General features: G+C 36.2%; 3 protein-coding genes across 3 annotated transcripts; all 3 read left to right on the forward strand.

Annotated features, from left to right (window-relative positions):
- The first annotated feature begins 13,945 nt into the window (after positions 1-13,945).
- Positions 13,946-19,080, forward strand: LOC121317457 (cysteine-rich venom protein). The gene is made up of 9 exons (XM_041253410.1): positions 13,946-14,017; positions 14,360-14,441; positions 15,499-15,502; positions 15,812-15,912; positions 16,297-16,387; positions 17,788-17,930; positions 18,153-18,247; positions 18,494-18,582; positions 18,848-19,080. Exons 2-9 carry the CDS (start codon positions 14,373-14,375, stop codon positions 18,973-18,975), a joined length of 720 nt encoding a protein of 239 aa, XP_041109344.1. The 5' UTR covers positions 13,946-14,017; positions 14,360-14,372; the 3' UTR covers positions 18,976-19,080.
- A 10,501-nt stretch (positions 19,081-29,581) lies between these two features.
- On the forward strand, positions 29,582-51,018 carry LOC121317458 (macoilin-1-like). Its single transcript, XM_041253411.1, has 11 exons — positions 29,582-29,821; positions 35,612-35,753; positions 36,900-37,026; positions 37,317-37,440; positions 40,569-40,738; positions 45,715-46,171; positions 46,608-46,766; positions 47,255-47,434; positions 47,973-48,093; positions 49,941-50,115; positions 50,314-51,018. Exons 1-11 carry the CDS (start codon positions 29,745-29,747, stop codon positions 50,502-50,504), a joined length of 1,923 nt encoding a protein of 640 aa, XP_041109345.1. The 5' UTR covers positions 29,582-29,744; the 3' UTR covers positions 50,505-51,018.
- A 4,033-nt stretch (positions 51,019-55,051) lies between these two features.
- LOC121317727 (procathepsin L-like) lies at positions 55,052-58,430 on the forward strand. Its single transcript, XM_041253873.1, has 7 exons — positions 55,052-55,174; positions 55,449-55,571; positions 56,094-56,252; positions 56,408-56,632; positions 56,881-57,043; positions 57,126-57,231; positions 58,331-58,430. Exons 1-7 carry the CDS (start codon positions 55,052-55,054, stop codon positions 58,428-58,430), a joined length of 999 nt encoding a protein of 332 aa, XP_041109807.1.
- The last annotated feature ends 13,659 nt before the right edge of the window (positions 58,431-72,089 follow it).

Here is a 72,089-nt window from a genome sequence, read left to right on the forward strand (position 1 = left end):
TAAAGTAACATCAGGGAGTTAATGGCTTAAGATTTCCATAAAATCTGTTACCTACTTCGGTAAATTAACTAATTTATTGTTTATTTTTCTTAAATTCCAGTCTTTTTTTATTACTCGATTAATCTGTCTAAACTTCACTGCATCCTTTCTTGCGTTATTATTATTATTATTATTATTATTATTATTATTATTATTATTATTATTATTATTATTATTATTATTATTAATCGGTGCACTAACTGATCGACCCGGAAGGGAAACGGTGTGGCAGCCGCGGATTGGAGAAGCAGCTGCAATCGATTACCAAGGGGTCATGTAAGACGGTAAAAGAAGCAGACAAAGCAACATAATCTGTTCCTTCGTTTTGGTTAAGAACAACCCGGAAGGACCTGTGTTTGTGAAATTGTATCATGAGTGCAATAAAAGTGATTTACATGATTTCAGATTAAATACACCTCTCTGTAAGGTCCCACAGATGGGTAGTGCATTCAAAGCAAAGATACTGCCATGAAGACCAAGGAGTTTTCAAAACAACTCTGGGATAAACGTGGAAAGGCACAGATCAAAGGAGGGTACAAAAAGATTTCAAAGGCATTGCACATCCCTTGGAGGACAGTCAAGTTGATCATTAATCCTCTGCAGTCCATTTGTTCAGCGCTTGTCAGGCGCGTCAGGTCTAATTTATTTTCACACGCACTGTTTATTTTACACAACCTGTTTAAATTTTTTTTTTTTTCAGAGTAAAACAGGTTTAAAATGCATTGAATCGCAAAAGGACACTCAGTACTTTATCTACAGCAAAGCCCCACCCCTTGTTCACTGTATTTTTCACATACCTCTTTATAGACGTACATACTGATAAATCTTCTCCTGATCACTCATTTTATGACCAAACTCCTCAATAATGTGATCCAAGTAATTTTTTTTATTACTATAACAGCTCCAAAATGTCCGTGATATTCTTTGAGTGCTGGATGCAGAAGCAGCTACCTCCTTTGTTATGTCCGTGTTACCTCTGTAGTGGATGGGAGAAACTGTTCACGTGTGAACAATAGCTGACGTACTCCACAAATCTGTCCTGTATGGAAGAGTGGCAAGCATGAAGCCATTTCTGATAAAAGCTCATGTAAAAGCCCTCTTGGAATTTACAAAAAGGCATGTGGGAGACTCTGAAAAGATGTGGCAAAATATTCTGTGGTCCGATGAAACAAAAATTGAACTATTTGGCCTAAATGCAAAGCGTTATGTCTGGCGCAAACCAAACACAGCACATCACCCAGGTAACACCATCCCTACTGTGAAGCATGGTGGTGGCAGCATTATGCTATTGGGATGCTTTTCATCGACAGGGACTGGGAATCTTGTCAGGGTAGAGGGCAAAATGGATGGAGCTAAATACAGGCAAATCCTTGAGGAAAACCTGCTTCAGACTGCAAAAGACCTAAGACTGGGACGTAGATTCACCTTTCAGCAGGACAATGACCCTAAGCACACAGCCAAAGTGACACTGTAGTGACTTAAAAACAAGAAAGCGAATGTCCTAGAGTGGCCCAGTCAAAGCCTGGACTTGAATCCGATTGAGAATTTGTGGCAAGACTTGAAGATTGCTGTCCACCAACAATCCCCGATCCAACTTGACAGAGTTTGAACAATTTTGCCAAGGGGCAAATAATGCACAATTGAGATATACAAACCTGGTAGAGATTTACCCCAAAAGACTCACAGCTGTAATTGCTACAAAGGTGGTTCTACCAAGTATTGATTCAGGTGGGTGAATACTTATCTAACCAAGACATTTCAGGTTTTTTTTTTATTTTTCATTAACTGTTGTTGCACAATAAAAATGATCTTGCTTCTTCAAAGTGTTGAGTAGGTTGTGTAAATCAAAGGGAGAAAAAAATCACATTTAAATGCATCAAGATTTCAGGTTTCAACGTCCAAGGGTGATGAATACTTACTATAGGCACTGTATATACACATACACACATACGCACCCACCACCCACACACACACACACACACACACACATACCACCCACCCACACACACACGCACGCACGCACGCACGCACGCACGCACGCACAGTTGTAATCAAAAGTTTACTTACTCCAATGGAAATTTATAATTTCTAGAATTTCTAGCAAAATTTTGCTTTGTGGAGGAGGAAAAAAAGTAAGAAGAAATAGATTAGACTACAATTATTTATTTCAGAATTTTATTTTTTGCAAAACTCAAAAATGCTAATTTTTTAATAAATCTAGTTTTTTTAATTTATTTATTTATTTTTTTTTAAGAAAATGAGAAAAACAATTCTAATAGCAATAGGGTCCCTCTTCTTTTGAACTAGAAATTGCGTAAGGTGCCTAACCCACTGAATGTGTGATAGCTGGAAATCCTGAATCCAACCAAACACTTTCTAGCATCTATTCAAGAATGCCCTGGTTATTAGATTGTAGCTTGGCCCTGGGGTATCATTGGGTATCATAAAGAAGTGAAAATATTGAGAAAGAATTTCAGAATTCTTAAAAATGTTAGAGTATTGGTTACCAAAGATACTTTTGTTCAACATAAACTACTGACAACATTCTCCTATAAAAAAAAAGAATGTCTATAATAATAATTCAAACAAATAATATTTATAAACTGGAATTTTTTGCAACAGCGTCACAACACATCTTCAAATAGGCAAGGAAAGCTGGTTCAGGCAGTATTGCTAAATTCAAGTTGGAAGGAAAACGGTAAAAGAAAACAAAAAAAACAGAGGGACAGATGACACAGTTAGTTTGTAGCTAGAGCAAGTACAGTTTTTTGACCATATATACCATACAGATAAGCTTTAAAATCATATATAGAGTAAGAAATACAGACAAACATAAGAACTATTTAACTATTTAAATTAAAAAAAAAAAAACATTTTGAATTTACTGACTTTTCTTAATAAAAATTAATGCATGCTGGGAGATTACTAGACATCCTCTGCGTTTGATCAACTCTGAGGACACCTGGTTTTTAGTCACATGCGAATAATGCTGCCTTACAGCTCTCTTAATAACTCACTGCTTTTAGATGTATGATTACTTAGAATGACATATATTTGTTGGGATGAGTAGATATTTCAAACATACCTTCAAACAATAGTAAGACAATTGTATCTGCTAATTCATCAGAGCATGCTGTTATTAATTGCAAGCTTGAATGCTTCACATATCACTCATTAACACATTACTATGATGTAATGACATCGTTTGTTGTGCAAGGTCATATTAAATTTTGTTTAGGGCTTTTGTGTTGATTATTATTTGGAAAGCCCTCACTTGTTTGACTGTTGGGAGGTGAAACTGCACAAGAGAAAAACAAAATACAAGTATTGTCGATAACCCGCAATTAAACAAACTGTCAGATTGTTTTTTATTTTACTTAAATATCAATACTAAAGAAGAAGAGGGCTACACAATAATAAAATAACACAACACAGATCCACTAAACAAATTAAGACCTGAATACTATTCTAAAAGGAAAGGATTATACCTGTTACTAGTTTAATTTCTGTTAATGACTGTCATTGTCTTCATTGACACGGAGCAGCAGAGTTAAAGTGCCTCTTGTTTTGGCAAGGCTACCTAGGCCAATCTTACATATACATTTCTTTTTCCACATATATTATAGAATCATATCTGTTTGGAAAAAAAACAGCTAAAGCTGGGAGTAATGATGTTTTATATGATTAATAATGAACCTTTTAGGCAATATACAGTTTTTCACCATAATTGATCATTTTTATACAGCACAGACAAATGTCTCTTCAAAAAATAGATAATAGTTTGGAGCAATGCTAATTATTTATATGCATTAAGTATTACAATGACATTACAAAGTTGTCACCAGTGTGTCATTAAAGGTGTCCTTCCTGTAAGAAGAACATTTTTCAAAGGCAATTTCATTGCTTTATATGTGTGCACACGTGTATCTTAAAATAACAAATGTTTTGGGCCATTGCGTTTTTACATACCTGCCCTCGCCCACACCTGTAAATTACTTCACTATGACTGGCCTTTTATGTAAAGAACGCCTTGTGTTACTATTTATAGTATAATGTGTCAACATTTAGGCTACCTGGGTTCAGGGACGGCTCCAGAATAATTCCTGGGGGTGCTTAGCCTCTGAGGAGTGGAGCCAAGGAGAACATTTTGGGGTTAATAAGCTCTGACAACCCAGAGCAGCCTCATTTTTAGCAGCTGTTATCTCTGAAGTCATTATCATGACTGAGCAATAATATAAATACATCCATTGCTGTATGTAGCTGATCCATTGTGCTGTATTATTATGAGTGTTTTATATAAGAAATAACTTTAACAAAAACATGTTAAGTTATGCCACACAAGGTACAAACAAGAAATAAAAAGATAGCACTTGATTTACAAGTAAATGCATTATATGACCTTATTAAACAAAAATTAAATTAACAAAACACATTTGTTGTGTTTAAAATTATGTGTTGGGAGTTTTAAAAAAATAATAATAATAATAATCTCCCTGATGCCTGATTTTAAAAGTGTTGAGCGATAACGCTTAATTTAAAAACAAATAAATAAATAAATAAATAATTGGGTGTAAGCTCTGTAGAACAATAAAGCATACTCATAAGCTTTGGGTGAAACTGTCATACATCGCATCCATTCTTATACTCAGTTTTCAGAACATTTCTGCAGTAAATGTCCACTAATACTGCCAAAAACTTAAAGTAGAATTTCAGTATTTCAGCACTAAGGAATTACACTACCCTAGGATAATTAAATAAACAGTATCCACACTGGAAAAAAAATTAAACAGCCATAGATATACACATAGTATATGAGATCAGTTTACTCTTAGCTATTTATCTAGACCTGTATACAGGTCTGCAGTGTTGAAATAGTTAAAACATGAAATAGCTTTAAATGATTTGCCTACATCGTTAAACATCTACTGTATCTACCAGTAAAATGGATTATGGTTATGAATCTGATTAGCTACTTATTTAAACATATATATATATATATATATATATATATATATATATATATATATATATATATATATATATATATATATATATATAAGGGGGGGGGGGGGGCAGCAGAGCATATTTTTATTATTGGACACAGGTGTGTAAAATGCATTGCCTCAAAACAGTCTTTATTTTTTATGTGATATAGGTACGCACACTATATAAAATGTGAAATTACCTTGGGGTAATACTTTCTTCAGGGTGTTTGCTGTGCTGTTTTACCTGTCCCTTGGCTCCCCTGTTCTTTTTTTCTAGGGGGGTGTAAGATATAGCTGGATATATTATTTGACATCCCCTGTCTTTCAAGGGTTAACATTAAATGTTAAAGTAATTCAACTTATTTTGTATTTGGTGGTTTTAGGGTTAATTTGTTGTATCAGTGCAATTGCTTTTTGGAGGAACCCAACTACTTCTACTTTGGCATCAAATTGCTATAATACCTTGTGTACCCTAGCTTGCTAATTTGACAAACAAAAAATTGGAAACCAATATTAACTACTGTATGCTAACTGGGTTGGGGGAATGTGCTGTTCCAACTGAATCATTGTTGGGGTTCCACAACTGGTTACATTTGAGAGAAACTACATAACATCTCATAATATCTCTTACCTAGCATGGTAGAGGTAAAATGTTAAAGCAATACGACTGTCTGTTAGCAATCTCATTATGAACCCACAAACATTACCCTTTACATTGCACAGCATGCTACTTCATATAATGGTTCATAACTCCTACAAATTAATATGAGTAACTCAGAAATAATTGAGATATAGCTGCATTTACTACTTAGCATCAGGACTTTCATGGGATGCAAAATCATTCAGGTTTGGCGAGTTTGTATGTAGGTTATAAACCATTCTATTTTGCAAGCTAGGGTACACAAAGTACACTAAGAACTAGTCATTTGATACAAAAATAGAAGTAGTTGCGGTTTCCCAAAAAATAATTACATTGACACAACAAATTAACCCTAAAATCGCCAAAAATGCAAAATAAGTTGAATTACTTTCTCATGTAATGTTAACCCTTTAATATCTGGCATCCCCTCAGAAAAAAAGAATGAGGAAGCCTGAAAAGGGAAGAGCACAGGCTCCAGTGCTACCAAATACAAGCTAAGTTGAATTATTCTGCCGATTTTACCATTTCCACCTAAAATGAAACCCCTTTTGAAAATCGGGCTCTATATGTCCAATAGAGTATTATAATTAGGGCTTCTGTTTTGGGGGTTTTATTAATTGTATTTTTCAGTGCTTATTTTTAGCTATTTTCGAGTTTTATGTAAAGCGTTTTTTTCGGGGCTTTCGTTTTTGATATACTGTATGACATTCGGTTACTTTCCAAAATGCTTGAGCATTTTTTAATGTCAAAGTATGTATAGTAGTAACTCGCCAGTACTTTCACGCTGAAGTTGTACCTTCTTTCCTTTGCTGTCTTCCACAATGAAATCCCTGTGGTCACGGGGACATTCTTCTGGGGTTTTTGTGTGTTGGCATTTTTTTTTTACATTTCGCCACAACTGTGTTTTAAATCCTCATGTATTTTAACAGTAATACAGTTATAAATCCCGCTAACAAGCCTCCATTCCTGATTGTAATCTCATTTTAAATCTGGCAAGCGGGGTCTCCAACCGAAATGTAGGAATGTGATGTCACTCAGTAGCTGGGGTGGGTTTAAAGTATTCAGAACGAATCAATGATAGATACAAGTCAGCAAGACGGGATAATGCCCAGCAGCACTAGGAAATGTATTTATTATTATTTTTGTAGTAGGATTTACTTGTTAATGGGAAAATGGTTAAGTGGTTAAATCAGCGTGAACTGATTAACCATTTCCGGTGTTTATTGGCTATCCACAGATTATTTTTTATTTTTTTTTGTATTGGGGTGTTTTATCGGGTTTTATCGGTTAAAACCGAAAATCAGAAGCCCTAATTATAATACACATTCCACATATTTATTTAAGTTTTGTATCCATGCTGGAAAATTAACAACATGTGTCTGATTAAGGAAAAAAGTTTTTTTTTAGAATAGCTTAACAACAGCTTTGTGTCCCATTTATTTACATTAAGTCCAACACAAATGTGTAGAAATAAAGATGTGGGGAAAATTATACGTCTTTAATGTGAAACGTCAATGGAGGATCATTCTAGAAGTAGATCTTTACAATGACATCCCTTACTGACCATCCGGTAAGTCGATCCTTTTGTGGTACTGCTAAAGGTGCATCATCGTGTCCCGCCTTGAGCTCGAACAGGTCATCGTGAAAATCCTCTCCTTAAATTGTGGGTACATTGCGATTGACAGCGATATTTACTGCGAAACAATGCAAACTATAATTATATTGCATGCTTGTAGCTGTTCCATAATCAAAAAAGAGTTCAAAACAATCCAGATAAAAGTAATCTCGATCACAAAATATAGCATTACAAAATCCAGATAATTTGTATCCAGATTACAAGTTTTTAAAAACCGACCCAGGGCATTACATTGTAGCTTGGCCCTGGGGTATTGTTGGGTATTACACTAAAAAGAACAAGCAATGGAGTGGGATCAATGGTAGTCTGTAAAATCTGGGACAAGGAATCATTAGAAGTTCAACATGGAGTCAACCTAACACAGGACTAGTGTATATGAATGAGAGAGCCAGGGGCCTGTTTACATCTGTAATTTATTGTATTGATAAAGAAGGTATTGAGAGGGAATTTCACATTACCAATTACTGATCACCAATGGTACTTTTGTTCAACACTTAAACTAATGACAATATTCTCTTATAAAAAATAAATAAATAAATAAAAAAAGATGTCTCTAGTAATAATTCAAACAAATAATATTTATAAACTGGAATTTGTTGTAACAACGTCGCAAAAAAGGCATGGAAAGCCACATGTCTATTTTCTTTCACTGTACAAGTAGGATTTATTCAAATTGATTTTGTCTTTTACACCATGTAATTTTTGTTATTAGATTTTGTAGTTGATCTTCCTTTATTATCACAAAATAAAGCCACTGAGTCCAAATTATTCCATTTGCTTGTTCTTAACACTGAAGGATTCAATCTGCATGTTCCTAACACTGATGTGCTTGTTCTTGGGGCTGGACTCATTTTTTGCCCAAACAAATGTTATAATGACATTTTATACTGTTTATCCTTTACAAATTCAAAACACACTATTACTGTACAAAAACAAAACAAAACAACAAAAAAAAAAAAAAAAAACACACCCAGGTATATTACTATTGCCACATAATAACTGATCAAACAAAGCACAGATTTATTTGGGTGTTGCTCTTCATCCCTCCCTTCAATAATTACAAATTAACAGTGAGCTGGGAGAGGTGGACTGAAGTAATGCAACATATAATACTTTAATGACTAGCTTGTCTTTGTGCAATACATGTGGGCTACATTACCGGCTGTGGTAGAATTAATTTTTGTACAAAACTGAAGTAAGTACAACCAGCATTAAATCATAAGCCAATAATAAATATCTGATCAGAGGAATCTGGATAAACAAGTTTACCTATGAAATGAACCACAATACACATATTCAACAGATTATGGTATCTTTTTTTCTTTATTTGTTAGTTTGTTCATGTTTTGCTTTTTCACTTGCATTAAAATAATAATGTATAGAAGTAAAAACAAACAGTTTCATAGACCCCGATTACCAATGATCTTGGACTGCCTTACCTAATGTAACATTGGATAGACCAGGATTAGTGCAAGTCAGTGTCTGTTAAACCAACCATAAATTGTATAAGCTGTCAGTAATAATATAGAAGTGCATCTGTGTTTGTGTGTGTGCGTGTGTGTGTGTGTGTGTGTGTGTGTAGATTTACCACCTCAGCAGTCAGTGTGTAAAATAACTAAGGAGATGGTAGTTATAATGCTACAGAATTTCAGGTGAATTCGGAAATAAAGTAACATCAGGGAGTTAATGGCTTAAGATTTCCATAAAATCTGTTACCTACTTCGGTAAATTAACTAATTTATTGTTTATTTTTCTTAAATTCCAGTCTTTTTTTATTACTCGATTAATCTGTCTAAACTTCACTGCATCCTTTCTTGCGTTATTATTATTATTATTATTATTATTATTATTATTATTATTATTATATTATTATTATTATTATTATTATTATTATTAATCGGTGCACTAACTGATCGACCCGGAAACGGTGTGGCAGCCGTGGATTGGAGAAGCAGCTGCAATCGATTACCAAGGGGTCATGTAAGACGGTAAAAGAAGCAGACGAAGCAACGTAATCTGTTCCTTCGTTTTGGTTAAAAACAACCCGGAAGGACCTGTGTTTGTGAAATTGTATCATGAGTGCAATAAAAGTGATTTACATGATTTCAGATTAAATACACCTCTCTGTAAGGTCCCACAGATGGGTAGTGCATTTAAAGCAAAGATACTGCCATGAAGACCAAGGAGTTTTCAAAACAACTCTGGGATAAACGTGGAAAGGCACAGATCAAAGGAGGGTACAAAAAGATTTCAAAGGCATTGCACATCCCTTGGAGGACAGTCAAGTTGATCATTAATCCTCTGCAGTCCATTTGTTCAGCGCTTGTCATGCGCGTCAGGTCTAATTTATTTTCACACGCACTGTTTATTTTACACAACCTGTTTAAATTTTTTTTTTCAGAGTAAAACAGGTTTAAAATGCATTGAATCGCAAAAGGACACTCAGTACTTTATCTACAGCAAAGCCCCACCCCTTGTTCACTGTATTTTTCACATACCTCTTTATAGACGTACATACTGATAAATCTTCTCCTGATCACTCATTTTATGACCAAACTCCTCAATAATGTGATCCAAGTAATTTTTTTATTACTATAACAGCTCCAAAATGTCCGTGATATTCTTTGAGTGCTGGATGCAGAAGCAGCTACCTCCTTTGTTATGTCCGTGTTACCTCTGTAGTGGATGGGAGAAACTGTTCATGTGTGAACAACAGCTGACGTACTCCACAAATCTGTCCTGTATGGAAGAGTGGCAAGCATGAAGCCATTTCTGATAAAAGTCCATGTAAAAGCCCTCTTGGAATTTACAAAAAGGCATGTGGGAGACTCTGAAAAGATGTGGCAAAAGATTTGTGGTCCCTAAATTGAACTATAAATGCAAAGCATTATGTCTGGCGCAAACCAAACACAGCACATCACCCAGGTAACACCATCCCTACTGTGAAGCATGGTGGTGGCAGCATTATGCTATTGGGATGCTTTTCATCGACAGGGACTGGGAATCTTGTCAGGGTAGAGGGCAAAATGGATGGAGCTAAATACAGGCAAATCCTTGAGGAAAACCTGCTTCAGACTGCAAAAGACCTAAGACTGGGACGTAGATTCACCTTTCAGCAGGACAATGACCCTAAGCACACAGCCAAAGTGACACTGTAGTGACTTAAAAACAAGAAAGCGAATGTCCTAGAGTGGCCCAGTCAAAGCCTGGACTTGAATCCGATTGAGAATTTGTGGCAAGACTTGAAGATTGCTGTCCACCAACGATCCCTGATCCAACTTGACAGAGTTTGAACAATTTTGCCAAGGGGCGAATAATGCACAATTGAGATATACAAACCTGGTAGAGATTTACCCCAAAAGACTCACAGCTGTAATTGCTGCAAAGGTGGTTCTACCAAGTATTGATTCAGGTGGGTGAATACTTATCTAACCAAGACATTTCAGGTTTTTTTTTTATTTTTCATTAACTGTTGTTGCACAATAAAAATGATCTTGCTTCTTCAAAGTGTTGAGTAGGTTGTGTAAATCAAAGGGGGAAAAAAATCACATTTAAATGCATCAAGATTTCAGGTTTCAACGTCCAAGGGTGATGAATACTTACTATAGGCACTGTATATACACATACACACATACGCACCCACCCACACACACACGCACGCACGCACGCACGCACGCACGCACAGTTGTAATCAAAAGTTTACTTACTCCAATGGAAATTTATAATTTCTAGAATTTCTAGCAAAATTTTGCTTTATGGAGGAGGAAAAAAAGTAAGAAGAAATAGATTAGACTACAATTATTTATTTCAGAATTGTATTTTTGCAAAACTCAAAAATGCTAATTTTTTAATAAATCTAGTTTTTTTTTTATTTATTTATTTTTTTTTAAAGAAAATGAGAAAAACAATTCTCATAGCAATAGGGTCCCTCTTCTTTTGAACTAGAAATTGCGTAAGGTGCCTAACCCACTGAATGTGTGATAGCTGGAAATCCTGAATCCAACCAAACACTTTCTAGCATCTATTCAAGAATGCCCTGGTTATTAGATTGTAGCTTGGCCCTGGGGTATCATTGGGTTTCATAAAGAAGTGAAAATATTGAGAAAGAATTTCAGAGTTCTTAAAAATGTTAGAGTATTGGTTACCAAAGATACTTTTGTTCAACATAAACTACTGACAACATTCTCCTATAAAAAAAAAGAATGTCTATAATAATAATTTAAACAAATAATATTTATAAACTGGAATTTTTTGCAACAGCGTCACAACACATCTTCAAATAGGCAAGGAAAGCCACATGTCTATTTTCTTTCACCGTACAAGTAGGATTTATTCAAATTGATTTTACTTTACACCATGCAATTTTTGTTGTTATATTTTGTAGTTGATCTTCCTTTATTATCTTAAAATAAAGCCATTGAGTCCAAATTATTCAATTTGCTTGTTCTTAACACTGAATGATTCGATCTGCATGTTCCTAACATTGATGTGCTCGTTCTTTGAGCTGGACTCACTTTTTTCCAAAACAAAGGTTGTTAATGACATTTGACACTGTTTGTCCTGTATAACTTTCATCATAAATTCAAAACAAACTATTACTGTACAAAAACAAAACAAAACAAAACAAAAAACACACCCAGGTATATTACTATTGCCACATAATAATGAAACCAAAAAAGCATTGATTTATTTTGGGTGTTACTCTTCATCCCTCCTTCAACAATTGCAAATTAACAGTGAGTTGGGAGAGGTGGAAGTAATGCAACATATATTACTTTAATGACTAGTTTGTCTTTGTGTAATACATGTGAGCTACGTTGTAGACTGTGGTAGAATCTGTTTTTGTACAAAACTAAAGGAAGTACAACCAGGTAAACATTTAATATGTTGGAAATACATTATTATTCTCTGTTTTGAGGGGTGTTTCATTACTGGATGTATTTGAAGGTTTTACTATTTTCAATATAAAAAATATGCATTTGGAGGCAGTGTAATGTCATTACAATCTGCTTAAATCATTGTTTAAATACACAACCATCATTACCACAGCTGTTGCCATTACTGTAACTTTAATGTGTTTACTGTGACAGTGACAGTTACTACAATAATATATATATAAAATATATTATATATATATCTATATATGATCATATATCTATATATATATATATATATATATTATATATATGCACTAGTATTAGCAGGAGTGACTCCTCACTGTTCAAATTATGGTCCAGACTCCCCCAATGTTTTAAAAATGTAAATTATGGCATTCCGTTATTCAGTGCCAATATAGTTTATGATAAAAAAATAAATTTTTTATTTAAAAATTGTTTATTTCAAATCTTAGATTTAATTGTATTGGTCAACATAACCAGATATTAATTCTGACTGATATTTGAGATATATATATATATATATATATATATATATATATATATATATATATATATATATATATATATATATAATAAAATCTTTATTTTTATATAGCGCCTTTCATAGCAGACCACCATCATAAAGCACTTTACAAGATACGAGACTAGGGTGTGTGAACAATGCATCAGTTGCAGAGTCACTTACAACAACGTTGGTATATTGCTGCTAACGTTCCCTAATACTGTTAAACCCTGTATGTATCAACAATCTGGCTTTTGTTGCAGAACCCTTGCTGGGAAGAGCTGTTTCCAACCATCTACCTCTCTTAATGAGAAGTGCAATTGCTGCTATATGTTGGTCTAATACTCCGTGTCTTTAAATATACTGTGGCTATTGGCTGGCTTTATTTAATTTCTCCTCCTTTTGTTTTTAGTAAAACTTTAATGCATTTTATTGTATAGTTATTTAAACTGATTTATGCAAATCCTAGATCATTGTAATAAAGCTTTGTGAACTTTTATTCTGTCTGTCATTCTGTTGTCATTCCTGGTCACTTCGCCTCTATTCCAAACCGTTTAATTTAGTTTAGTAGTGTCCCCCTCCCCCCAGTGGCACTGTTGGGACACCTGTTGGGTGTCACTGGTTGGCTACTAAAAAAAAATATAACAATGTTTTGTTATTATTCTGCATTGTACAGTAATTTAGCTGTTTTACGAAAAGATATGTGTTATCAAAAATATTTAGTTGTTTATGATGCTTGGATCTCAATGTACACCCAGTAAGCGCCAGCCCATTTCGACTTGTTAAAGTTAAGCAAAGAAAATTACCTGTTTATACTTGATCTTCATAGCCACTACATGGTTTTGACTGAATTTGGAAATGGGTGGGACTTACACTAAAAAGCATTATCCACACCAATAAAAGTTTATGTTTTAACAAATAAAACTTTATTAATTTATTTATTTATTTGTATTGAATGAATTGTTTAGTAATGTTTGCCAGATCACACTGACCATATCATAGGAAGAAAGTTGCCAACCCGATGTTACTCCCAATTGCACCTTTTTTACCCTTGTGCACATACAGTTTGTAACCTCAGAAGATGATTTAGACCACAGATTATTTTCAAAATGACAAAATATATCCAGCACTCCCCTTTCACTGAAATTTGCATTAGTGGGAAGGATGAAAAAGAGCAACACCCACAGAAATCATTAACTCTCATTGTATTTTGATCATATATAGAAAAAATATACCCAATGGGAGCCTCAGGAAAATACTATATATACTGACTTCAGGTGTAGCTTTTTCATTAGAACAACTTCTAAACCAGTTAAGGTAAGTTTATGGCATTGTAAATCTTCTTCTTATTTAAATGATATACCATAATATGCCACCTTTTGGAAATAATTGACAGTCCAACATAGTTGGTTCAGTACAGTAAGAAGATGAAAAAGACAACATTTTCACATAATAGAAACTCATCTGGCAATACAATTAACTTTACACAACAATTTTGGTAGTTTGTTTTTTTAAAACATTGTTATCTGACAAGTAATTCTGATATCAAAATTCATATGAATATTGTTATTTGATTAACTGTTCCAAGTCATCTAAACAAAACTAATATTATAATTCATGTTTCAAAAACCTGACCTTAGATACAATGTACCTTTTTAGTGCCTTTGCGAAGATGTCTGTACTCACCTTGGCTGTGTGTTTAACTGCACTGCTTCAGAACTCTGTTTCTCAGGCTGCTCTGGTAAGTACAACTGTGCTCTTTCTAATTTGCCAAATCAAGGTAAAATCAACCATATTATTACGTGCATTTCTGTTTGCAATCTGTTTTAGTAATTGTTACTTATAATGGACTACAACACGTACTCCTTCAACTGCTACCAATATTAATGGAATGTGATTTATTTTTAAATGTAAAACATCGTGTTTTAAATTCCATTTTTCATTAAGAACAAAAAAAGTTTGGGAACATGAAAAGGCTATTCGGCCCATCAAGTCTCATCCTTTGATAGCACACCATTCTCCCCTACTGGGGCGATTTAATTCAAAAGCATGTTTTTTTTTTTTTTTTTTTTAAATATCCCCAGTGTTTTGGATCATATTACAGCATCTGGTTTGCTCTTCCATGCATTTATAACTCTCTGTGTAGAAACATGTTTCCTGCCTTCCTTTCTAAACTTACTTTTACTCAGCTTACATGTATGGTCTCTTCTACTCTACATTAAATCTGAAACAGTGTCTTTGGTTAACTTTAACTATACCATTTATGATTTTATAGACTTCAAGTCTCCTCTTCCCCTTCTTTTTTACAGCTGAACAGATTTATTTAACCTTTCCTCATACAGTAGCGCATATCATGAAGTCCTAGAATCAGTCCAGTGGCCCTTCTCTGTACCTATAATGATGTATTTTATGTAGTGAGGCGACCAAAACTGCACACAGTATTCCAGGTGCGGTCTAACTAGGGCACTGTATAATATTAGTATAACCTCTCTAGACTTGTGTTCCACCCTTTCTGAAATATAGGTTAACATTCTCTTTGCCTTGTTAATTTCCTCAACACATTGGTGAGATACTTTTAATGATAACTCCACTATCACTCCAATGTCCTTTTCAAAGTCCTCATTCCCTATTTCCTTCATTTTCTACTTATAACCTGTTTATAGTCTAAGTTTTTAGTTTTACAATTGTGTACTTCTTGTTTCTTTAAAAAAAAAAGTGTATTGTTAAATGCAGTAACTGCACACAGTATTCACTAACAGTATTTTCCTTCTTGTTTTCTTCCCAATTTGGTATCACAGTCGGGTGAGTTCTACTCTACTCTTTATAATGTTGTTTTAACCAAGAGAAACCAAATGCAATGACATCGTGCAGCTTAGCAAACAATAACCAGAAAGGAGCTCAGGAGAAACCCATAAAGTTTAAAAAATGCATTCTACGATCTTTATGTCAATAAAACAGATAATTTGGTCTGGTGGTTCTTGTTTTAGAGTGGCTAAATTCTAAATTAAGAGAAGGTTAATAGAAGTGCCAGATAGGGAATCGTGTGTGTGTGTGTGTACATACATATGTATATATTGCTAACTGGAAAAATCTCTGCAAATATATCAATAGATATATTGACTAACAACCCCAAGGTTCAGCAAAGCATTGTTGACAAACACAATGCCTTGAGGAGAGCTGTGACCCCATCTGCCAGCAACATGTTAAAGATGGTAAATTTCATATTCTTACTACTTTTCATGATTATATATATATATATATATATATATATATATATATATATATATATATATATATATATATATAATACTCTACATTAAATCTGAAACAGTGTCTTTGGTTAACTTTAACTATACCATTTATGATTTTATAGACTTCAAGTCTCCTCTTCCCCTTCTTTTTTACAGCTGAACAGATTTATTTAACCTTTCCTCATACAGTAGCGCATATCATGAAGTCCTAGAATCAGTCCAGTGGCCCTTCTCTGGTACCTATAATGATGTATTAGAGATGCTTATAACATTGTATATAAACGCACATAATTTTTATTTCCTTAACTAATACATGTCCTTTTATTTTATTTTTGTAACTCAAAGGCATGGAGTGGAGAAGCAGCTGCTAATGCTAACACATGGGCCAATACTTGCTCTATGAATCACAGCCCTTCTGACAAGAGAAATATCAATGGTAAGTGGTTTTTCAAGGAAATATTTTATTATACACAAAAAATTGCACCAAAAATATTGGCTGTAAGTGAGAAGATGTAGTGGAGATGTTATATGCTATACAATACAGTGTTTCAAAAATAATATGACTACTACTATTCATTCATAAAAAGTCAGACATTTGGACATCTGTAGTTCTTCGGTAGATTAACAAGCCATCGTAATTATATATTTATATATATATATATAATATATATATATATATATATATATATATATTATATATATATATATATATATATATATATAATTTCCCGGCAGTGTATGCTAATGTTATAAAAAAAAACGCTAATTAGAACTCTGCGATTATCATTTGAGTTAAAAATGTAACCAACAATCAACGTATAAAGCAACCATGTTAATGACGTTGGTAGCAATAAATGCAAAAAACATCAAAAAGTTTTTAATACTAATTTATTACTGATATTATTATATTATTATTATTATTATTATTATTATCATCATCATCCTCATCATCCAAAAAACAACCCAACATAAAAACCCTGTTTTCCTATTTGATCCTATTTGTTGGTACCTCTTTATAATTATATGTGTTTTTACAATCCAGCATTTGCTCTTAAATTGTTTGAACCAACTACTAAATCACAATAGAGTCAGTTTATTACTCACCTTGCTGCTTTTAACATTATTAGTTTCATTTACAGTTTCCTTTACTTAGGCACTTCACATAAGGACTAGTAAGTTTACATCAGGACTAGCAAGTTTCAAAAGGTAATAGTTCATTGGACTAGTGCGACAATTTAGTTAGTTTCTATCACGCTACAGGTCTGCAGTCGGTAGCTATACACTTTGCAACAGCACTGGTTATAGTATGGTACTCAGCTTTATTCATGGGCTTGCAGCGATCCTGCATTTCTAAAGGAGTAGTCTGTCAAAACTGACAGGTTTCATTCATTGTATTGTTGTTGTCTGCAACAGAAGAACTACTAGAAAGTGTATTTTACGAAGTGAAAGCATATTTAGCACACAGGTGGTAGTGGTGATACTGGAACTCACTTTGACAGTCGATTCAAGTATCCCTCTTTCCTTCCAATGAACAGCCAAAGAGTTTTAAAAACAAAACAAAAAAAAAAAACTTCCCATTCACTAGTCCTTGAGTGCTTTGCTACATAATGCAGTTCCATGACTAATTTTATATTCAAACGATGACAACCTGTTATGACTTCGTATAAATGGGTGCCACAGGAAATTAATTACAGTATGCTAAGAGGGATAAGACAGAGGAGTGCAATAAAATTTATGTTAAAAAAAATAAAATCTCCAAAAAAATGTGCACATTAACCGCTGAAGTTAATTGCGATTAATTGCCAGCCCTAATTTATATATTTTTAAACTTCACAGGTAGCAGGTGTGGTGAGAATCTTTACATGTCCTCCGTTGCTAATTCCTGGGATACGGCAGTCCAAGCCTGGTATGATGAAGTCAAAGATTTTAAGTATGGAGTTGGATCAACGAATGGTGCTGTTGTTGGGCATTACACCCAGGTAAAACTACTAACTATAGCCTTACTAGTTTAGGTTAGAATCTATCTTATTTTGCAGCCATTATTTATCTCCAATGTCACATCAAATTTCTCAAAGACAAATCTATAATAATAATAAGCACCATCCCTAACGACATGGATAGTCACAAATCCATTTTAGTCAAAGACGTGTGTTTTTGTGTTTTTAAAATCCCGCTGTGAATGATTTTCTATTCCCTTTTAGGTTGTGTGGTACAGGTCTAACAAAGTTGGCTGTGCAGTTGCTCGTTGCCCTGGTTCTAAATATGAATACTTTTATGTATGCCAGTACTGCCCTCCGTAAGTTATGTTTTTTTTTTTTTTTTATAATATAAATTATATATATATATATGATTTAATCTGAGCAAAATTCTAAGCATTCTAAAAGCTTATTTAGCTAAACCAAACAATACACATTTTTGGGATATAACCAGTACTTATTTTGCACTGTTAGAAAATGTAGATATCTATAAGAAACAATTTTTTTACAAATCTAGGAGTTCAATCAAGCACATACTGATCTGTTTTGTATCATACACTGTACAGAGGAAACAACCAGGATTCATTAACCACACCCTACAAAACTGGTCCATCATGTGGTAGCTGCCCAAATGCTTGTGATAACAAGCTCTGCAGTAAGTATGGAAACTATTAAGTTATGGTATTAAAAACTAAATTATTATTTATCTTACCATTTTTTATCGGTTACAACAACTAAAAGATCATTGTAGACGCTAATGTATGAACTATGTTCCAGAACATGTCCTTCAATTAGGCAGATAATACTCTTAAGACTGTTTCCAATGAAAATACCCGTTTCAGCATATATGCATATACATATGTGTTGCTGACTATACTAAATAATACAAGTACATAACTATTTTCCCTCTTTCTTAAAAGCAAACCCATGTCCCTACTCAGACATGTATTCCAACTGTCCGGCTCTGAAAGTGAGTTTTGGATGTGGCAACCCGTCTGTTTCGGCTTGGTGTCCTGCTTCATGCAAGTGTACAAATGAAATCAAATGAACAGCTCCCAGGAACTTTACTGGCATGTAACATCAATACAATTCATTGATTATACTGTACTTTTAACCTAATCTATCTAAACACTAATATGTCATATGTATATATATATATATATATATATATATATATATATATATATATATATATATATATATATATATATAATATACACACTGTGTAAGTGTACATTTAAATTTAAAATCGTGCAACATAAAAAACAGTATCAAGTTCAAGTCTTATTTTTTGTCTACTCTTCCTTTACTGGCTTTAAGATGTAAATGTGTTACAAGCTCCAAATACATCACCAGGACAAATGAATAAAATATGGAATGTGCGATGGCTTCTTAATAAACAAATACACCATTTCAGAGTTTGTAATAGGTTGCTTACACATTACGACGCATCATCCAGTTACTGTGCTTTATATATGAGTTCAACTTCTTATTTCATATAGAATAAATCCAGGCATATAGACTTTTCAAACTTCAGAAACAACAAGTTTCATTTACTTACATCCATGGCAATCAACTGGGTGGATAATCCCTCCATTGTTGTACAGCAATATGTTCAACAACAATAACGCCATACAGCATTATACGAACAGTCTTCTGTTTAACTACGATTTATATCTTCTTAAAGTCTTATGCAGTTACAACTCTCCTATTTCTTATGTTTGTCTGTATTTCTTACTTTATATATGATTTGAAAGGATATATGTACGGTATATATGGTCGAAAAACTTTACTTGCTCTAGCTGCAAACTAACTGCGTCATCTGCCCCTATGTTTTCTTTCCAACTCGAATTTAACAATACTGCCTGAACCACTATTGTTAAATACCAGAATGTCATCTACAAAAAAAAAAAAAAAAAAAAAAAAAAAAAAAAAAAAAAAAAACATTCTGTAGGCATTACTAAAAGAACTGTGGAGGATGAGCCTCTGTATAGGCGACTCTTTCTTTCTGCCCCTCGAAATATCGTTCCATTTTTTGTTAATCTCCACCGTTCTTTTAATAATGCCCACACACTAAGAGGTACAGGCTCTCGTTAGAACCTTGCTTTGCCACTGTGGGAGACCTTTTTAGGTGCTTTTAAGAATCTTTTTTAAATTGATTCTATATTCTTTATTTGCAGACTTTTTTGTTTTGTCAGGTAAGCTAAGAAACATATATTGAAAATTGGAGTTTGCAAAACAATACGGTAGCGGTATTATAAACCGCAATTTACAAACTGACTTTTTGATCAGAAGGGTTAAAAATGAGCTCTTAGTAAAATGTTATTAAATGTTTCTTTGTCTTTGAAAATTATGTCTCCCACATCACCTTGCCTTGTATACTGCCTGCTTTCTGCCTGCGGCAAATTAATGCCTGCTTTTCAGAGTTCTTAAAATACTAAAGCAAATACCAAGCCCGCAATTACCGGCCGCTTTAATAAATTAGACGGAATATGTAATAGTCCTCCTTGGCAAAATCCCCTCCCAATGATAGCAGTTTCGTTCAGAAATGCCACCGAATTACATATGCATATACATAATTACATACGCATCAAGGGCTAAAGCGCACAGAGACATTGCCCCCACAAATCACGTATTACTTAAGTGTTTAAGGCATTGCGTGTGTTTTATAAAATCCCATTCGAGAAATCAGAACCCCCAGCGTCCGTTTTACAGTCCTAAAACATAGGCAGTCCTTTTAAAATCTGTGCCTCTGTCTCTCTCCCTATGTTGTGTGCCGATCGCCCCTGTTTCTAAATGTTTTTATTCTGTTTTATTGGTATTTGGCAGGGTGAACAGTGAAATGAGAGACAATCACTTCTGGTGGTGAGCAGTGGTCACCTTCTGGATACATGGTAAGTGCATGGCGTTGGTGTGTTTGAGCCCTTCTGATGCTGGATCACCCAGTCATACAGATTATTCTCTAGGGCTCAGTGCACACATGGGCCACTTGGATTTTTTTCAGTCCAATCAGTGGTTTGTGTTCTGTAATTTTCACAAATGAGATTCAAGCTTTTTCTTTGTTACAGTGTAACCATTTTGCTCATGTGGTGATAAAGAGTCACATATTTTGAATGCTGCACCATCTGAATGTGCTGGAAGATGTTTTGCTGGTGTTTCCTCAATGATATCACATGCAGCCTGCACACAAAGCTCAAATCTCCATATCCATGTTTTCAAATCTTGCAAACTACTACTACAAAAATGGCGTAGGTAATTGAAGTTGACAGCTAATTGCATTGGGATAGGCCCTCTCCCATCTGCTGTTCTCTGTGCTTATTGTACTCTCACTGCCCTGTTGCAGTGGCATTATCAAAGTTTTTTTTTTTTGTTTTTTTTTTGACACCACACTTTCCCAGCCACACTAGTATATGGACCCACCTGTAGCAGAAGACACTGAAATATAGATCCCACTACTACCACCACTTTGTAGGATTTTTTCAGAGACTTTGCATGGGTTTAAACAATGGAGACCGTTCCAGATATCGTCTTGAACAAGGTGACTTTAATCAGGGTCCAACAATATTCAACATATTAGCTCACTGACTGTGCGGTCGTCGCACAAACATGAGCACAGACAACAAACCACTCTCTTTCTTACCGAGGGCAGAACTGTGTTACTACTACAACATTTCCTTCAGGAAACACTATCTCACAAACTCTTGTATTGATTCCAATTCAATAAAGTTCCTGCTAGTCTATATATATATAGAGAGAGAGTAAAGAACACATAGCAACATTATTGGTTTACTTTCAAACATTATACTTATTTTCAGTTGTTTTCAACACTTATTTTCAGTTGTTTTCAACATTATTAAATATTTAAAAACTACTTTATCTTCTATCCCTTGCTTAAACATTTAAATATAACCTATAAAAGTTAAACAACTAACATTAATTCATTCACATAAACTCACCTCATTGACTTCACAATAGGGAACTAGAGCAAAACATGTATTAAGATACTGACTATAGTAATAGACAGCTAATTAAATCCCTTTTTAGCTGTGCAGGAGTACAAACAACAGAAACCAAGTGCCATGTACAATGCAGAATGGAAGAACAAGTGTATGCAAATATTTGCAAGTTTGTTTAAGCACAAAGAAAGCACATGGTTACATTAACATTTCTGTAATTATTTAATTCTAGTGTGAGAAGTCACTACAGTTTAATATTATTATTAGGAAGCACTGAGCGTGTCTTTTGGGATGCTATGTTAGGGGTAGTGTTGCAATTTGGTGTGTGAAGATCAGATATCTCAGCCAGGGAGACCAGACTGTTAGACTGTAACTGTACTGTACTATAGATGAAGTAAAAATGTCAGTGGTGACAAAAATGTTAAAAGGGACGTTTCTCAATTCTCTAGTGATGTATACATATCGTGACTTATCAATGTCTGCCCTCTGCTGGTCCGTGATGTTAATTATTCTTGACTCGAACTGGTCCTGTCAGCCAGTGAGCTTTAACAGCTTGCCACAGCTATCCAATTGGCCAACTGCGTTTTCAGAGTGGACCTTAAAAAGGCACATTCATGGCATTTGCCTTGGCAACAAACGTACCATGAATGAACAAGGTCCTATATTCCAGCAGAAATGCCAACGATACAAATAATGCAGGTGTTTCAGCAATTTTCACATAGCACATATCAACAGTAAATTAGAAACACAAACAAAAAACAACTCTCAATTAGTAATCAAGTACAGTACATCAAATCATAGAAAACGAACAAAATAAATCTACCATTTACGCAATAACTTAAACTTGCTGTGAAAATATTTATAAATACATACATACGTGCCCAATAATCCGGAAAGGCACCACTTTCCTCACTGTGGCACAAGTACAACTCATTTTGACAGTTGTTTCACGGTCACAATAATACTTCTTTGTATGCGCAGGTTGCTGCTCTCAGTGTAGGGAGAACTGTACTGTGTGCACATTTTCAATTTTCAATGTATATTAATAGTTTATTTTTATTTCCAATGATTTCAATTGTCTCTGTGCCTTGAATACGTTTTAATCGCTGCATGCACAGAGGCATAATGAGTAACATTTACCGTGAGTCGTCTAATAAACAGTTAAACCCATTTGACAGGTTATGCTACCTATAACTTCCAATAGTTAGACAAGAATTGTGGACCTTCACTAAAATAATTGTGTACTATGATGTAGTGTATGAGGAGGTTTCAGTAGTATATGTGTAGTGTTCCTCGTTTCTTGTTTATACCGAATTTTACCGAAAACTGGGCGTCGGTTTTTACTGATTTAGATCCGATTTGTGTCTATTATTCAATATTTTCCTGGTGCTGTTTTCTAGAAAAATGCACATTGCTGTTTTATATTGACTTCGACATTAGAATAAGCAGCCCCACACTGTATCCAAGGATACGGCAGACGTTAGACGTCAGAGGATGAAATAACGTTGAAAACGTGAGCCCGTGGTCACAATCACCCGATTATGTTGGCCAATCAAAGTCTGGTTATTGTGACAATTGCTGGGCTTGGTAACTACTCGAAAACTACATTTTAATACTTACATGAAAATATAATATGTTTAGTGGATGATGAATGAGAAGAAAACGTAAATTAGTTTATGAATATTCAAAAGAAAACAAATGTTTCGAACTACAAAAAGCAAAAATAGCATACATTGTTCAGATGAGGCAGAGGCTGCATTTAGCGCTGCAAGTACTGCTGCATTGAGGTACGTGTTCCCGCTGATAATAAAAGGACATACTGAAAAATAAGTGACACATCAAACAAAAACAAGAAAGGGAACTGAGAGACAAGTAATCCATTTATGTAGGTTTTTACACCGCTTTAATAAAAAGAGCGCAGAATGACATAATGAGTTTGTCAGACCGCTGTGCTTTGCTGGACAGCCACTGTTTGCAGAGAGGTATGCATCGGTGACTTCTTGCTGCAGTGTCCATCACCAGCTGAAACACTGCCTAACACCGACGGTCTTAATTGTAAATATTTGACAAAAAATGTTGATGCTTTAGTTGGTAAACTTATGCCATGGAACGCATTGATGGAAATGTACAGTGTGATGTTTGACGCGTACCTCCCGATGGCTTGCACTGCCCAGTTCTGTCAATTTTCTTTTCTTTTTATGATTTCAAGGCGAACAAACAAACAAACCTGGCTTGTTTTGTGCTGATGTCATGTTCTTCTACCGGCTTCTGCAGATATCTCTGCCAGCACAGCGACTGTCCAAACGTTCGCAAAGTATCCGCAGATTCTGTTTCATCATACATTCCAGGGGTAAACTTAGTTAGAAACCAGAACTGTTATGCATCATATTTCACACGTAAAGTGGGTATACTGATATTTTGACCTGCGATTTTTAGAGATTGTATCGTTATTTTAATATATTTTAAATAAACTCCGAAAAATCCCCGCGTTTCTTTTTTAAAGATGAAAACTAAAAATGCGTACCGTATTATAAGGTTTCAGGATCGAGTCAGTTTGAATTATGTCACTACGGCGCCTCACAAATTAATGCAGCTTTTTAGAAAACAATAAAAAAAACATGTCAGACTGCTCATTGTAACCAATTCAAATGTAATATTAACGACAGTGGTGTTTGTTTAGCTGGCGTTATTTTACTTGTTTTCCTTTGTAAAAACATATTTGAGTAAAAAGTGTTGCACGCACAGCGGGAATTGGAAACATATACAAATAAAAACAAACTATTAATATACATTGTAATAATAAAATGTTGGAACAGTACATGTCCGCCTGAGAATCCAGTGTAACGTTAGGTTATTACCATAACCCTGGTTCCCTGAAAAGAGAATGACAACCATTACCGAATGGGAAGAGCCTCTCTGAACGTCAATCTCTGAGCAAATATACAAAAGCTGCCCTATCAGGGCCCTGCTGTGAAGGGGAAGTCCCGCCCACCTCCTACAGAAGAGGGACGTCCTCACAGTAGCACATCACCATTTTCTTTCGAAAACAGAGGTCAGCTGGGGACACAACCTCAAAGGGTAATGGTTGTCATTCTCTTTTCAGGGAACCAGGGTTATGGTAATAAACTAACATTCAATTTCAATTCAAATGACAACCATTACCGAATGGGAAAGCTGTACCAAAGCTGTCGTGGCTCCAGATTACCGACAGTACAGCCCCACAGCGATAGCAACAGAGCCCACATGACGCCTAAGAGCATGCCGCCTGCAAAACTCTAGAGTCCAGAGAGAGTCTTGTTCGGTTTGTCACATCAAGGCGGTAAAAATGTACAAATGTCTGACTACCTGTCCATGTAGCAGCATTGCATAACTTATCTAAGGATGCGCCATTAAGGAAAGCCCACGAAGTTGCCTGGCCCCTAGTAGAATGGGCCGTAATGTCCCCCGGTAACGGGGAGTCCGTCTGTTCATACGCCAAGCGTATCGCATCTGTCACCCAGTGCGCTAGACGTTGCTTCGATAGAACCTGACCTCTAGAGCGGGACCCGTAGCAGACAAACAGCTGGTTGGACTGTCTCCAGCTGTCTACAGTCCTCCTCTGACTCGTGCGGGGGAGGTCTGAAAGTTTCCAAAACCACTGATTGGTTAATATGGAATGAGGATACCACCTTTGGCAAAAAGGATGGATTTGTTCTTAATGTTATCTGCGAGTCACTTCCAGTGAAAGCCATACATGTGTTATCAATGGACAATGCATGAAGCTCACTTGCTCATCTGGCAGACGTAATAGCTATTAAAAATCCCACTTTCAGTGAAACAGGGTGTAGTACTGCTGATGCCATGTGCTCAAATGGGGGACCCATAATGGCTCGCAGTACCAGTTCTAGATCCCGCTTGGGGACCATACTTTTCATGGGAGGATAAAGTCTCCGAGCCCCTTTAAGAAAATGCACTGCCAGGAAATGTGCCCCAGGTGACACTGAGTCAATTTTGTCATGGCACACTGATATTGCTGCCAGATAAACCTTCAAAGTGGACGCTGATTTCACTGCGTCAAACAGGTGTTGTAAGAAGGTTAATATCGTCTCAATCGGGCAAGTCACCAGATCGTGACCTTTGCCAAGGCACCAGTCTTGAAAAACTTTCCATTTATATGAGTACTGGGCTCTAGTGCTCGGCACCCTAGCAGACTGTAGCGTTTCTACTACTGCATCTGGCAAACCTCATCTGAATAGACGGCTCAGTTCCGAAAATTGATAACGGCAGACTCACTGCTTGCAGCTCTTGCGCATTTATGTGTGCTTGTTGCCAGTGTCCCTTCCACTGACCTCTTATTCCTCTCCCGTTCCAGCCCGCTCCCTAGCCTAGACTGGAGGCATCTGTAGTGATCACTTTCCTTCTGTGAGGGGATCCAAGGGGAGATCGGAGGCGCAGATTGCCGGAACGGAGCCACCACTCCAGTGTCTTCCGGCATTGTCTGGACACTTGCACCAGTCGGTACCGATCTCGGACCAGGTGCACCTTGAGCGTATTCACCCCGGCTTGAAGTGGTCGCATTCTCAGCAGCCCTAGTGGAAGGATTCTCGAGGCGGCTGCCATCAGCCCCAACAACCTTTGATATAGTTTGACCTGTAGGAGAGCGTCCTCTCTGAATAGGGAGAGTGTGGTCTCCAATGACCGAATCCTGTCTTCCGACAGTGAGGCAAGCATGCTTACAGAGTTCAGTTTGATCCCCAGGAACACTGTGGACTGAGATGGTACGAAGTTGCTCTTCTGTTGATGTATTGAGATCCCTAACTTCGCCACATGATCTATGATCTGTTCTGTGTGCGCCTCCGTGCGTGCTTTTGACTGCGCGCAAACCAGCCAATCATCCAGCCAATTGTTCTTCCTTTGAAGATTGGCGATCTCCTGTTGAAGGAGTATCGCCCTCGCTGGTTCAATGGTGGTGGGGAGCACATCCTTGAAGGGTGGCGGACCTATGTGGAATTGTAAAGCATATCCGTGTCTCATTGTTGATAGCACCCAGGAGTCCTGGGTGCAGCCTTGCCAAGGGTCATTGCCATTGGTCAGTCCGGTTGTGGGGGGTTTTGGTGGCAGCCGGGGCCCCTCAGGGGAGGTCTCCCTTGGGCTTGGGAGGGGGTGGGTCTTTCTTAGGCCCTGGCCTTGGTCTCCAGCCAGAGAACCGGTTACCCCTGGCCTGCAGTGGTCCCCTGCCGCTGGCCCTGCCTCTGTCTCTGCCTGCTTGTCTATTCTGGACAGGGTGATGTCCTTTCACCCCGGCAGGCTGCCCATGCCACCTTGGGCGCTGACAGTAAGCCGGAAGGTGCAAATTCTTGGAGACGACCTCCGTGGCCTTGTGAGACCTCTCAAGACTCACATCAATGGTAGCCCCAAAAGTCTGCCCCGCCAGCAGATGCCTGACCTAACTCCACTATTAGGTCGGTCATCGCCTTAGCCACTGCTTGGAGCTCCCCTGTGTCTGTCTGTGTAGCCCTCACCTGCAACTTCTCTGCCAACTAGAGCACTAGTATGGCCATGGCATTTGCTGCTCGGGCCAACAGCGCTGCCGATGCGTAAGCGTAAGAGGTTCCCCTTTCCCTCTTGGTCTGCTGAGCCCTTACAGTCTGCCAGCTCCACGAAACACCGATCAGCCGAACTTGGGCACCTTCAAGGCGACTGTGACGGTGAACGTCTGTGTCTGAGTGGAGAAGGGGAGCGGTGCCTGAGCGGTGACCATCTGTCCCTTGGGGAAGGGGAGCGGTGCCTGCGCGGCGACCGCCTGTCCCGTGGTGAGCGTCCCCTCGAGTGGTACCGCCTCAGTGGTGACCATCTCGCCTCCCTTGAGAGGTATCTGCACCTCTGTACCAGTGGTGGGGTAGAGGAGGGTGACCCAGATGAGCATGAGTGCTCCCTGGTCACTGTAGCAGGGGGTGTCCTGGATGACCCCTGCAGAGGCTCTTGGACCACTGATCTTATTCTCCCCTGGTTGTCGCAGAAAGACTCTGCTGGGGATAGGGCTGCTCTCCGTCGCTTAGGTCTCCTCGAGAACTTCTGACATGGAGAGCAGTCCAGCTCACCTGCCAGTGCCTTGGCCGCAAGTTCTGGCCCTAGGCACCTGGCGCAGGATCGATGTTTGTCCTGCCTGGGCAGCCTAGCTGAGCACCAGTCACACTGGACTGTACTGACATGTTTGCAGTTGTTGTTTTTTTTTTTAAACTGCTGTGCTCAATGAACAGCCTGCAGATGCGTTTTTATTTATTTATTTTTAAAACGATTCACCTGTGTCGAATTACTCGGTGCCGGGATCGACGTCTTGTCAGCGCCAAGGTCGATGTCGAGATGCGCGCGGTCAGTGCCGAGTGGGCGGAGCTGAGTCGATGCCGGCGTGTACCGCAGTCGGAGCTGGGCTGTAGACGGCCTCGAAGCTATTCCCAGGTGTTGAATCAATTGGAGCTAGAAACAGCAGCGAGAAAAGCGCTGTCAATGCCGAGACAGTCAGTGCTAATTGAACCTTTTCCAAGGTTGGTGCCGATGGTAGGCACGGTCGGGGCCGAGCGGAGATGTTTACACCAGTGGCAAGTCAATTGGGACCAGGTGGGCGCTGTTTTCTCAACCTCATGATCGGTGGGAAAAACCGTGGTCGATGCCGGGGTATGCAGCCGATTCAATCGGCGTGGTCGCCAAGGGTAAGCGCGGCTGCGCTAGGAAAGCCCGAGGATTGAGAGGAGCGCTAGGCCCGAGCTGCTTTTGGTCGCTGTGGCCGATTAAAATGGTGTAGAGGACAACGCCGTGAGCCTGCGGTGTCTCCTTACAGCACCACAACAGCTCTCACACTGTGTAACAACTACACAAGGCCTCGCGTAGTGAAAAGAAAAATGGCCACTCACAAATCTCTTCAGAGGGGTTGAAACTAGCTCTAGTCAGAAAACTAACTTCAGAATAAAGCAAGGGCACTCTTTTAGACACGCTTGAAGCGCGATTTTACCTTGAATTAGTCTTTAATTTGCGGATAAATCCAACAAATTAGCCAAATTCGGTACGTAAAAGCAAAAGCAGTGTACGACCTGTCTCAGAGAGATGAGAGAGAAAATGCCGATGTGCTACTGTGAGGACGTCCCTCTTCAGCAGGAGGTGGGCGGGACTTTCCCCTCACAGCAATGCACTGATAGGGCAGCTTTTGTATATTTGATCAGAGATTGACGGTCAGAGAGGCTCTTTCCATTCGGTAATGGTTGTCATTCGAACTAAAGGGAACTGAAAATTAGCTCTACCTATATACGATTAAACGGTAACCTGCCCATGCACATCGATCGCAGCAGCATTTGGCTGTGGCTGCCTGAGCTTTCCATGGAAGGGTTTTTATTTAATTTTATATATATATATATATATACACACACACACACACACACATATATGAGTGTGTGTGTAAACTTTATAAATTTTACGACTACACAGAATGCTTTTTACAGGTACAAATCTTTTTTTTTACGAGTGTACAGATTTATTTTACATTATTATTATTATTATTATTATTATTATTATTATTATTATTATTATTATTAATTTTTTACGCACACAAGTATTTTTGTGTTATTTCCACTCAATGCAGACACTGCGTGCGTGCGAGTCCTGTTATTTGCATCTCTTTCAAAACATTGGAGAAACCTAGAGCATGCGCACAGTGATACTTTTGAGTTTAGGTTTCAGTCATACGCAAACGCGGAGAAAATCAACCTTTCTTTGTTCCTTTGGTTCAGGCTGGAATACCTTTTTAATGTATTATTACGTGTAGGATATAAGCCTACACGTAGTATAGGATATAAGGATAAAATCATTTGAAAAGAGAGAAGAACGCACAATGAAGAAACGTTATATGGATACGAGCAGGATGAAAAAAATGAAAAGGAGTAAAATATCAGAGAGGCTTTCTGAAAGGTATGGACACAACGCGCGCGATTTGCATCCGTAGTATGGTTTCTCTGTGACGCTGGAGTTTATGTACTGTGTATGTAATTAATTAATATTTCTTGCGTCTTGTGAATTTGTGGTGTCGACGTTGTTAAATACGGATTGTTATTAGCAAGATCTCAGAGATGCAGTATGAACGCCCGTTATTATATTTGCTTCATAAGAAACGTGCAGTCAGTACACTCATTGGGAAACGTTTAATGCTGTCATACTAATTCAACAGTATGGAAATCTGACAGCGCAACCTGGTAAAAACAATTATACAGAATACAATATACAATATATGACTAGTAGGCTTTTTAATTGTTGTAATAATTTCGTGGCAACATTGTCACCACGCTTCACTTAAAATCTAAATAATAAAATATATAAATGGAACCGATCTGATACAATCAATCATAATTAGGCTTATGCATAGAAGTACTCAATATGTCTAGACTGCTGCAATTGCATTTCTTGGGGAATCACACAAATGCAGGTAACATGATATTGCATTACCATTTACAGTTTGGTGATACAGTTTTAGCATTAAATAAGATATCCTTTAAGACGCTTAAAGAGGTTACCAACAACAAGGAATTCTGCATGCTCGCAAGACATTAGCAAGTAATGCCGTTATTATGCCGCCACGTATGCACAGTGCTGGTCTTAAGATGTTTCTTGTAATTCCTAACTTGAATGGCATGTTTTATATATAATTTGGTACTGACTATATTATGGCATACTCACCGTGAGGTAAATAGTAACTGATACAATTTTTAAATAAGGGAAATATCTTGGCAGCTCTCAGTTTGCGGTATCCATGCATGATGTCTCAGTGTTTAAAATGCCAGCCATTATATTATCCCATCAGTTCGATGCATGGGAGGAAAATGTGTTTGAAGGGCTACAGGTTTTATAGTAGTGATGAATGTAATAGCTGACAGTGACACTGACTTTGCATAATTAATCCTTGGACTACTCCAGGCCAGAAACATCTCCATTAATTCAGCTTCCTGGAAACATGATGCTTTTTATGAAAATCACAGTTTTATTTCTATTCATCAGCAATGCCTTAACAAAAAAAAAAAAAAAAAAAAAAAAACACAGGTTGATGTAAAGGCTTATTTGTAACCATATGCAGACCACAGTATAAAATGCTTTTACAGAGAAAAATAACTTTGGGGTTATCTCTTTAGAGAAGCTGCAAACAATTAAATTTTTAGCTACAGTACCTTCTCACCAACTCATAATAACTGTTGTCATGGTTACCATATGTCTACTTTGAAAACAGAACCACAATTTTATAAAGGTACCATAAAACATTATGTAGCCTAGGTTACAGTAGACAGTTTTTTTTAAGATCAGTTTAAAAAAATAAGTGAATGAAAAAGAGCTCAGTGTAATGTGTGAGATTAATATATATATATATATATATATATATATATATATATATATATATATATATATATATATATATAGTACCAGTCAAAAGTTTGAGTACACCTGCTTGAAACCAGGTTTTTCATGATTATCTATGCTTTTAACTGTATAAACTTGTCTATAAACACTTAATATTTCATTATATGATACATGTACTTATATAAGCTGATAATCATAAGTGAATTGTATTCAAAAATTTAATTTTTAAATGAAAATGTAAATCTTGTCAATTTCAATTAAATGGTCACCCAAAGCAAGGGGATTTCAGTCTGAAGCCCAAGTCAGTTAAAAGTCTGAAATGTGTGTAACACGGTGTTAGAACACTGGCCTAAGTATAAAAGTGTCTTTGTTAGATGTTCTCTGAGTTAACTAGCATGTTACCTAATTAACCTTTTGTCACCAATTATTGTTAACAGGTGAGGTTCCATGATTACTATAAATATAGGTAGCATAGGCACAAGTTTGTCACTCCTGAATGTAAGGGAGCAGAAAATGGCAAAATACTCTCAGTCAAGCAAAGAAAAAAGACTGTAATTACTTTAAGAAATGAATGTTAATCTTTAAGACAAATTGCAAGAACTTTGCAAGTGTCTGTAACTGCTGTGGCCAAGACCATCAAACGATTTGAAGAAACTGGCACTCATGAGGCCTCAACAAGGTAAGGCAGGCCAAGGGTGACCTCAGAATCAGAGAACAAGTTCATTCGAGTCACAAGTCTGCGAAACCGATGATTAACTGCCCCTGAAATACAAGCTCAGCTAAATGCTACTAGAAGTACAGATGTTTCATCATCAACTGTTCAGAGGAGATTGCGTGAAACTGGCCTAACTGGAAGAATTGCTGTTAAGAGTGCAGAATAAAAGGAAGAGACTTGCCTGGGCCAAAAAACACAGAAACTGGATGTTTGAGGAGTGGAAGTTGGTCTTATGGACCGTGAGTCAAAATTTGAGATATTTGGGTCCAACCGCCGAGTATTTGTAAGACGCAGAGAGGGTGAGTGCATGAGTTCGGTATGTGTGGTTCCCACTGTCAAGCATGGAGGAGGCAGTGTCATGGTCTGGGGTTGCTTTGCTGGTGACAGAGTTGGTGATCTTTACCAAGTCCATGGCAAGCTCAACCAGCATGGCTATCATAGCATACTTCAGAGGCATGCCATTCCATCAGGGTTACGGCTAGTTGGGCAGTCCTTCATTCTTCAGCAAGATAATGACCCGAAACACAGCTCAAAGTTGTGCAAGAACTATCTGGCGAAGAAGGAAAGTGAAGGACAACTCAATCTAATGACCTGGCCTGCCCAGTCTCCAGACCTCAATCCCATAGAACTTGTATGGGATGAACTGGACAGAAGAGTCAAAGCAAAGCTACCCGTAAGTGCCCTACATCTCTGGGAATTGCTGCAGAAGAGCTGGGATGACATGTCAGGTGATTTCCTGCTGAAAGTTGTTAACCGAATGCCTCATGTTTGTGAGGCTGTTATTAAGGCAAAGGGTGGCTATTTTGCGGAATCCAAGATTTAGAGACAATTTTCAATTTTCTTGAACATTACTTTGATACTCCTTCTGTTTTATTTTGTATATTGTAACATGTGTTTTCATTTTCATGTATTTACAGAAACGTATACGACGTAAAACATTGTCAATTATGAAAGAAACCTGGTTTCCAGCAAGTGTACTCAAACTTTTGACTGGTACTGTGTGTGTGTGTGTGTGTGTGTGTGTGTGTGTGTGTGTATACACACACACATACAAACACAGAGTCAACACAGCATCTCTTGAGCCTCTGTTTTGAAGGTTTAGACAGCAAAAAATAAACAAACCAGATTATGCACCCGCACTTATAGTGATCATTATGGAATGCCATCTAGGACAAAAACATGTTGTGCTGTTTTAGAGCGAGCCAGAATCTCATGGGACAGAAAAAAAAGGCAAGCACATCATTCTGAAATGTGTCGCTTAAACAATACCCAACTTCCTGAAATGTGTAGTGATTTTTTTATGTAGATTGTATATAATATCAAGGCTCGAATTTAACATATATTTGGTAGCATTTTGCTGCCCAAAACTCTCAATTTGCTAGTAGTTTTTTATGTGTAGCATTTTTATATTACCTTACATTGCAGTATCATGACCTTGAGTGAACACATACATATTTACTGGTATTAGTTTTATTTATTTATTTTTTAAACACTTACATTAATAGTATTTTTCATAAAGCAGATATGTGCGAGTCCCACAATGAAAATCATATTGGACAGTTTTACTACGGTAGTAGAGCAACATTGATACAGTTTCAAAGTTTATTTTGTATACCAAAAGTAAAATTAAGTAACTGTTAAAAACATTAAGATTTTATAAGATAGCAGACAATAACATCACTCATTTTTTAGTTTATTCAGTACAGTATCTATACAATGCTAATTTAATCTGTCATGGAGATTATTTTGTTGTAATGTTAACCCACCCACGCTAAAAATGAAGTCATAATAGGTAGATAATTATTACTTTAAAAAAAAAAAAATCTGACTACAAAAAAAAAAAAAAATAGGAGCAAATAGCTAGCTAAACGTTAACAGCTTCCTTGTTTCATCAGTACGAATAATAGACAAAATAAAATCTTGAGGTGCATTAATTGATCTGTTTTCTTTTTATAATAGATTATCTCTACCTTGCTCACTTCTCCTGTTTAACTAGTGAAACGTGTGCTTTAACACAAAATGTATATGTTTATATATATATATATATATATATATATATATATATATATATATATATATATATATATATATATATATATATATTAGTAGTGTGCACAGGGGAAGACAGCAGCAGGGCTGGTAGGTGACATAATCACACACGAAGACATAAGCCCTATATATGCCCCTTGCAAAAGAGTGGGCTCTTTTGTACAGCGGTATCAGCGCTATCCTTTAGTACGAGAGGTCCCGGGATCACGCCCACCCTCCGCCTGTGTGTGGATCGTTTCACCTTGTGTGATGCACCTGCCTGCGGGAACTGAGGTTCGCTACATTGGTGTCAAGTGTGACGCAGGTCAGGTTCCCCGGCACGCACTCTACGGACTGTAGCCTGGTAAGCAAGTCCGGGGCGGACTTGAGGCTGGTAGGGGAGAGTGTAGCGTGCACGGAGGGAGGCAGCAATACACACACACACACACACACACAGCTAACTAATATATATATATATATATATATATATATATATATATATATATATATATATATATATATATATATAGCGCTTTTTATGCAAAAGTATCCTAAAACACTGTACAGTACATAGTAGAAAAAAAGAACAAAACACAATACATTTGTATAGCAATACATATACAACTGACTGTCAGACCATTACATTTTTTGTTAATTTCTTCAAAATTGTACACCATTTAAAAATGCAGTGAAATGGCAGGGTGCGAGCATACAAACCAGTTAATATAACATGTGGCATGAATCTTTTAAATGTGATACTGTGATGGAATTAGCTTTCATTTTCAAACCAGTTTGGTTGTGGTTGTAAACTTATAGTGTATAAGGTCATACAATGCAGGTTTCAACGGTATTGTGGCATATGCTACTTTTGAATTTTTTTAATCGCTGTCTTCATAGGTGTCTATAATTTGTTAGCTGCTGAAGTCTCACTCAATATGAAGACAGATAAGAGAATTATTTCGTACCATTTAATTTGACCTGATGAAGCATAACCTGATTAACCGTAGTGATGTTATCAAATGCTTAGATGACAGATATGATTGCATTCTTGTAGAACTTAAGGATAAAACTAAATACATTTCGACAAGGAATTGCATTAGTTCCATTACTTAGTTGAGCACAAGGTGGTTTCAGTAAATACTTTCTGATTTAAATATATGCCTACTATATGAAAGTTTTGGATATTCAGTCTATTTAAAATAGTAGGTAGATGTTTATTTTTTAAATTATGTTTATATATAATTATTAGTTGAATAAACCGCTACTGAATAAGACTATTGTGCTACCTACTTTCGAGGCAGGTAGAAAATCCTCACTACTGCCTTAAAAGCCCTGATATTATATGTATATTTTTTGTTGTGACTTTCTGTTATGTGGAATGTAATAAACGTGAAGCAAAACGTTGAGTTTTTTTCAGCTTCATTTGGTTGGTGGTTGTCCACTATGAAAGGCACTATATAAAAATAGATTATTATTATTATTATTATTATTATTATTATTATTGTTATTATAAGAACATGTAACACATTGGAAACGCACATTGAAGACTCACAAATATGTGCATCATCCTACAGTATGTACATTACTAGTCTGTTTTTATCTGTTCTTTTCAGTGCTTTTGCATTTCTGAAGTTCATGGTGGTCTGGATTCTGGTTCTTTTGGCCGACTTCATTTTAGAGTTTCGCTTTGAGTATCTGTGGCCTTGCTGGCTTTTCTTTGGGAGTGTTTACACCTTTTTCCACGGTCATGGCCTGGTAAGCAATGGTAAACACACACACACACACACAATATTGTATTTTATGATTAGATGATTGAGGCTTGAATGTTGATATTATTTAGTCTTTCAGAGGTTTTACAATTTAAGTAGGCTACTATAGTTAACCTAAAGTCAAGGGGACACTAGTCTACATGTTGATAGGAAATGTAAAATAAAAGCTGTTGCTTCTACAGTGTTGGTGCAGATTTCAGGGGACACTATTCTACAGTAGAAATTGTAGATAGAATGTTGATGGAAAATTTATTTCATCAAAAGTTTATTGGTGTTTTTTTTAGTGTCCACATAATTTACCAGCTTTTAACCTTAGTATTTATTGTTGTAGTTTATTATACTGTATTGTTTTGAACAGCATTCTTAATTATGCCAGGGGAGGATTTTTTTTTTCTTTCTGCAAATCAGATATCAGTAACTGTGTAACAATATTTGCAAGTTGTGTCTGCTGAACTGCAATATTCAAATGGCTTTAAACAAAAAGTAGGACTCACTTTATCCATTACTATTAATGCCTTTATTTGGGAAAAAATGACCACTGAAAACACAACCTGGGAACTTAATGTAACACAATGCTAACATACACACAGTTAACACACCATTAACATATAGTTGACACACCGTTTCGGTTTACCATGAAGGCTGTAATGCTTCAGCATCCCTACCAAACCGGATTTCTTTTTGTAATTCCTAATATAAAACTGTAATGCCAACACAACATTATGTTTAAATGGTTTATAATAGTAAATTTATTTTTTCAAGAAATATAATATTAATAATTTTGTCGACGTTAATGCCGCTCCACTACATCTCGTGGTATAAACTGACAAATTGATCACCTGCGTCAGTGAAGAAGCTAGTCACATGACTTTTTACATCACTTTCATTGGCTGATTTATTCTATGACGTAATGTTGGTTCTACAAACTCAAGTCCTTTGATACAGTTGCTTACAAAAAAGTTGCCTGAAACTTGGTAGCTTGCACATCACTTTCTACATTTCTAGCAACATGTAGGCTAGTGTCCCCTCAGCTTAAAAGGGTTCTGTCTATTTTTTTAATTTTTTTTCCAAGCATCATAATATTTAATTAAATATGTCTCTTTTAAATATTTTACCCCACTTTTGTTTCCAGGTGGTGTGTGTGGTTTTCGTATGTGCAGCATTCACCTTGGATGTATTTTGTTTAATCTTTGTACCTCTGCACTGGCTTTTCTTTGCTGCCAGCACATATATATGGTTTGATTACATATGGCATACAGGTAAGAGAGACATGTTACTTCAACTAAATGTACTGCACAAAACAAAGCATATCAAAAGAGCAGCATATGTAAGACTGATTAATAATCAATATCAAATACTACTAATTTGAATAAGCAAAGTTTTGAGTAGTTAATAAAACATACAAAAATTCTCTCATGTTGTTACAGATTCTGTATAGCAGTGATAAATGTCGGTTACATGCAATGATTTACTATGGTACCATTAAGGATTGTATTCTTAATTTAAAACAATAATTTGTATTGTTTTCACTTACATATTTTTCCTTTAGAGAGAGGATTATGTTTGTCTACAGTGTCGCTATGGATACTGCTTGTTTATATTGAAGCAGCTCTCAGGTTTAAAGATCTGAAAAATTCCCATGTGAATGTGTCTCATCTATTTGCAGCACACTGGTAGGTTGGCAGCAAATATAATTATTTTGATTTAAAAAAAACAAAACAACCAAAAACCAAAAAAAACAACAGTTTAGTTACTTTATACATAGTTCTGTCTAGTTAAACATAATGTCTATGTTTATGTAATGGCTTAATGCCACAGCATCAAGTGGGTTATGCAGGTTTTGACCATTGTATATTTCACACATTCCAGTAACAAAAAAAAATGTTTGTATGAAAAATATACTTTGATTATGCGCTTTAATGATGTATAGCAGATTTGTATGTTTGTCTTGCAGTCTGCAGTAGAGTATGTGGAATTTGTACAGGGTTTTGCTCAAATCTCTTCAGCAGTGGAGCAGTAGATGATTTGGAGTTAGATATAAATTACAGGAGGGTTGTGGTCATCACTCTGTAGCTTCTGTATACCCATGGCTCAAACACTAGCTTAGAAAAAACCTGGAACAAATACTTGGTGACGAGTCGGCTAACAAGCTGCTATAAACACAGATGTCAAAGTAAGTTTGTTACTTGCAGTCAGTTTCAATATGTTATTTAATCACAACTGTATGTGCAACAATGGTTACTTTGTTTTAGAAAGTAGATTTTATCAATAATATGTACTTTAAACAATGTGTGAAGGAATTTGTACCCAAAAGTATACAGTATTTATAAGCCACCTGTTTAACGGGTTATGTTCACACTGATAATAGTGTGTTTACACTGAAACATATGTGTAGTCTACACCAAAGGTGCCAGAGGAAAATGTTTATAAATTGCACAAAGGTATTGGACATTCAAATGTATGGAAATTGTTTTGGAGAAATATAAGGAGTGATTTCCCTGGTGTCTGTATTATGAGGTAAATATTATGGGAATATATGACCTGTTGATATCCAGCAGTACTAGGATTGTACCAAATTGGTGATATATATATATATATATATATATATATATATATATATATATATATATATATATATATATATATATATATATATATATATATATATATATATATAATTGATAGTATATAATACTACGCCACAAAATTTGATTGGCTAGTTTCAGACTGATGCGGTGTGCCAAAATCAATTGAAATAAAGTATGTGCTAGAGCCGCACTTCATTAAATTCGATGAACCAATTGGTGTCATACTAGCGAACTGAAAGCGTATCGCAGTTATTCCAAAGAAATCTCCCACAGTGCATCGTAAAATCGCATCGTAGACAAAGGATGACATATGGTTATTATAAAGAAAAACTATTTGAGAACAGTAGGCCTACACAGCGCAGTTCGCTCGTGTCAAACAAATACACAGCTAAACAAGTTTTAATCACATTTAACTGTCATGTCTCCTTTATTGTAAAATAATAATACATTATTAATATCTCTCAGTATTAGAGAAATACATATTTTGATTCCATTAGGGCTGCAACGAAGTGTACATTTTGACCTTTGAAGGTTCGGAACACATTACCAAAGGAAGGTTTGAACCTTTGATGGTACAATTTGCATAATTGTGACGTCACCATAGCTACTTGTTTATATTTGATTGAAAAGCCTATTATTTTACGGGTAATCCATATAATAATGGAATAAAACATTCACATGTAGTTTAACAATACGTTATATAGAACAGTTATCATGTTTTTATAATTTAAATAAAAATGCATATTGTTTATTTACACGTAATTGAAGATGTTTGCGATACATACAGTAAGCTTGCATTGCAGAACTGCAGCAGACAAAAAAAAACATTACTACTACTAAAAATATTAATACTGATAATAATAATATGAACATCCGCTTGTCAAGTGACCCCAGAGATTGGTTATACCTCCATGATATGAGTCGCTTGCTCAGTTTACATTCAACTTTTTTTTTGGTCGTCTGGGCATTTAACCAAAAAATCCCAAGCTGTTTCGAGACATTTCTTTCAATACAGCTTATGCTATCCAACGCTTTTCTGTCGAAATGGAGAATGAAGAAATTAAAGGTTTGCTTCTGGATAACACATGCTGGAGGGATGAGAAGGGAGTGGTGTTCAATTTTTCAGTGTCAAAGTTATTAGTGCTATCGTATGTTTTATTTGTTTCAAACATATTCTACCATAGCACATCTCTTACACTGTATTGTACACTGGATATTCAGTACATATTCTACTGAAGCACGACAACCGTAGTGCCGTAGTGCTTTGGATACTATACCTGCCTACATGGCAGCGGCACAATATAGAGTCGATACATATATCGATTTGGTAGCGGATTTTAAATTAATACAACAACTTTTGTTTACATAATGTGCATTATACAAATCAAAAGATCGAATTTTGCATGTGAGTGACATTTAATGTGTGATTTATAGTATTCATATATTATCAAACAGTTTGTTAACAGGAAAAAAAAAAAAAAAAAAAAAAAAAACAGTGTGTCAGTGGTGCCTGACAAACCTTCGATGTTTTAAAGCAACCTTTGAATCCCTAGCTAACGAACAAACCTTCAAACCTTCGACCACAGCCCTAGATTCCATAAAGGCAGATGACTGCATGAAAAACACATTAAGCACCCAAACTCTGAAAACGGTATATCGCAACAAAGGGCACACAGAATGCCGTTTTTACAGTAATTTAAATTAGGAACGTGAAATCAAAAAATCTGTTAAAATATATTTTCATACATACCCAGTTTCTGATGAGCTGTCTTCCTCTACTTCTATTGGAGATCTGGATCACTGCTCCTTCATGGGCTCTGCCATGATTGAATCTGGCAGGTGATTAGCGTAGCTTTGTGGAATACAATACTCTTTAGCATAGCATTTGTGTACGTCAGCATTAAGTGCAGATTAGTTCAGTTCAAAAGAGCGTCGAGGCAAACTTAATTGTTTCAGACGGCGCTCTACTCATGTACTTAATTGGGACTTGGTCAAAGTTTTGTGCTTGAATTGAGTTCCGCATGCCGTCTGAAACTGGCCTAAGAAGCGTTCAGAAGTGCTCCCATCATTCCCGAAAAAATATATTTGAATCCATGAATGGTGAATACTTTAAAATGAACTGACACATTTGTACTTTGTTTCAGTTTTATTGTAAAAATAAGAGTTCAGCACAGCATTTACTGTACCACTTGTCTCCCTCCTTTCTTTTAAAGCATTGGGTACCCAGTAGTTTACTTGGGATTTGATGCAACCTGCTACTTCACCAGCATTGTTAAACTGAGGATACAGAAAGCTGTGAAAAAAGAAAACAACTTCAACATGCAATTACTGCAGCAAGCTCTACCTCCAGGCCTGCAGCTTTTTCCAAGATATGAAATAGACTGTAAGGAATTTAAGTTATTGCACAGGGTTTAGTCTTGTTTGTGGGGATTATTTTTAATTAATACATTCATTGTTTCATTCTTTATTTGGCATTTCTTTATTTTTTCAGACAATATACAGTCACAGACAAAAGTATTTGGGCAGTTAAAAAAATAAATAAAAAGAGAAATCACTAAGTTATTTCTATAATTTTTAATTGTTCTATTGAAAGACTTAAATTAAAGTAGCGATTCACCTTTATAATAAAACAACAAATTATTACATAACGTGTGGTGGGATGACCCGCCCCTGGGCGTAGATTGTGCTTTATGTTGTATGTATTGTGTGTGTGTGTGTGTGTGTATATATATATATATATATATATATATATATATATATATATATATATATATATATATATATATATATATATATATATATATAGGTGCACAGGATATAATGGGGCTGTGGAGCACAAGTGATTTAAAATATATAATTGTATTTAGGCATGAGGATTACACAATCACTTCACGTGCAAATAAAATGTGTATTAATATGTGAACACAGGGAGTTCAAGGATTAGTTCACCTGCTGGTATTCAAGTGAATAATTAATTAGTAATTGAATCCCGGCACAATTGTATATATAGATACACAGAGCACTCATTCGGGGTTGTGTGTTTGGGAGTGGAGAATGGGTGTGGTGAGGAGGTATTTTTAATAAGAAAAAAGGATATAACAATTGCTTCATATGCTGGTTTTGCAACCAGCATACTACTTGTTACTGTTTATTGTTTATTTGTTTGGCCAACGTGTTCTTTTGTTTGGTATCAGTGTTTTGTGTTTAGTTTATTTTGCAGTAAACCAGCGCAACAGCGCAATTCACATTTCACCTTGCAGTACTGTGTGTCCTGTGTGGGATAAACAACGACTCCAAGATGGAGGCCAGGAACGGTACTGCGGGTGAATATTTTTTTGAAGAACATTTTTTTTGTGTGTGTGCATTTTTGTGAAAGAAAGGAGAAAATTAAGAGAAGGAGCAAAGGGGGAAAAGAGGAAGCAGGGCTGTGGTGTCTCGTCTGTGGCAAAACCGGACACACCACCATGCGCTGCTCCGTCCATGCAAACCTTCTGGCAATTTCCCAAAAGATGGGCTGGGGGTGGAAGACACAGCAGTGGGCCTGGCCTGGCCTAAAAATCCAGAGCCCAAGAGGAAGCCGCACCTGCTACCATCGATAGAGGGAGAGCCGCAGCAGTATCCAGAGACAAAGGGAGACTACCTGCTGTTCCCCCTCCACCAGCAGAGGAAGATTGCCTGCTGTTCCCACCTCCACCACAAGAGGGAGATTACCTGCAGCTCCCACCTCCACCACCAGAGGGAGACTACCTGCTGTTCCCACCTCCACCAGCAGAGGAAGATTGCCTGCTGTTCCCACCTCCACCAGCAGAGGAAGATTGTCTGCTATTTCCACTTCCACCACCAGAGGAAGATTGACTGTTATTTCCACTTCCACCACCAGAGGAAGATTGACTGCTATTTCCACTTCCACCACCAGAGGGAGACTACCTGCAGCTCCCACCTCCACCACCAGAGGGAGACTACCTGCAGCTCCCTCCAACACAAGAGGGAGACTGCCTGCAGCTCCCACAATATACAGTCTACTCTATACAATATACGATCTTCCACACCTAGAGCTAGTTGCAGTAGTTACTATTCTCCTGTGTTTGTCAATAATAGCCCACACAGTGCTTTTTGGTAAATCAAGCCTCTTTGATATTTTTCTAGTAGTTTGTCCTTTTTCTTTTAGTTATATTAATGCCATTTTGAGGTTGTTGCTGTACTCTTAGTTTTTTTCTTATTTGAATCACAAATTTCCAATATATTTTTCAGAACTTGATGATTATATATAGGGCTTCTGTTTTTCAGGTTATATTGTCTTTTTCGGTGCTTATTTTTAGCTATTCAGGTTTTATGTAAATCTTTTTTTCGGGGTTTCATTTTTGATATACTGTATTCAATAAGTGTTTTTTTGTATTAGAATATGTATAGTAGTAACTTGACAGTACTTACGTTTCTTTTGCTGTCTTCCACAATTAAATCCCTATGGTCATAGGCACATTCTTCTGGGGTTTTTGTGTGTAGGCATTTTTATACATTTCACCACAATTCTTGTTTTAAGTCCTCTCTATTTTAGCTTTCACTTTTTTTGTTGTTTTTCTCATAATTTTTTAACTGCCTGAATACTTTCGTCTGTCACTGTGTGTGTGTGTGTGTGTGTCTCTCTCTCTCTCTCTCTCTCTCTCTCTCTCTCTCTCTCTCTCTCTCTCTCTCTCTCTCTCTCTCTCTCTCTCTCTCTATATATATATATATATATATATATATATATATATAGATTTGGGTGTTTTGAACTGACTGACGTAAACATAGGTCATTTTGTCACCTAAACTTTTTTTGATTTCTTCATTAAGAAAAAATTTTATTGTAAATTTTTTTTTTTTATTATTAAATATCCTTACGCCAATAAAGGGACCACAAAAGTAGTCCCATTTATAACTTTGAGCTACACACTAACTTAAGCTGAGTAAATTGATTAACTTGAAACCTGCAAAGTGTTTGTTTTTGATGTGTTGAATTGCACATTGCCATTGAAAAGGTCCACCAGGAGATTTTTCATTATTTCTCTGTGAGTGCAAGACGCTGTTGTTTCAGCAGAACGGGGGTAAAAAGAAATAAATAATAATGACGTCTCATATTTCAGTAATCTTTCAAGGTGTGTGTCGGAGAGGGGTGGATGGTGTGCAGAAGTGTTTGTGTTTTTTTACCGTAGTGTTTACAAACCGCTAAAAAGACATTATTTGAAGTGACAAAGTCGGGGTGAGTGACAAAAAGACACCACCCTTTTTAAAAAAATTTTTTTTTCTGTTTTGCTATCTTCTGGTTCATTTAATTGTTCTTCATCCAAATGGGAATGTCTGCTTACTACTTTTGGTGTGGAATGTCTACACTGCTGGTAATTGGTCACTCGTTATAGTTACTGTGCATCTGTAACTGTACTTTAAACTACTGGTACTTTAAATTCTGTGAGGCAGCGCAGCGATTTAGAATGTGACAAGGCTCCAACTGTCCGTATCCATCCAATATATTAAAGTTACATATTGTGTCAACAAGAAATCTTATTTTTTATTTTAAGCAGTACATATAGCACCCCAAAGTAAAAAATAATAATAGTAATAAAAAAACAGCCAGGGGACAGTAGTTAAGGGCTATTTAGTTGTCGTTCTAACCACTATAACCAAACAATATGCATTTATATCATACCGCTGTGGTCAGTGTTAGACTTTAATTCTTAAGAATGCTCAACACGGTTGCAACATTGATAGTATATAACAGGTGTGTGAATACCAATAGCCTGTTACATTGTTCTGATCATATTTGAAACAATGTAAAAATGTTTAGAATGGTTCTGAAGTAAAAGTGAAACTCCTCATTCACTTTGGTGTTTTGAATAGATTGTCTGATTTTGCTTCAAATCGTATTTTAGGTGATGTCATGGAAATTCTAATAAAGGAAGAGAGACTGTGAGTTCCAAACACACAGGCCTTTATTTCTTAAGTTTGCAAACTGAGAACACTGTCAACACACAGGGTGCTAGATAATCATCGAGTAGTGTTCCAACATACAGAGTTAGATCAGTTTCTTATATACCTTAAAACTGTCAGCAAGGCAGAGGGTTAGCCAATGATGATTCAGATATTAGCATATAAGGGAAACCATTTATAACTATGCATACGTGGCATATAGCTAAGCAAGCAAATAACAGAATGACTGTTTTGTGTGTGTGTACAAAAAAACACCTCTGGCTCATCCTATTATCCATTGTCTCACAGCTGCAGCTGCAATGTAGGCAAAACTTTATCTTAAGCAAAGCGTACAAGGTTATGCGAACAAGATTATTGGAGTGCAAGATGCCAGTACTTTTCCATGCTGAGCCAATCCTATTTTCTATAACATTTCTACTACAGTGATCTGCCTTTCTTGCTGGATTAACCTGCCGTTATTTAATAGATTGCATTTATTGTTTATGTATCCAAGAATTACCTGGATATCTAGTAACATTGAGACCCTTCAGGGAAGGAAATAAGACTCCTACTGCATAGCAGTTTCACCATTCCATGTTTTGCTACACGCTTATCCACAAAGTACTGTAGGTAACAGGCTCAGGGGTGCAATGGGTGTTTTATTTTCGCCCGAAGGCCAAACTAGTGTTTAATGTACATTTTGGCCTTAGATACCCAGGTTTATGCAACACTTTATATTTAGTTGACTTAGTCATAGTTAATAATAATATTCAAGTTAGTAAACAATATTTTATATATATAGTCACAGTCTATTGAATCTCTCACTCAAAGTGTTGGTGGGTGGTCTGTCAATGCTACCTCTAAGCAACAGGCAAAAAGACAAATATTTAAGCCCCCAATATCATTAGATGCACATTTTCCTAGATTTTAAAATATATAAATAAAATAATGCATAACATTTAATAAATTATTGTAGTCACTAGTCCCTTTGTTTTCTAGTGTGCTATTTTCATTCTGTGCTATTGTCTGCTTTTTTCCCCCTGGGAAAATATGTTGTCTACATTTTTAAAGCACACCATTTAATTGTGTCAGTGACGTGTATTTATTTATTCAAGCTGCACTGTTCTTTGTCAACAGTGATTTCAGGTCAGGGGCTAAGAGTTAAATTGACGTCTGTCTGCCACATTCTTCATGGTGAAGAAGATTCCTGCATTGATCTTGCACCAGTGTTCACGCACATTGTATTATTTACTCCTAGCCTCCTATAACAGTCTCAGATTGCATTTCTCTATAACTTTGCACTTATTACGGTATTAAGAGACCCTCTGTATGTTGCTGCACTGGTTTCTATTCTAGTGGTTCCCAAAAGGAAATGCATAATTTCAGATTTTTAAAACATATCTGTGTTTTATATTTGCAGCTTCTAAATGGACAGCAAGATCAGATTGCACACAATACCAGTGTCAGAATGGGGCTGTTCTTACAGATGTCAAGTACCTGTTAGACTGCCCCCAAATTGATTGCAAAGACAAAAAGAATGACATGGAGGGTACAAAGCTAAATGAACATAATTTTCAGCCTTCAACTTTCAAATCAAATGAGAGTGACAACAAGGAGAACTGCCTGAACAAAAGTCAAACTTGTGAGACATCTGAAAGTTCTGAATGTCTACCTCAAGAGGAACAAAGGGCTAAAGTTCAAAGGACTGCTAAAAACACATCTCCCAAAGTGCGTAAGATTCCTAACCGTATCCCAGTGCCTGTTGTTAAAGCAGAGAAAAAACAGAAAAGCTCTACCAAAAACCTTAGTCCTAATCGGGAGATGAGTGAACAAAGCCTTTCACCAAATCAAACCACTCACTCCGAACAGATACGGAAGTAAGTTGTTTTATTCTTAATTGCGGGTGGGGTGTGTAACTTTACACATACAAAATGAATATTCCTGAATTATTCTGTACTATTTATTTGTTTTTCTCTAATCCTTTCAATGAGAAGTTATTCATGTAACTGGAATAGACCTTGCTGTGCACCCACAGAGGGTGACTAGTGGATTCAACAGAGTTGACAGATTTTATTTTGGAAGACTTAAGATATAGAAATTTTGTGTGGTATTAATTTATTTTAGACTTCATAATTCCATTTGAATATTTAAACTACTAAAGATCCGGTGAGTCCCAAGTATTGAAATTTGAAACGTCACCACTTAACAAAGTTTCTGTGTGATTTGTATTACATAATGCATGGAATGTTAAAAAAAAAGATGCTAGTAATCTAAAAAAACAAACAAACAAAAAAAAACGGAATTTGTTTTTAGGCTAGAGCAGGAAGTTAAGAAGTTAAAGACAGACCTCCTGACCAGTAAACAGGGTGAACAAGAGCTTCGCAGTCACTTCTGTAACCTCACAAACAGCGAGCGAAGTCTTCGACCAGAAATATCACTGCTTCGACAAGCAAATGATCTGCTACAAAACAAGTATGTCGTGTGTTTTTTTTTTTTTTTTTTTTTTTAAACTCCTGGCTTTAGTTTTAATATATGAATAACATTTGTTACCATACAATAAATAAAATAACACCAGATTAAAGAATGCAGTTGTTATCTGATCTGTCAAAGTGCTTTCTCCCCTCAATTATTCATAACAGTTTATTACCACAGAATGGGCAATGTTGTAGAATATAAACAGGTTGTTTTAACTTAGGTGGACCAAGGGTGGTGGTTTGATATTGGGTTTGTAGCCTTAAGAGAGAGAGGCTTGGAAAAAGTCTTCTTTCAACAAGTGTAGTACCAGGTACAATGCTTTAAACTTAATCATGTTTCTTTCAAAACTGCAGTTAAGGGCCATGTAGTGAAAGGTATGTGTGTGTTTGTGTGTCTGTGAAATGTATTTGTTAGCTACAATAACTTTTAATGTCTAACTGAAGTTGTAACTTGTTTTCGACTGTTAATTCTGCCCTTTCTTTTAGAATTGCTTGTGTCATTAAGACCAAGCAGAAAGACAAACAGGCAACAGTACTGTTAGAAAAGAAGATCAGAGCAGAAGTGGAGGCTCGAGCGATTATTGAGAAACAGCTGTCTGATTTAAGAACAAGAAAAATAGACGAAACTTCTGTAGTAACTCAAGGTTCTCTACTTTTCACAAATCGGTAACTTTACCTCTTTCCTTCCTGAATGTTCTGTAGATTGCTTGTTCTCTAGGGTGCTTTGCCTCTAAAAACTCCTTCATACTAGCTGCAGATCAAGGTCATGTAAATGTTCCTTGCCTTGTGTCAGTTCATGGGTAGATTTACATTCAATGTAGAATATATTTGTGGTTTTCAAAATATTTTTGACTTTGAGAGGTTTCAGGAGAATTTAAGTGAATAAAATGTAACAACAAACTGGTGTTCTTTATATATAGACACATTTTGTTTTCCATTGATCTAAACTCCAGTCTAGCCCTGGCTTACAACGAGGCATGCAGCATCCAATATGCTTGAGCTCAATAAACGAGCAATAAAGTGACTGATATTAGCTTTACTGAGGCAATTGATAATGTAGGTATAGTGCTACTCCTTATACAATACCTTTTTTGTACAATCATCAGTGGAATTAGAACATGTTTTTGTGTACTTTTATGAACATATGTACATTCCTAGACAGCAAAGCCTAAATCACTCTCATTTGTTTTATTTTCCCTGTTAGGCAGGAACACCCAGAATCCCTAAAGAAAAAAGTGAAGGAACTTGAGACAGACTGGAAACAACTTCAGCAGGAATTTCAAGCAAAAGAAAGTCAAATAATAAACCTTGAAAATGAAGTGGAGGTAAATGTTTAATTTGAAGACAAATATGGATTGTTAAGCTATAAACCAATATTTGCATAAATGAAAGTGATTATGCAGATATATTGACTGCATCAGTCTGTGCAATATGGCTCTTTAGTGCTTTCATCACTGACACTCACTTGCTACCTAGTTCCAAACAACACAGCGCTTTCAATGTTTTTGGCGCTCACTTTTTTTAAACCAACAACCAATTAAAAAGGGAGAAAACTGTCAAATGAGGGAAATTTCAATCATTCTTATATGATGGTACACAAAGTTAATGCCAATTTTAAGGCTAAAACTTACGATGTTGAGGTAAGTTTCCCACTAACATTGACTCTCAGACTTTTTTGTTTGATATAAAATGATTAAAAAAAAACAAACAAAAAAAACAATTTAAGAGTAATAATAGTAGTAGATAATATTAATGAAAAAGAGACATGCAGTAGCTGACAGCAATTTATTAGACTGCTATACATTTTAACTGTTTCACTTTGTTGTTCTCTGTATGGACACATTACCTCAGAATATTGTAAATAAATGTTCTGTATTTTGTTTAAATAAAAAACAAAAGCCTTTTTGTTCGAAAGTTGACGTGTGTTTATTTAAAGGTGTAGTGCCCCATAATGTGGTTACCGTTTAAGCTCATATTGAAAATAGTCATGGGGAACTGGGTTAGGACAGGTGTTTCAGTTGCCCCTGAAAATAATATTCTTAATGTACTTTGAGTGAAAAACCTGTGTTAAATTGATATTCTTGTTATAGCAAAGCAGAGTTACAATAGTCTCCTGCATAGAACAGACCTGAATAGTGTATTAATTAGTAACAAGCTTAACTGTGTCTGAATGATTATGGTCACCAGAAAATCAGGAATGGCTCAAACTGCTATTAAATGGGCATCTTATTTTCATCCTTGAATTGTTAAATGTTTTACAGATATGGCTGACAGATGACAAGGATGTTCGGACTACATTTTTCAGTTTTATCTTTCTAAATGGTGGTTGCAGTCAGCCGCATAAAACACTGCAGCATGTTTACAAGCTATAATTTGTTTTATATTAAAAAATGACCTCTTACTGTACAATTTCACAGATTTTTAAAACACACTAATTACTTTTGCTATAGACACGTCTGTTTGTTTGGAAAAAGAAAGATATTGCTGCAGATTTCAACATTACTGCAAACACTTTGTCCACCATTCTGAAAATACAAGTCTGTGAACAGCAAACTGGATGCAAGTCAGTGTTTCTGATTTGTTCAGTACTTGAAGTTGAGGAGAGTTTGTGGTTTAAAAGTGGGCTGAAAAGATATGGTACTGTCAGTTTCAGTTACTCTACTGTAGGTATTCTCTATTCATAATTGCAGAGTTCTTCAGGGTGAGAGAAATTGACAGGATACCTGTAACACTAAGTCTTTGTTTGTGGATTGCTTTATGTATATATCTGGGTATCGTACGCTCTGGCTCCCCCGTGTGTTCGCCTTGGTGTATTAAATCTAGCAAATCTATGCTGGCAATTTTTTTCCCTTAATTTGGTACCGTTCAAATCTATTTATCTATTTATTTATTTTTTGTAATTGTTATTATTCATTTAACTAAATTATTAAAAATAGTAAGATAATTCATACTATACCTGCAAGTATTACCATGTTAGAGATACTGCTGACTCCTATTCTAGAACTCAGTTATAGGAGACAGCTATGTCTGTAAAGTTTGTCATTCGGGTATATGTCCATAATTATAAATATAAGAAGAAACCTTAACTGGATAGACGGATGGCAGAAATCAAACTGCTTTGTAAAGTTAACATGTTATTTGTTGTAACTGTTTTTTATTGTCATTGTTACAGGTACTTTGCAAATATAAAGGCATTGAACAAGATAGTGAGGTGTTGCTGTCAGCACTTTCAACCATGCAAGATAAGACCCAGCACCTAGAATACAACCTTAGTGCTGAAACAAGGATAAAGCTGGACCTCTTCTCTGCTCTTGGAGATGCACGGCGACAGCTAGAGATAGCCCAAGGTTTTTTTTTATTTTTTTATTTTTCAATTATTTCTCCTACATTGTTTTTATGTGAGCAAAACTAATATTCACGTAGTGGATTTATTAAAGTTCCATTAAAGAACCATTTTAATAAAACCCTATACAGATTTTTGATTACATTGTTTATCTTCTTGTGATGTACATTTGTTTTTGTGTTTTTTTTTTTTAATCCTGTAGGCAAACTAGTGAAACAGGACAAAGAGATTGGAGAAATGAAACAGAAGATTGCTGAAGTAATGGCTGTCATGCCAGGCATCACATATGGTGTTCAGCACCCAGTTACACCTCAGTATTTAACGAAATTTGTCAATTCTGAAAACTATGTGCTTGATCCCAGTGCATTAATGTACCAATGTCTTAAAAAATAACCATTCCAGCTTGTCCGTACTGTGCTGAAACCAGGCTTTGAATGCATTACCAGGCCACTGTATGCAGCCCAGGGTCTATGTGAGCTATAAACAAATGTTTCTGTTATAGAATATAGTCTGGGAGAGGAAAGAGAAGAACCCTTCCAGAGCAGTGTTTCATTGTCAGTGAAAATGTGATAAAGGGTATGATTTGCTGTAGTCAGAGGTTCCAAGAAATTACATTTTCCTTGCATAATGTTTATATTCCTAATAAATGTTTGTTTAAGAAGAAAAACATGCTCTCTGACCGTTCAGCAGGTTTTTGCTGGAACATACAGTACCAAATGTTGATGTAATCACAATCTTATAAAACCCTTGATAAACTTGGAGGTGATGATCATATCATAGTTGTGGATCCATACGGCTGTAGTGAACACAGTTGTTTTTCAAACAGTTATTCTGTCTAGCATTGTGTAGCGATAAAAATGAATAAACGTGATTACTTTAGCTTGCTCAGAAAGCTTTTTATTCAATAAGGGGATAGATATATATATATATATATATATATATATATATATATATATATATATATATATATATATATATATATATATATATATTTAGATAGATAGATAGATATCCCCTTATTGAATAAAAAGCTTTCTGAGTAAGGCTAATTTGGTTTGATCAACTGCCATATCTCAGTAACTTTTGGGAAGTTTTTGTAAATAGAATTGATCAGCTTGCAGAGAATTCAGATTAAAAGGAATTTTGCGTAATTATTGCTGTAACATATTTCTCTGCAGCAAAGTTAGTTGACGAGTCCTTAGATCAAAACTTAGTTATTTTTAATTTTGTCAGAATGCTCTGTTTTTTATTTCTGTAATCTGGAATGTGCTCCTACCCTTCATTTATGTGATAAAACAAGAAACTGAACAGTTTCAATCATGTACAGATTTTTATTTATTTATGTATGTATGTATTTTTATTTATTTATTTATTTATGGTTTAATTTTATATAGAATTTCAACTTTCTGTTCAAATATTTAACATATTTTTATGTTTCTATGTTTAATTTTGAATTCAGTGGGAAAAAAAAAAAAAGTAAGTATATGGTATATGGGGATACTTTTGACCTGAAGTGCTCATAACTGTTTTGTAGTATGTTTGATACTTTGTAAAGGTTTTGTACTAGGATATTGTCCTTTGTATTTTTAGGTAAATCTGTTCAAAATGTACCTGTTTGTAATTTGTGGAAATTGTATTTACACTTATAGCATATTAGGCAGACATTATGTATTTTTTGAATATTACAAAATCCAGACTGCTTTTTCTTAAAAAAAAAAAAAAAAAAAAAAGAACAGTTTATTTTTCAAACTTGATAAACAGTTTGTTGTATAGACTTCAGTTTCTAGTTTATTGTTGTCTGCATGCAAACTTACATTTTGGTCATTGTGGGTGTTAACTTTAGCCCTTAACCACATATACAAATGTGTTATTTTTACAACCTGATATTGAACTGAGCAATAGAAAATGTTGGGTCATGTTCATAAAGTTTTAACTCATCGGTTATTACAATAAATGCAGTTTTAGTCAGGAAACTGATGAAGAATAATGTCGGGTTCTTTAACAGTTTGGACCAGATTCTTGAATATTCAATTTTGACCTTGAAAAAAAGTTGAAGCTTTATGAATAGGACCCATGTCTGGCATCAGGTATTTTGTTACGTTTTTGATCAGTAACAATACATTTAAGGGCTTGTTGATTTTTACACCGTGTTCTGTTACTGAAATGCAAATTAAATTATGTTTTACATAATTTTGATCACTGCTGTCCAATGGTTTCTTTCCAACCTATACACAACTTGACAACACGTAGACTACTTCTGTTTTTGTGAGTTTGTTGTCAGATGGTATAGTTTATGAGAACTATTTCCTAAGAAAACATCCATCACAGGAGAAAAAGCAATACAAAGAAACACAAGATAGGTTACCATCAATAGAAACTATGTAGATAGCTGCTGCTACTATAGATCCAAGGAAACAGATATATATATATATATATATATATATATATATATATATAATAGTTTTAAGTATCAAAAGTATTTTTGATTCATAAAGTATATGCCACCATCATAACTTCTGATATTTCTTTTTGAAGAGTACAGACTACACAATCATATTTTGCATCAATAAAGCTATGTCAGGATTTCATTACATTGGGAACATTAAAATGGCAATAGCCTTTGTTTTCATCAAAATAAACTGATAAACCCATTTAAAGTGTATCTGCTCGTCTCCAAATATCTGCCTGCCTTTTATGCACGCTCGCAACAAAAAAAAACAAAAAAACACAGGTGTCAACTAAATGAACTACACTGTTCGGTACATTGCAAAAGGTGTGGCATAGTTATGTGTTTTATTTAGACTTAAGTATTAACAATGGACTTCAATTATTGAAATGTTTGTTTTATTTATTGAGGACGCTTCAGATCCTAAAGAACTATTACAAGAATTATCAAGCCAACATTTAGCATATGTTGCTGACTGAAACTTCCATTTATTTTGAGTTTGATTTCCATAAAAGTACTAGTGCCAAATTCACAGAAGCACAATGAAACATTAAAACTAAAATTCAAAAATTTTGTATTTCAACTGCTCTAAATCCCCATTTAGTAAGTGAAACATAAAGTATCAACAGTACAAATGAATGACATACTGAATTAATGTAATGCCTGATATCTCTTAAGATAAGTTAAATGTGTAGTGAAACTAAACATTTTGTAGAGTAAACTGAAATGTGTACACAATTTAAAATGACACTCATCCCTTTGCGCTGTTAGTTTTAAATAGCAATAATATACTGCCAGACTTGTAGGCTGCACATTATGGTTCTGAAATAAAATAGGATATTTTTGTGGGTTTGTGTTAAAGCAACATATTTTGATCATGTGAAGATTAAAGTTGTGTCCATCAAATGGCTAGAAATGTAATGTCTAATGTCAGAAATGTGAAGCAGCACGTAGTTCAACTATAACCTCTATTAAAACAATCTGATATAAACTATTTGCTCAATCCTGATATAAAGACTTGGAAAAACGAACGCAAATCTTACCCTTCATGATTTTGCACAGAACTCAGTGTTTAGCCAATTGCTAGAAAATCAAATTACAAATCCAATTTATTGCAGGGGTTTAAGTCAACTCATATAGGAGGTGTCTGTCCATGCATTTGCCATACTTGAAAGTTTTGCATGTATCCAGCAAAACGCTTGTCCAATTGTGACGAAGAGTATTTCCCCAATTTAGAATGGCTCCTTCATCAGAAGAATTGGTTGTCGTCCTTGCACCCAGGAGATTGACAGTAGATGTTGATAGGCTACTGGCTTCTGGAAGGCAAAGGCTATACATACCTGCTGGTATCTGCAAGTGAAACAGACATTGCTGGTTTTCCTTCACCAACCCCACCAGGCTGTGTGTTTGTACTGTATGTCATGCAGTAATTATGAAACATAAAGCACGGAATTGCTTATAGAGCTTGAAGAAAATTGGTGAAACTATTGGTGTATTTATTTTATTTACAAAATGAATTAAAAAAAACACATCAGTATCTGTTCAAAGTGAGCCTCATAGTTTACAGCACAGCAAGTTGGTAAAATGGAAGCCGCTTTGAGCTCTTCTAATCCATGTTGTATTTCAAACTACTTTAGCAATACAATGAATATTTGTACTGTCCTGTTTACAGATTTAAAGTTTAATAAGGCTGGGCGACAATACTTCTTTTTTAAATCCCTCTATGGATGTTTCCAAAGTGAGTTGTTTTTGGAGGAGCTTAGCCCACCCACTAGGCATTGTATTAAATGATGGTCTGTAGTCAGTAGCAGCAAGAACTCCAGCAGAAGAACAATCCTAACCTGCTTTTGCAGAGAAGAAATACCTGCTGTTTGAAGAGTATCTGCTTATAGTCGAGAACAAGTAAGGGTTAAATAAACCTTCTCTCACTTGGGTATCATTTCAGACTGGTATCCAAGCCCTGTCATGGATAAATCAGTTCTTGTAATTATATTAATCTATTTAGTAAAACATATACTTGTATTTACATTTTTTTTTTATATATATGATACATTGACAAAGGGCAGGAAATAGTATTATTATTATTATTATTATTATTATTATTATTATTATTATTATTATTATTATACTATATTATACCAGTACATAACTCATCCAGGTTTATACAATGGAACAGAAGCAGCAATGGTTTTGAAATGCTCAACATGTCATGTTTCTTTTTGTTTTACTGCATAGTTGTATAAATACTGTACAACAGGGTTACCATCTCCTAAGCAATACAGAAAAAAAATGAAAGAGAACAAGAAACACAGAAAAAGAAAAGTCCATATTTAAATACAATTGCCTAAAAATCAGTTTTGTACTTGTCAGCATTTGGGAAATGTTAATTGCACTGTTGCACACGCATACTGTCATTACAAATAATAATTGGTTTCCTTGTTTGTTAGGACCCTTCCTGCTTGTCATCTACTTGTTTTCCTCTAGAAGATTCACAATGAAAATATTCTTTATGTTTGCTTGTTTGACTCTGTACTTCCAACTGGTCAACTGTGTTCAGAAGGATCTGGAGTCTGAATGGCAGGCCTGGAAGATGACCTACAAGCCACGATACACCAGGGTAAGAGGAAAGAGGGAGTGGGATGATCTTGGTTTGGAAATAGGCCAGATTAAGATAAAGCAGGTTAGAAATAATTGTGGGGAAATAAAGATGAGGACTGATTGTACGGTAAAACTAATAGAAAAGTGCAATAATGTATGTATACACATGTTGGTGTATACTGTACAAGGATAACAGTAACAGACATTGCGTTTAGAGCCAGGTTTTGTAAATTGACGCAGACAGTCTCCCCCACACTCCCATGTCCAATCAAAATGCTATATGTTCTTTATAGATGATTGAGGAACAGAAAAGAGCCACATGGGAATCAAACTACAAGCTAATCCAACAAAACAATCATCAAGTTCAACGAGGTAGAAAACCATTCACAATGGGCATGAACAAATTTGGAGACATGGTAAGAAAATACATTCTCATTGAATTTGTTTTTATTCCAGTGAGCCCCACCCCCCCCCCCCCCACCCCCCGCCCCCACCCCCCAATTAATTAAAATTTTGGGACACAACCCGTGCTCTCTAAATATCCCTATGAATAGTTAAAATCCAACAGCATGTAATTATAATTGGGGCAAACATTTAAATGTTAATTTTTTTGGTGAAAAACATGAGTTCCACAATACAGCCCCAGCAAAATTGTAACATACTGTATCTTTGCAAAACAAATAAAGGGTAAGAATGGATTATGAATGCATAAGGAATATGGATAGTTCACGTGGAACACTCAGGCAAAAGTCTTTCAGTTGTTTGTATTTGAGTTAAACATCCAAGCCTTTAGCTCTCATTACTGTCCCCTTAACCCATATTGAAATCGGAAAGTACAAAGCCAAATCTTACAAATTAATGCATTTAAGGCTCGGTTGTTTTAACTTACCTTTTACTCTGTATTTTATATTACATTATATTTTTTTTCTGCATGACAGACCTCTGAAGAGTTTAATGTGATGCTGGGTATGATTCAGAAGAATACAGGAAGGGCTGCAGTTTTGTCTGCCGAACAGCTCCGCACCACTGCCAGCAAGCTGAACTTAAACAGCATTGATTACAGGACCAAAGGCTACATCACTCCAGTAAAGGAACAGGTGAGTCTCACCGCCATCATCTCAGAGGGATTAAGTATCCTAAAGAATCAATTAATGAAATAGTGACATAGCATCAAATAGCTTCCAGTCCACTGCCTGGCCTTTTCCCGATATCAGTATCAACTCATTTTCCGATTTTCCTCCAACTTCCGCAGGGAGAATGTGGATCCTGCTGGGCGTTTACTGCTGCAGGAGCTCTTGAGGGGCAGATGTTTAAGAAGACAGGCAAGCTAGTGTCACTCAGCGTACAGAACCTGGTTGACTGCTCACGACCTCAGGGGAACTACGGATGCCTTGGAGGGTTGATGGATAGTGCCTACAAATATATGCTGGCGAGCAGTGGAATCCAGTCCGAGGCTTCCTACCCATATAGGATCCAGGTAAAGCAGTTTTCTTCTCTCTGGGGAAATTATTTAATTAGTGTTTAAGTATTGTAGGTAGCCAGAAATAAATTGAGGATCAGGTCAAGATTTTCTTGTAGTTATGATATAAAACAGATATTGTTTGCAAAAAAAAAAAAAAGCAGGTGACCAATAGAACACATCAGCTCAGCAATCTACAATCTGCATTTCTACTGCTTATGTGATGTGCTCTATCTAACTTTTCTTTTTCCTATTCACTCATCTAGGATGACCTGCCCTGTTCATTTAATAGCAGCAAAGTGGTTGCCAAAATCACTGGCTACAACTATCTTCCCTTTCATAATGAGCAGGCACTGGCTGATGCAGTAGCAGCTCTTGGGCCAATTTCAGTAGGAATTGATGCTAGTCTCCTTCAATTTTATCAATCCGGTAGTATTAACCTTCCATTACTCATTCAAGATTTGGTATGTAAACCCAACTTTCACTCCTATTTTAACTCTTTTCCTTGCAGGAATTTTTAATGATCCTAAATGCAGCTCGGAGAAAATAAACCATGCGGTCCTGGTGGTTGGGTATGGATCAGTGGCTTCCCAAAAATACTGGATCATCAAAAATAGGTATATATATACACACACAATTAATTTTGCAAATCAAGGGTATTCACACAATGTCTCTTCCTTCCTCTCTGCTCCATGACATCTAGGTTTTATTGGGAATCACACAGGCAGTTGCAGTGATACATAGCTGCCACTAGGGTACCAGCAATGGTAGCCCTAGTGCAAAAGGACATACACACAAGTGTACATAATACAAAAGGCAAAACAAACACTGTAGAAAACAACAACAAAACAAACGCTGGCCAAGCTTGAGACGTGCGCTAGTCCCACTAAAAGGGAGGTCCCGCACCAGGAACCTTCTCCCTTTACAAACTAAATAAACATTGGTGGGATTAAAATTCTCCTAAATGAATAATTTTATAATTTATGATCCCAGTTAAACACACGGTGACTGTGCTGTAGCTCACCCTGGTTCCACTCACAGTGATGAGGGTTCTTCTTCTTCTTCTTCTTCTTCTTCTTCTTCTTCTTCTTCTTCTTCTTCTTCTTCTTCTTCTTCTTCTTCTTCTTCTTCTCCCTCCAAAAGCACCAAACAAAAGAACAAAGAGCTGGCTTTCCAGACCCTTTTTAAAGGCAGATGACCAGCAGCAGTTGTGATGCATAGTTCACCCCTTAGTCTATGTGTTGCTTTGGATAAAAACATCTGCTAAATGACTAATTAATAATAATTACTAATAATAACTAAAGTGAAACAAAATAGTTGGTCAAAAATGATTTATGACCAAGGATATGTTAATAAAAATATGAAAACAATTGCAATTATGTTGAAAAAAATATTGCAGGAATACGTACAACAAAGCAGAAAGCTGAAAGTATTGCATTGTGTTTTAAATCCTATAGCCTGTTCAGTAACACTTTAATAAATCATTGATTGGCAGACTGTGCTGTGCTGTGCTGTGAATGGAAGCCTTTGTGATGTTTCTTTATTGAAACTGGAAAACAGGATTTGAATCCCAGTGAGAGATGCTGCTTATTTAAGCAATCAGCTGAATAGGGTTTATCTTTCTGAGCATCATGCATATTGACAGCCTGTAATGAATACTTAAGTATATCACAGTATATTGAACCTTCCTGATTAAATGCTATGTTTGTTTACTAGCTGGAGTGCCTCATGGGGAGAAGAAGGTTACTTCCGTTTGGCAAAGGATATGAATCGTACCTGTGGAATCAGTAACTACAGTGTTGTTCCCACAGTATGATTTCACCCTGCTCCTAGGTCCTTAATGGACTGGCTGTTTAAATTCTGAAGAGCTCATGTGAATCAGCCTGGCAGGCACACTCACCCTTACCTACAGTGACAGTGCAGTGAAATTACATGTAAAGCAATCTACTGTAATGAAGTTTTACTAAATAAACTTGTTTACATTTACAATTGCAGCTCCTAAAGTAGTTGGACTGTTATTATTTACAAAAGAAACTCCACACTTTATTCTGTTTGCTTGTTTTTTTCAGAAACATTGTATAAGGCAGATCCCTTAAGCTTTTTTTGTTTTCCTACTGCTGTAAACACCCTTTGCACCTTACACATTAAGTTTTGAGTGTAATGCAATAAACTAAGCTATATTAGTACTGTATTAAGTAACATTGTAGCATAAAACTCAAGAGTTTTGGACCATGTTTCGAAACCATAAACATAATTACATAATGTTGCATGGAGTCTTATACTCAGCATCACTTTCAATCAGCTAGTTATGTCTGGTCACATGTTGAGGCAATGCAATGCGCTGTTGTTTAATTCACTATTTCTTTCAATATGCATTGTAAATGTTGACACCCTTGTTCCACCAACATTGGCAGCCAAATCTGGTGCCACAAACAATAACATAATTCTTTGGGACAGTTTGGAATAAAAGCCTAGACTGGAATAGGATTGTGATGCCAGACCCCTGGCTTCAAATACAAAAAGCACAATATAGTGTACAAGTGATAAACTTTAGGAACTCCAGTTAGGTCAGATTACTTTCTGGAAATTGCCTTTCTCTCTGTCACAGTAGAAGAGTAGAATCTATCAAATACCAAAGGTTTTTAGCAAATGCAACAGTGTTTTTTTTAATGTAAAAAAAAAAAAAAAAAAAAAAAAAAAACATACCTGTGTTTGTCTGATTAATAGGTTCATCATGCTCTTGCAATGGTTTGCAGATACCGAGAATAAATCGCTGTAGAAACTCAGTATGGTATGTGTAATGTCATGAATTGTGACTCTTGTGCTCTGGCGAAGTCCAAGTGTAGTTCATTTATCCATCCATTTCCTATGCTGCTGGTATTTGGCGCCTATCTGTACATGCAGACAAAAAGTTAATGTCTAGGGTTAACAGCAGCTGTTTTTCATACAGTTGCAAACTGGCTAAACTCAGGATGCCCTTACTTTATCAGTGATAATTCAAAAATGTGACTTTTTGAAGTTAAAATGTCGAGAATTATGGTTACCATATGACTCCATGTACACTAGGACAGTTTGGGACAGTTCAGGGCTTCCAAATCACATCCCAATGTATTTTTTGTAAGAGTAGTCCTGTTCTGAAAGGTACCTGAGACAGCTACAATGTACCAAAACTTTGGTACATTTTAGCTGTCTCAGGTACCTGATTATTATGATGTGAGTTGAAAAGCTGCCCCAACTGGTCCTAGCATACTGTACATATAGTTGTATGGTAACCCTAGCTGGAATAATTAGTAAGCATGGTCACCAATGATCAGTTGTTAGCAGAAATAACAATAGAGAATGGTAGAGAACACATATAGTAATAGTACAATAATAGATTTGAATTGGGTTATTGATTTTGTCTTGTCTGTTTATCATCTTACTGTATTGTTACAGTTGTTTGACGGTGTAGCTTGATTTTCCCTCTGTAAACTAGATGCTGCACCATCAATTGTAATAATAATGATGGAATGTCACGCAGACAGATTTAGGAGTGTTTGCCACATAAAAGGTTTCTTACAATGCTTCAAGCAGAATTAAAATGTAGTCTCAGAAACCAAACATTAACTTGATAAGAACACACAGTTTACCATGTAACACAGTGATGATGTGACCTATGCATATTAGAATTGTAGGAGTTCCTTCAGGTAAAGTAGTATGAAAGGAACCTGGATGTAAAAAAACAGCATGGGACTGTATAGCTGGGAGCCAGCATAAACTGCACTGTGACAGTCCTATGGTCAACAGTAGACAATCTGACACTAATGAATTGACATCTCTTCAGCCCAGTGACTCAAATGTAAAAGGAAGGGCTGGACATTATCTGCAAACCAGACAGATCAAAGACAAACTTTCACATAACTATTTTTTTTTTTAATCAAATTGAGATGATGTATTTTACTTTGAGGAGGGCAGGAAAGTGTATTGGTTAATCCACATTTTGCTGGAAAATTAAGATTTTTAGTTTGACAAGGTCATATTACAAGTAGTTTGTGATATACAGTCACAGACAATAGTATTTGGTAAGTTAAAAAAAAAAAAAAGAACAACCACAAAGAAAATTATTTCTATAATTTATATTTGTTTTAATGAAAGATACATTACAGTAGAGATTCAGCTTTATAATAAAATAAGAAATGAGTCCATAGCATGCATAAAATGAAAAATAACGTGCACAATGTCATTTCATAATTTAACAAAGTATTTGGGCACCCTTACATTAGTATTTTGTGTGCCCACCCTTTGCTTCCTTTACAGCTTGCAGTCTGTTTTTGTATTTTGAAACCAGTTCTTGGTATTTTTCCGGAGATATTTTTGCCCATTCTTCAACACATAAAGCTTTCTGGCTCGAATTTGGTTTCCTTTTTGTAACAGCAGCCTTCTAGTCAATCCAAAACATCTTGATGGGATTCAAGTCTGGGGACTGAGATGGTGTGGCAATGTGGCTTGCAGTGAGCAGGTGCAGAGGTGATGCAGTGCTCAGACAACAACAACAAACAACTCTTTAGCAGTTTTCACGGTTTGGCACCATTAGTGAAACTATACTAACAGACCACTAAGATGATTGACGTTGTTTTGGCTCTCTTTTTGGTAAGATAGATAATTTAAATAATTTCTTTCTGTTCCTAGCTGGTGCTTTTCTTATGGTTTATTGCCCCTACAGGGTTTAAGCAAACCAGTTCATTTAAAGACATTGGGGGTTATATGTTTTTCCAACCAGAAACTATAAGTATCAAACTTTACACTGGTGAGCCGGATAGCCAGCACAGGTTTCCCCTATCATAGGTGTACTTGATCCTTAATTCAATATTTTTTTACAGTTTTTTCTTTTGATCTGGCTGTCTTATTCGTTAAATCCAGTGTTGGTAAGTTAAATCAGCTTATAATGTAAGAAAAGTGTTCACAATATTCTGAAATAAGCTTTTGTTTTCAGACCCTCTTTGTGCAATTACTCTAGCCTTTCTGAAATTTGTATTGACTGCAAAAGCCCTATTTTGTACATTAAATCCCTAGTGATTGGAGGAGTTAGGAGTATGGGATACACAGAGGTAAGTTAGAGGTCTTTTATGAAATCATACTGTATTTCAAGTATTGGTCAGACGAGAAAATAAAATAAATAACCCTTTATTTAAAAACATGTAATTAATAGTCTTCACAAATTATATTGCAGAAGTATGGTGCTCTTTTTCAACAGGCTTCCCTTTCCTGGATCCTGCTTCTCTAAATTGACTTGCATTGTTCTCTCCAAATCTCCATTGTACTGCAATGCTCAACAAGCTCACACAATAATGGTAGTTCTGCTTATTCATCCTTCATTAGAACTGACTTCGAATGTCAAGAATACTTACATTATTTATTATTTAGTGATTTAGCAGACGCTTCTTACAGTTGTACTCAAGTGTGTAACAATGTGATTGATTATTGCAAGTGGACCAAAAATGGACAGAATACTAGGTCTATTACAGAAATATTATTGAATAAATCCACTACGGTACATGTATTTGAAATTATTAAACCTGAACAGAACAAACAAGAAGCCCTATATTATTTCTTAAATAGGTTTTATAACAGAGTTAACCTCAGCAAGAAGAGGTGACATTACTTGCCTTGGGGTATTTAAGGGAAACCCAAAATCTCATCATGCACAGCAAACACTATGCATTCCAAAACGTTATGCTATTGCTGTAGTGAACCACGGACTTAAGACTACAATAATGCGGAAATATCCAGCTCTAAAACAAAGGTTATATCATGAATACCAATGTCTCAAGAGCATGGCTTCTACCCCTTAAAACCAATGACTGCCTCTTCAGACCCTTCTGCAGCCAGTGGCATCAGGCAAGGAAGGCAGAGTAAGCTTATCCTGTCTGGATGAACTGTCCCGGTTCTTTGATGCTGGCTGAGCCTTTTGCTTTGGCATTCATTAACGTTAAAAAAGAGGCACATTTTAAGCTGATGTGGAGCCGATGTGGAGGCTCGGTGCACTTGTGCTCTTTACCGACCCTCTGGATAAGCAGGTTATGTGCCTCAGAGAGCCAAACCCTGCCTAAAGATGCAGTGGGTTTTCAGGATCTGGATCATTCAACTCAGTTGTAGTAGAGTATTCACAGCAATGGCAGAGTATTCACAGACCATATGTTCATGTCAATTGTTATATATTTATACTGCAGTGCTTTAAACCCCATGTACAGTACATGGGATAAATGTACTTGCTTTGTTTTTTGAAGCAGTTATCAGGACTGATATTTTGTAGCATCAATCATATTCATATTTGCTCCCTCATACTCTATTCCTGCTCATTAAACAACCTGCTGCTTTTCTCAAGGGCTGACATTAGAAGCCAGCCAATGAACCTTTTCACTATTAAGTACAGAATTTGTGTACTAATTAGATAATTTAGACATTAGGTATAGCCGTGAGCTAAAGTCTGAAACTGCAGACATTAGCCAGATAATATCCAAAGTGATTTAGAAATTAGCTAATGTCTAAAATTGGTTACAAAGGAAAGCAGCACCCGAAAACAAGCCTATATACTGAATTGCTATGCTATTCAAGAGCGGACTGGGTCTTTTTAGTCCAGATACAAAGGCTAGGGTTCTTATTTACATGCATTTTACAGTAACGTTATTGTAATAAGATACATGTATACAGAATGTGTCATTGTGCTTTGATAAAACGGTTTCTTTTTATATACTGTATGCAATTATTGTTTTCGGTTACTTTCCAAAATACTGCTGTGAGTTTTTGTCACAATAGGTACAGTAACTCGACAGAACTTGCACACTACAGGAGGACGGGGTTGTGTGTAGGAATTTTTTTACATTTCGCGACAATTTGCAATTGTGTTTTAAATTCTCGCTATCTAACAGTGGAACGCTGCATACCCAACCGTCGCATAACCGTCCTGATCAACTAACAGCCTCGCTAAATAAATTAATAAATATTAAAATTAGGCTACCAAAGTAATGGTATTGGCAGCAAAAACAGCGTCTGCAATGGAAACAGAAAGAAAGCGTTATAGCAATCACCTTGTTGGTGCGTTCCCCTTTAAGAGGCGGGCTGTGTGCTTGTGTCAGTCAGCTGTGTGTAACAGAGACGTTTCAATACCCCAGTTGAGAAAGCATTATTTTTCTCGTTTTTTGTGTTTATATTGTAGCGATTCAGAGTAAACAAAACAGTAGCAGACAAACAAATCAAGCTCTCATACAAATGTTAAATACATACACGCAGGCAGCTTCCTAGATATAGATTCCCTCCCCGAGCCCTATTGGCTCACACACACACACAAAGGTATATTAACATACACATTGACCAATCACTCAGACCCTCGGTCCCGCGAAAGCAGTTGACTGGCGGAACCGAATACAAACCACAGTGCAGGAATCACAGACCACAATCTACATACAGCTGCACTTTGCACGTTACACCCCAGACAGCGCACCAGCACTGCCTAGACACGAAATGCACCGGTTGCAGGTATTGGCAGGGTGTTGTTGTAGCTTTTAGATGCATTTGCATTAAACAAAGCAACTGCTTCATAAACGCAATGCTTAACGGCTTTTGTTTAAAATAGCCCAATAATATTTAAACCGAGCTTTTATCGTCTGTTGGAAATATCAAGAAAGAGCGCAAAGTACCGTGACAGAGATATAAAGAAAGCAGAACCAGGGAGGCAGGGACTTCTAGAGTTAAGAAAGAAGCCATCAGTTGCAGGTTACTGTACAATTGCCATTTGGTGTGTGTGTGTGTGTGTGTGTGTGTGTGTGTGTGTGTGTGTGTGTGTGTGTATATATATATATATATATATATATATATATATATATATATATATATATATATATATATATATATATATATAAAGTTTGAGTACACCTGCTTGAAACCAAATTTTTCATGATTATCTATGAAAAATATGTGTACTTATATAAGCTGATAATCATAAGTTAATTGCATTCAAAAATTTCATTTTTAAATGAAAATGTAAATCTTGTCAATTTCAATGAAATGGTCACCCAAAGCAAGGGGATTTCAGTCTGAAGCCAAAGTCAGTTAAAAGTCTGAAATGTGTATAACATGGTGTTAGAATACTGTCCTAAGTATAAAAGTGTCTTTGTTAGATGTCCTCTGAGTTAACTAGCATATTACCTAATTAACCTTTTGTCACCAATTATTGTCAACAGGTGAGGGTCCATGATTACTATAAATATAGGTAGCACAGGCACAAGTCTGCCATTCCTGAATGTAAGGGAGCAGAAAATGGCAAAATATGCTCAGTTAAGCAAGAAAAAAGACTGTAATTACTTTAAGAAATTAAGGTCAATATTTAAGACAAATCGCAAGAACTTAGCAAGTGTCTGTAACTGCTGTGGCCAAGACCATCAAACGATTTGAAGAAACTGGCACTCATGAGGACTGAACAAGGTAAGGCAGGCCAAGGGTGACCTCAGAATCAATGAACAAGTTCATTCGAGTCACAAGTCTGCAAACCGACGATTAACTGCCCCTGAAATACAAGCTCAGCTAAATGCTACTTTTCAGAGGAGATTGAGTGAAACTGGCCTAACTGGAAGAATTGCTGCAAATAAACCATTGTTACGAGTGCAGAATAAGAGGAATAGACTTGCCTGGGCCAAAAAACACAGAAACTGGACATTTGAGGAGTGGAAGTCAGTCTTACAGTCCGATGAGTCAAAATTTGAAATATTTGGGTCCAACTGCCGAGTATTTGTAAGACACAGAGAGGGTGAGCACATGAGTTCTGCATGTGTGGTTCCTACTGTCAAGCATGGATGAGGCAGTGTCATGGTCTGGAGTTGCTTTGCTGGTGACAGAGTCCAAGTCCATGGCAAGTTCAACCAGCATGGCTACCATAGCATACTTCAGAGGCATGCCATTCCATCAGGATTACGGCTAGTTGGGCAGTCCTTTATTCTTCAGCAAGATAATGACCCGAAACACACCTCAAAGTTGTCCAAGAACTATCTGGCGAAGAAGGAAAGTGAAGGACAACTCAGTCTAATGACATGGCCTGCCCAGTCTCCAGACCCCAATCCCATAGAACTTGTAGTGGACGAACTGGACAGAAGAGTCAAAGCAAAGCTACCCACAAGTGCCCTACATCTCTGGGAATTGCTGCAGAAGAGCTGGGAAGACATGTTGGGTGATTTCCTGCTGAAACTTGTTAACCGAATGCCTCATGTTTGTGAGGCTGTTATTAAGGCAAAGGGTGGCTATTTTGAGGAATCCAAGATTTAGAGACCATTTTCAATCTTCTTGAACATTGCTTTGATACTCCTTATGTTTTGTTTTGTGTATTGTAACGTGTGTTTTCATTTTCAAGTATTTACAGAAAAGTATATGACGCAAAACATTGTCAATTATGAAAAAAAACCTGGTTTCCAGCAAGTGTACTCAAACTTCTGACTGGTACTGTGTGTGTGTGTGTGTGTGTGTGTGTGTGTGTGTGTATATATATATATATATATATATATATATATATATATATATATATATATATATATATATATATATATATATATATATATATATATATATATAAAGCTTTGCGTTGAGATGTCTGGCTTATAGTAAACCGCATAGCAACATTGTGTATTGTTTGTAGCCGAATTAATCTTGTTTACGTTTGCCTACTTTTAAAGCAAATAATTTCACTAACCTATTTATGCATGTGTAAATGTCATTTTCTTAAATCCGACTTTTTCACATATCCGCTTATATACCCCAGTCCAGAGGATTGGATATGCAACATTGTACTGTATACCTTTTAAATCCCTCAAACAAGCCTTCTCCTGTAATTGCAATCTCGATTTAAATCAAGCAAGCAGATCTCCAATAGAAATATAGAATTTGCTGCCACTCAGTAGTTGGGGTGGGTTTCAAAATAATTGTGCTAGAAAGAACAGGATAAAACTCGAAAAGCTTGTGTCAGTAACTCCCGCAATGACTGAATGCCATGTGGCCTTTATTATGGCATGTTGCCAGTCAGACCCCAATTTCCACCGTTTGCTCAACTACAACTGTATTTTACATCAGCAGCCACTTTGCGGCGAAGTAATAGGATTTGACCAGGTTATGACTCCTGTTGTAAACAATGTTAACCCAATTCGAGCTAGAGCCCTACAACACCGTCAGTTTCAAACTAGTCAACGAAGTTTCTACTGAGTATGGTGGCATAGCAGAGGGAGAGTACTGCACCGATTTCTTTCTCTTGTGTCACTCATTACAACTTTCTTGGAGTCAAGAAACGAAAGGTGTGCACAGTTGACTGACAGTGTGTTGGCTGCTTGACTTAGCATTTTTAATTGATGTCACAGAGAAGTTAAAACAGCCTGAACTGTGTATTGTCATGGAAAATCAAATCAAATCAAAGTTATATAAGAGTATTGGGTGCAACAGCTGCAATCCAGCAAATACATAAATTAATAATAATAATAATAATAATAATAATAATAATAATAATAATAATAATAATATTTTTACGTGGCCAGAAAAAGAGTGGATGAGACGTCCCCAAATATTTTACACAACATAGCTCTCTGTAATGGATGTTGAATTTCCAGAGGAAAGATTACAGGGTTTGAGGGAAGCAGATGCTGAACCTGAAGCCCCAGTGGTGGAGGCTGCAGATGCTGTAGGTGCCAGGCAGGTCAGACAAAGCCTTTTAGACAGGGGCTCACAGGTACGCATGCGGACCAACAAAAAAATGCAGACTTTGTTATTGTTGTATAAGATGCAAATGCGTACCATCAGTATATTTCTAACAACAAAGCATTTATAATAAAGGCAGCGAAAACTGATTCCTGTTAAATCCTTATTGGTTGTAACCTTACTCTCCCCATGGTGCTTTGATTGGCTGGGCGCATGATTCGCTATTTGATGTGTGTTAGGCCACGCATGAGACCCGACTTCTAAATCACGTTTTCGTACACTATTGTAGCGGTTCGCAGACGCAGTCATTTTTGCCCTAGCGATAGCGGCTGCGCACATATTTGCTAAATGGGTCCCCCAGTATCTTACTTCTGGACTTTAGTGGACAAGGATAAGTACAGAAATCTCTGCAGCAGAAAAAGAAGTGGAGTCCTTATTTGGTTCCACTTATCTATGTGAATCTGCCTTTTCAGGCATTAACTTAATCAGATCAAAATTTCAAACCTGTCTGAGTGACAAGCATCTGAATGACTCCGTCAGGGTTGTGCTTTCTAGCTAAAAGCCAGAGTTTGCTGAGCTGGTAGACAGCATGCAGTGCCAAATCCCATATTGAAATCTAAAGAATACGTTTTTTTCAATTTTATTTTTAGTTTGGAGTTCTTTGAGGCTGAATCACCATCACAGAATAAAGGTAATTATTAACTCATACTAGCCTGTACTTTCAAAGCATTTATTCCAGTGTTTAATTAACAGGGATTAAGGGTGTGAAACATAAATAAATAAATCAAATCCATTTTTGTTTATATAGTGCTTTTTGTACAAAAAGTACTGGCAAGACAAAGCAAAAAAATCAAAGTAATATATATATATATATATATATATATATATATATATATATATATATATATATATATATATATATATATATATAGTATAAAGAAAGCAAGATCAAATATAAAACAAAAACTGTTTGGTATTGTATAATGTTAAAAAGAAATTAAAAAAAAAAAGGAAAAAGATGACAATACATTCCCCAATCTACAGCCAGTTCTCTCTCACTTCCTTTTGTAATCCTACAAACTGAAACAAAACAGTCTGAAGGTGCTTCCCAAATGAATCTACCAGGCTTTTGTTCTATTACTTAGTTGTTTGGTCCTATTGTTGTCATATTTCCTCTAAAAGTAATGAAAAGATTGGAGTAAACACTTTGAAAATAGGATATAGATTAAATCTATACTATTGTGGGTATGATATATAAACAGAATGGTAGTTAGCTGTTTGTAACTGTCTGGAAATACAACCAATCAGTTGTGAAATGCACCCAATCAACATGCAGCTTACAATACCATAAAAGCATAGGCATATACTACAAATAAACAAACAAAATGCTACTTGACAATAAGATATTAAATTCTACTACCTAGAGCAGCAAGTTTCCTATATTGATACTTGCTTGCTGCATTTTGCTCGTAGATTAAGTTTATACATGTGTTTCTAGAAATATATATATATATATATATATATATATATATTATATATATCTATATATATATTATATATATATATATATATATATATATATGTCCAAACTATTCTTCTGAACCTCAAGAGACATAGATCCTGACTTGTTGTTTCCCTCTAAATAATTTCTGTTGCAGGTTTCCCCACTTCCTTTATTGTTTAGCCCCTGTACTGTAGCTGTAGTTTATATAGTATACTGTAAGCTTGGTGGTTTTACTATTATATTTGGTGGGGTTCGGCTGAGCTTATATTTACAGGACAGTACTATGTTTTATGTGTGATGGAGCTGTGCATATACTGTGCCACAAGATGTCAGCAAATGCACACACAACACCGAAGCTTGTTAAAACACTATCCCCTGTTTCTATTGCTTATTTCAGCAGTTTATCTTGTATGTATGTGGTGGTAAACCTGTTAATGTGCTTTTTACATCTTGCAAGAAAATGGCGTCAAAGGAGGGAATGAGTGAGTTCGATAGCTGGATCTTTTTTGAACAGCGACCTGACCAAACAAACAAAAAATATCACTGTAAAATGTTAACGGTGCCTGAGAAGTTAACTATTTGTTACTGTAACTATAATTAATTGCATGTTTTTCAAAGTAATAAGTTACTGTAATTTAGTTATAATTGTGTTCAAGTAACTTGCAACTGTTACAGATAACTTCCCCAATACAAACTGTATTACTAAGGAAAGCAAACTTTGTTAATTTAATAGTACAACAAACAAAATTGAATTTAGAAATCTTTTGTTTAAGCTGCAGTAATGATTCTTTGTATGTGTGGCAGAGCAGTATTTAAAAACTGTTACAAGTAGTGTAAATATTGTTTTGTGGTGTTTTGGTGGTGGTTGGCAGGGATGGGGTTAATTTCCTATCCCTGCCAAAATACATGTGAGAATTTGGCTGGAGCTGATTGAATAACTGATAATTAGGCTCCAGCCACATTGTATAAAAAGGGGAGAAAATCCTTTGTTTGGTGAAGGGAGTTGGTGAGTGGTACTCTGGTACTCCTCTGTCCAGCCTGAACAGTTTTGTTTTTTGTTTAAACCGTCTGTTTTGGCCCTTGAGCTGGTTATTTTGTTCCTGTTTATTGTGTTCGTGACTTGTTTTTGTTTAACCTTCTATGTTTGCTCTGTGAGCAGCAGTGTTCTGTTTTGTTAAACCTTTTTATTGTGTGCAGCAGCACTTAAACCACAGCTTCCTTGTCTCTGAGTCTCCTTGCCTGCCGATACCACCTGGACATGCAACGCTACCTTGTCACAAGTAGGCATTCATTTACAAGCTTTCTATCTAATGTATCTGTTACACTCATAGTCAGGATTCGGTCTGTGACCGACAAAAGTAACCATTTCACGATTTAAACATTGACAAATTATCAAAGAACAAAATCAAAGGCTATTTCAGTTGTCCAATAGTTCATTCCTAACTTTGGACGAAGTACCCAAAGAAAACAAACTTTGTATTCGTACAGCAGCAGCAGCTGGTTCAGGGGCTATGCACGGCTTCATTTCTTGCAAGTGCAACAAGTTTTGTCCAACAAAGAAGTGCCTCTGTGTGCATAAAGCTGCATCCACACTGGAAGTGAGCGATGCGAGCGAGTGAAGTCGCCAAATGTCATTCCACACCAGACGCGACTTGGAAACGATCCAAAAGACTGGAAACAAATGACCCTGCATTCCTGTTGGACATAAAACAGGTCTTGTTTTGATAAAAGGTTACCACCCGGACCTCCAGCAACTCTGTTGTACAATAAAGGTTGGACAAAAAGTAAAGATATTCTGCTTGTCACAAATTTGTGACACATAACAATTTAGTGAATGCAACGTTATTTTTTGTAAAAGTAAACAAACAAACCCCCAAAAAAGGCATAGCTTAAATTAGGTCACATGTTGTGTGAATGCAGGACCTTATTTTTTCATTTTTAAAAGCCAGCAAAAATGCACAGTTTTCATTTAAATTTTGGATATACAGTGGTTTGCAGAAGTATTCACCCCTCTGAAAAGTTTTCACTTTTTGTTGGCACCTGAATGTACTCCACGACACTTTCAAATTAGACTTTACATGTAGAATCTCCACCAGGGGTCCTCCAAGTAATTTGGGCACGGGCATAAATTGATCTTACTTGGCTGTTTTTGGGCACGCTGGCTATTGCATAGGTTCTTATCTTACACACTGCCTTCTCGCGATATATATGTGTGTTTGTGTGTGTGTGTGTGTGTGTGTGTGTGTGTGTGTGTGTGTGTGTGTACTGTACCAGTCAAAAGTTTGAGTACACCTGCTTGAAACCAGGTTTTTCATGATTATCTGTGCTTTTAACAGTAATAAACTTGTCTGTAAACACTTAATATTTCATTATATGATATGTGAACTTATATAAGCTGATAATCATAAGTGAATTGCATTCAAAAATTTCATTTTTAAATGAAAATGTAAATCTTGTCAATTTCAGTGAAATGGTCACCCAAAGCAAGGGGATTTCAGTCTGAAGCCAAAGTCAGTTAAAAGTCTGAAATGTTTATAACACGATGTTAGAACACTGGCCTAAGTATAAAAGTGTCTTGTTAGATGTCCTCTGAGTTAACTAGCATGTTACCTAATTAACCTTTTGTCACCAATTATTGTTAACAGGTAAGGTTCCATGATTACTATAAATATAGGTAACATAGGCACAAGTCTGTCATTCCTGAATGTAAGGGAGCAGAAAATGGCATAAAAAAGTTTAGTTAAGCAAAAAAAAAAAAAAAAAAAAACAGTCTGTAATTATGTTAAGAAATGAAGGTTAATCTTTAAGACAAATCGCAAGAACTTTGCAAGTGTCTGTAACTGCTGTGGCCAAGACCATCAAACGATTTGAAGAAACTGGCACTCATGAGGACTCAACAAGGCAGGGCAGGCCAAGGGTGACCTCAGAATCAGAGAACAAGTTCATTCGAGTCACAAGTCTGTGAAACCGGCGATTAACTGCCCCTGAAATACAATCTCAGCTAAATGCTACTAGAAGTACAGACGTTTCAACATCAACTGTTCAGAGGAGATTGAGTGAAACTGGCCTAACTGGAAGAATTGCTGCAAAGAAACCATTGTTACGAGTGCAGAATAAGAGGAATAGACTTGTCTGGGCCAAAAAATTGAGAAACTGGACATATGAGGAGAGGAAGTCGGTGTTATGGACCGATGTGTCAAAATTTATTTACTCAATCTAATGACCTGGCCTGCCCAGTCTCCAGACCCCAATCCCATAGAACTT

The sequence above is a fragment of the Polyodon spathula genome, chromosome 6 (genome assembly GCF_017654505.1).
Source record: "Polyodon spathula isolate WHYD16114869_AA chromosome 6, ASM1765450v1, whole genome shotgun sequence".
Classification (NCBI taxonomy): Eukaryota; Metazoa; Chordata; class Actinopteri; order Acipenseriformes; family Polyodontidae; genus Polyodon; species Polyodon spathula.

What these genes read in the sequence shown, in the direction of transcription:
- LOC121317457 (XM_041253410.1), top strand. Translation starts at nt 14,373, where the DNA reads ATGTCTGTACTCACCTTGGCTGTGTGTTTAACTGCACTGCTTCAGAAC. An exon ending in TGACAAGAGAAATATCAATG is followed by an intron (nt 16,388 to 17,787) that starts GTAAGTGGTTTT and finishes TAAACTTCACAG; the next exon opens with GTAGCAGGTGTGGTGAGAAT. An exon ending in TTGTGATAACAAGCTCTGCA is followed by an intron (nt 18,583 to 18,847) that starts GTAAGTATGGAA and finishes CTTTCTTAAAAG; the next exon opens with CAAACCCATGTCCCTACTCA.
- LOC121317727 (XM_041253873.1), top strand. Translation starts at nt 55,052, where the DNA reads ATGAAAATATTCTTTATGTTTGCTTGTTTGACTCTGTACTTCCAACTG. An exon ending in ACAAGCCACGATACACCAGG is followed by an intron (nt 55,175 to 55,448) that starts GTAAGAGGAAAG and finishes TGTTCTTTATAG; the next exon opens with ATGATTGAGGAACAGAAAAG. An exon ending in TACTGGATCATCAAAAATAG is followed by an intron (nt 57,232 to 58,330) that starts GTATATATATAC and finishes TTTGTTTACTAG; the next exon opens with CTGGAGTGCCTCATGGGGAG.
- LOC121317458 (XM_041253411.1), top strand. Translation starts at nt 29,745, where the DNA reads ATGAAGAAACGTTATATGGATACGAGCAGGATGAAAAAAATGAAAAGG. An exon ending in TCAGAGAGGCTTTCTGAAAG is followed by an intron (nt 29,822 to 35,611) that starts GTATGGACACAA and finishes TGTTCTTTTCAG; the next exon opens with TGCTTTTGCATTTCTGAAGT. An exon ending in TTTTCCACGGTCATGGCCTG is followed by an intron (nt 35,754 to 36,899) that starts GTAAGCAATGGT and finishes TTTTGTTTCCAG; the next exon opens with GTGGTGTGTGTGGTTTTCGT.